This window comes from Mytilus galloprovincialis, chromosome 9 (genome assembly GCF_965363235.1).
Source record: "Mytilus galloprovincialis chromosome 9, xbMytGall1.hap1.1, whole genome shotgun sequence".
NCBI lineage: Eukaryota > Metazoa > Mollusca > Bivalvia > Mytilida > Mytilidae > Mytilus > Mytilus galloprovincialis.
The window spans coordinates 60,890,698-60,962,786 of NC_134846.1; the positions used below are offsets into that span (position 1 = coordinate 60,890,698).

At 32.3% G+C, this 72,089-nt stretch overlaps 2 protein-coding genes and 1 long non-coding RNA gene across 5 annotated transcripts in view; 1 reads left to right on the forward strand and 2 right to left on the reverse strand.

Annotated features, from left to right (window-relative positions):
- Positions 1 to 3,835: 3,835 nt before the first annotated feature.
- On the reverse strand, positions 3,836 to 33,397 carry LOC143045510 (adhesion G protein-coupled receptor L2-like). 2 transcript variants are annotated; one of them, XM_076218065.1, is made up of 26 exons: positions 33,269 to 33,397; positions 31,537 to 31,654; positions 31,004 to 31,123; positions 29,930 to 30,241; positions 28,770 to 29,090; positions 28,356 to 28,421; positions 28,054 to 28,170; positions 23,235 to 23,341; positions 22,682 to 22,840; positions 22,032 to 22,133; positions 21,418 to 21,628; positions 20,181 to 20,330; positions 19,036 to 19,111; positions 18,411 to 18,531; positions 16,068 to 16,129; positions 15,484 to 15,607; positions 14,952 to 15,061; positions 14,556 to 14,652; positions 13,902 to 14,070; positions 13,571 to 13,637; positions 10,020 to 10,080; positions 9,572 to 9,657; positions 7,635 to 7,761; positions 7,233 to 7,274; positions 6,587 to 6,697; positions 3,836 to 4,263 (listed from the first exon to the last, which is right to left on the reverse strand). In XM_076218065.1, the coding sequence occupies exons 2-26, from the start codon at positions 31,589 to 31,591 to the stop codon at positions 4,123 to 4,125; spliced, it is 3,114 nt and encodes a 1,037-aa protein (XP_076074180.1). In that variant the 5' UTR covers positions 31,592 to 31,654; positions 33,269 to 33,397; the 3' UTR covers positions 3,836 to 4,122. The 2 variants fall into 2 exon arrangements, with proteins under 2 accessions (XP_076074180.1, XP_076074182.1); XM_076218067.1 differs by lacking the exon at positions 33,269 to 33,397 and adding an exon at positions 33,067 to 33,085.
- Positions 33,398 to 43,750: 10,353 nt separating this feature from the next.
- On the reverse strand, positions 43,751 to 47,789 carry LOC143045511 (uncharacterized). Its single transcript, XR_012968965.1, has 2 exons — positions 47,684 to 47,789; positions 43,751 to 45,326 (listed from the first exon to the last, which is right to left on the reverse strand). It is a non-coding gene; the product is annotated as an uncharacterized LOC143045511 (long non-coding RNA).
- Positions 47,790 to 58,802: 11,013 nt separating this feature from the next.
- The window catches only part of LOC143045512 (synaptotagmin-17-like), a 17,174-nt gene continuing 3,887 nt past the window's right edge, over positions 58,803 to 72,089 (forward strand). The window contains exons 1-3 of one of the 2 annotated variants that reach the window (XM_076218068.1): positions 58,803 to 58,979; positions 65,939 to 66,036; positions 68,437 to 69,288. In XM_076218068.1, coding sequence (XP_076074183.1) covers positions 66,016 to 66,036; positions 68,437 to 69,288 — 873 coding nt within the window. In that variant the 5' untranslated portion in view covers positions 58,803 to 58,979; positions 65,939 to 66,015. Of the gene's footprint in view, positions 58,980 to 65,462; positions 65,508 to 65,938; positions 66,037 to 68,436; positions 69,289 to 72,089 lie in introns of those variants that run through there. The other variant, XM_076218069.1, reaches the window with a different exon arrangement.

A 72,089-nucleotide genomic window follows, 5' to 3' on the forward strand; every position in this document is an offset into this window, starting at 1 on the left:
TCTGAACATGACACACTGCTGAAATCTTAACATCTAACTGCTTTTGACATTTCAACAAATAAAATACTCAGGTTAAGGAGTCCATTCGTAGTATTGAAGAAGATAAATCGACACCATTACAACTATAACTAAGGGGATGATAATCAATGTCTCTAACCATTTTCCAAATATACAATCAAGAAGACTTCATAAAGGTAGTTGATAACTAGAAGACTGTGCAAGATACACGCTTTAAATGAAGAAAAAATTGACAAGACCTTATAACTAGAGGCTCTAGAGAGCCTGTGTCGCTCACCTTGGTCTATGTGAATATGAAACAAAGGACACAGATGGATTCATGACAAAATTGTGTTTTGGTGATGGTGATGTGTTTGTACATCTTACTTTACTGAACATTCTTGCTGCTTACAATTATTTCTATCTATAATGAACTTGGCCCAGTAGTTTCAGTGGAAAATGTTAGTAAAAATTAACAAATTTTATGAAAATTGTTAAAAATTGACTATAAAGGACAATAACTCATTAGGGGGTCAGTTGACCATTTTGGTCATGTTGACTTATTTTTAGGTCTTACTTTGCTGTACATTATTGCTGTTTACAGTTTATCTCTATCTATAATAATATTCAAGATAATAACCAAAAACAGCAAAATTTCCCTAAAATTACCAATTCAGAAGCAGCAACCTAACAACGGGTTGTCCGATCCATCTGAAAATTCCAGAGCAGATAGATCTTGACCTGATAAACAATTTTACATCATATCAGATTTGCTCTGATTGCTTTCGTTTTTGAGTTATAAGCCAAAAACTACATTTTACCCCTATTATCTATTTTTAGCCATATCTGCCATCTTGGTTAGATTGCCGGGTCATCAGACACATTTTTCAAACTAGATAACCCAAAGGTGATTGTTGCCAAGTTTGGATTAATTTGGCCCAGTAGTTTCAGAGGAGAAGATTTTTGTAAAAGATTGCTAAGATTTACGAAAAATTGTTAAAAATTGACTATAAAGGGCAATAACTCCTAAAGGGGTCAACTGACCATTTTGGTCATGCTAACTTATTTGTAAATCTTACTTTGCTGAACATTATTGCTGTTTACAGTTTATCTCTATCTATAATAATATTCAAGATAAAAACCAAAAACAGCAAAATTTCCCTAAAATCCCTTATTCAGGGACAGCAACCCAACAACAGGTTGTCCGATTCATCTGAAAATTTTAGAGCAGATAGATCTTGACCTGATAAACAATTTTACATCATGTCAGATTTTCTCTAAATGCTTTCGTTTTTGAGTTATTAGCCAAAAACTACATTTTACCCCTATGTTCTATTTTTAGCCATATCTGCCATCTTGGTTGGATTGCCGGGTCATCAGACACATTTTTCAAACTAGATACCCCAAAGGTGATTGTGGCCAAGTTTGGATTAATTTGGCCCAGTAGTTTCAGAGGAGAAGATTTTTGAAAAGATAACTAAGATTTACGAAAAATTGTTAAAAATTGACTATAAAGAGCAATAACTCCTAAAGGGGTCAACTGACCATTTTGGTCATGCTAACTTATTTGTAAATCTTACTTTGCTGAACATTATTGCTGTTTACAGTTTATCTCTATCTATAATAATCTTCAAGATAATAACCAAAAACAGCAAAATTTCCCTAAAATTACCAATTCAGGGGCAGCACCCCAACAACGGGTTGTCCAATTCATCTGAAAATTTCAGGGCAGATAGATCTTGACCTGATAAACAATGTTACTCCGTCAGATTTGCTCTAAATGCTTTGGTTTTTGAGTTAAAAAAAAACTGCATTTTACCCGTATGTTCTATTTTTAGCCATGGCGGCCATCTTGGTTGGTAAGCGGGGTCACCGGACACATTTTTTAAACTAGATACCCCAATGATGATTGTGGCCAAGTTTGGTTAAATTTAACAAAGTAGTTTCAGAGGAGAAGATTTTTGTAAAAGTTAACGACGGACGACGACGACGGACGACGACGACGGACGACGGACGCCAAGTGATGAGAAAAGCTCACTTGGCCCTGTGGGCCAGGTGAGCTAGAAAGTGATACATGTACACACAGCAGGTACAAATATAAAGATAACATTGAAAATGAAAATTGTGCACTAATAAATACTTGGTAGTACAATATAGAATGTTATGTAATTCCAACATTTAGACATAAAGATTCAACTGTAAGAACATGTCTGTCAATCATATTTTATCATTCATACAGCAAGTCCAAACTACCGATTTGAATATCAAATAACACAAAAATAAAATAACTAATATTGTTTTAAGCTAAATTACGAAAGTTTTACCTATAATTTTAATAAGACTTAGTGTTCATCTTATACATGATTATAAAAAGAAACGACTACAAATTTATACAGATATTTATAGTTGTGTTTTTATTTTAAACTGGAATACACTTCAATATATAAATAAATTACCAAAATAACTTTTAAACGACTTTTATATGAAATATTAATTTGCATAAAACCACTAATTAAACATCAATGTGATTATTTATGTTTAATATGGATATAATGGAAAGGTATCTTGTTACACATTGTTTGATGAATTGGTCTTTTGTTATTTGTGGTTCTACCCAACAGTCTGTTATTGAAGGGTTTCGTACAATCATATGTGAGGACAGATGGTGTTAAATAGATAGCGTGTACACATCACCGATTCACTGCCTTTTAATCTTCCGCTCAAACACCATTTATGAAAATTGTTAGCAATGTCTTAACCTTAATCAGCATAACAAGTCGGCAATGTTTGTTCATTTGTTGACGACGTGCTTTCGTTTCAGATCTCGAGCTAATAACCATATTCTTATTTTAGATAAATAAACAAGACGTTTTGATAGAAGTCGTGTGGACGTTGAAGCACTAATGAAATAGGACAATACATTTTGAAAACCTCTACAGATGGATGACAGCAATAAACTATATTAATTATGGCAGTGATATAACAGTTGATTGAGCTTTACAAAACTCTCAATGACATAGTTATTATGGACAGACTCCATGGATTATGATAAATTATTAATTCATAGAAAATGTTACTTAAAATAATCAAAAGATACCATTAACTCTAATTTTCTAAATTTCTTAAATTGTTGTACATGATTTTTTCGGTCGGTTTCAATTTTCGCATTAGTAAAATAATACTAATTAAAATTAGCTTGACTTTAGCATCTAGCCTTTGTGCATTAAATAAATTAATATTTTTTTTCTTTTAAATGAAATTGAGAAAGGAAATGGTGAATATGTCAAAGCGACAACCACCCGACCATAGAGCAAACAACAGCCGAAGGCAACCAATGGGTCTTCAATGTAGCGAGAATTCCCGCACCCGTAGGTGTCCTTCAGCTGGCCCCTAAAATATGCATAATAGTACAGTGATAATGGACGTCATACTAAACTCCGAATTATACACAAGAAACTAAAATTTAAAATAATACAAGACTAACAAAGGCCAGAGGCTCCTGACTTGGGACAGGCACAAAATTGCGGCGGGGTTAAACATGTTTATGAGATCTCAACCCTCCCCCTATACCTCTAGCCAATGTAGAAAAGTAAAACAATAACAATACGCACATTAAAATTTTAAATGGAATGTATTCACACTTAAAGGATAATAGTAATGGGACATTATTTTTTAGAATCAACTTTTAGAAATTAGTGAATTTGATATCATGGTATTATGAAATTAAATTATGATTTATTTTTAATTATTTTGTGTATATTATCTACCACTTCGTTACTAAAGTAATTGTTCTTTATGAAACATTTATTATACGATAAACAAGAAATCTTACAAGAAACATTTTTCGTAGTTTTATATTAAAGAGATAGCGAACATACCAATGTAATGAGAACAAACTCTATAAAAGGAATATTGACAATAAATCCTCGGGTACGTCGAACGGATACGCGTTGTCTCTTAATATGCGAGTGGGCGTTTGGCATTTGCGCCGATCTGCATTTCTTTTGCGCCGATTTTTCTTTATTTTCGCCGATTGTGTACAGGTAGACTACAGACAGCATTCGCTATTAACAATGTTTGGATACAAAAAGAATTTATATTTATTCAATAATATGAATGATTGTACTACACAGTTGTGATCATTTCACAGTCTGAACCTTCGATTTCCTCATCTGTACTGGCTTCGATTTTTGGTTTTCTTTTACGCACTTTCTCAGTCGACTTTTGTGGACTACGTTTTGTCAGTTTGATTTTGTCGAGAGGTTCCTGGAATAAAACAAGATTGTGTTTCTTGAAAATAATCAAAGGAAAATCACTCCTTAAAAATAAGAGAAATTCAAAAGACATTTACTACCGAACGTGACTTATTCTAGATTGTGACTGTTTTGCTGAGTGTGAATTCGCATTACTATAAGACGTGTTACGGTACTTATCTATCCCAAATTCATGTATTTAGTTTGATGTTATATTTGTAATTCTCATCGGATTTTGTCAAATTTGTTGACGTCTTTTCTAATATATAATATAGAATGAAATTCAAAACAGTGTGGCTGTGGTCATTGATTTACACATTAAATTCATCCATTGACTGGGACAATTTAGGTGAACGTTTGTATGTAACGACCACTTCTCACTATGTACTTTTTAAAGACACTTAAACTATGGGGTCACCAAAGGTTCTCAACACCTTAATAAAGTAATTCGAAAAATTAACCAGAAATAACGCGATGTTTTGATTTATATCAATTATATAAATCAAAACATAAAGGTTATTCCTGATTAATTTTTCGAATTATTTTATAATTAAAGGCGTTAAGAAATCTTTGGTGACCCCACAGTTTAAATGTCTATCGTAGGTACGTCGTGAACAGTGGTCGTTACAGACAAACGTTCACGTAAATTGTCCCAGTCAATGGATGAATTTAATGTGTCAATCAATGGCCACAGCCACACTGTTTTGAATTTCATTCTAGTTAATTGCTATTAATAAGTATTGCAATGTGCATTGTGGTTAAATGTAATATCAGTATTTAGTTCAATTATAATCTTAAATCGATCCTACTTCTATCTTATTTTTGAGATATAGTTTTTTCATATGTGACGTCATTTTTTGTGCTGTTTCAGAAGTTCAAATGTGACGTAATTTTTGTGCCTTTTCACCAATTCGTATGTGACGTCATTTTTATGACTTTTTGCGTTGAGGCCTGGACTAAGTCGGGTGTATCTATTTTCTGTTTTGGTCTTTGTTTTATGTATCCGGGTTTTGTTTTCTGTAATTAGTTAATACTTCAGTTTTATCATGTATATCTTTTATATTCATTTGATAAAATTTACTGTTAGCAATAGCATAAATTGTTCTAAATAAATAACAAGGATGTTCTTATCCCAAGCAGAAAACCCTAACCGTATTTGGCACAACCTTTTTCAACTTCTGATCCTCAGTGCTGTACAATTTTGTACTTTTTTTTTACTTTTGAACTTTTATATCTGGGCGTCACTGGTAAGTCTTGTGTGGAAGTGGGGCGTTTTTGGCGTATTGAATTTTAAACCCGATGCCTTTTGTTATCTATTATTCATGTTATTCGTTGTCCAATACGTTCTCCTATTTATTTGTATTGTAGTCCTGTAATTGTATGTTGTCATTTTAATGTTATATTTAACATTGCCATTAAAGTGCGAGGTTTGGCATGCCACAAAACCAGCTTCAACCCACCATTTTTTCTTTAAAAATGTCCTGTGCCAAGTCAGGAAAATGGCCATTGTTATATCATAGTTCGTTTCTGTGTGTGTAACATTTTAACGTTGTGTTACCGTTGTGTCGTTTGTTTTCTCTTATATTTGAGTGTGAATTCACATTACTATAAGACGTGTCACGGTACTTTTCTATCCCAAATTCATGTATTTGATTTTGATGTTATATTTGTTATTCTCATCGGATTTTGTCTAATGCTTAGTCCGTTTCTGTGTGTGTAACAATTTAATATTGTGTCGTTGTTCTCCTCTTATATTTAATGCGTTTCCCTCAGTTTTAGTTTGTTACCCCAATTTAGTTTTTTCTCCATAGATTTACGAATTTTGAACAGCGGTATACTACTGTTGCCTTATTTATGCTATGTTAAATTAATACTGTCAAATTTTCTTCACATAAACTGTAAATAGCTCGTGATCACAAACTTCTTGCTCTATGTTTTAGGCAATTTCTCTAAATAATAAACAGTGAACCGATTAAACATTGTATATAAACACTATGATATACTGATATGGAAAATATGATTTCATAAAATTATATGCATTTACATAGAATTTGATTATATGGTTTTAAAGTGCCAAGATTGTTAAACAGTAATTTATTAACAAATAATATAGATAGAAGTTTGATTATTTCTGTTAACTGACTGTGAGAGTTCAAGTATAATACTTATTGGTCGATATTTTGAATCATTTTTATTTTAAATTTTAACTCATTCAACTGCATTTATATAAATATTAAGAAAAAGATATATAAAGAATTTAAACAATCAATTTGGATAAAATATCTATGAATGTATAGATTACATATGAAATCGCAGTAAAATAGTATACTATGTACCTTTTCAATAACATTAAAAGATGTTCCTGATCCCATTGATCTATCATCTGTATCCGGACCTTGTACCAACAACGTCTTTGTTTTCTTCGTTGATTTTAATATGATGCTGATCTAGTTTAAAAACGGTTATAGTTTGAAAAAAGATAAGAAAGAAATAAAAAACTGAAATGCATGACTGCAATATCGTTGTATTTTTTTTTTATCCCATTCTGAATATACCTGTTTAATTGATCATGTGTTCTTACAGAGCACCACTCATTCTAGATGGAAATACATTTCAAATTACTACACTTTCTCAAAAATGTATTTGAACTTGAACGTGTAAAACCAATGTAGTTTAAAGAAATCATCTTTATACCTAATTGTTGTTTTGATCAAAATAAATCAATAGTTCTGGCTGAGTTCGGTGAACATTTATGTACTTACATTTGATTTATGTATTTAGGCTTTGATAAAGGACTTTTCGTTTATAATTTTCCTTGGAGTTAAGTATTCATCCTTTTGTCCCACCTAAACGATTAGAGAAATATTTAGTTCAAAGATGTATAAACTCCTCAACACAAGATAAGATGAGTCGAGCCCATGTACTTTGTATGGATTTTGATACAAATGATATTGTATGTGAAGAAATTATATAAGCACTCACCTCTTCGTGCAGAAACAGATAAAATACTATGAAAAATGAACCCTGAAAGTATAATAAGCAATATACCTCAGAATAATTGAAATGAAAACAAACATGTATTCTTATATAATGTATTAATATATTTACAATTCAGTGGCGATTGCTACATATGGATAAAATCAACCTTATACAAAAACATGTATTGCGCCCTTAAATTAAATCCTGTTGATTGAAGAACCAGTCTTGCAATGTGTTATGTATGGGTTTTTTTAATACCAAAAAAAGTAAATTTGGGATATAAACCAAGAAGATGTAGCTCAAAACTGCAACAAAAAATACAGCTGTATATTCTGATTTGTAAGTTGATTTTTTTTAAAGATTAAAGATATTGTATTAAATAAATTTCCAGTATTAAATACCGACCTGAAGACAATTCATCAAGGCATACAAATACTTTAAAATGGCATCATGCATCTTGAGTGAAATAAATGCAAAGGACCATACGACAGTAACTAATATCAATTGTGTCCAGAGTCCTCTCATGTGAATTCTACAAAATAAAAGAATAGGGTAGAACAATATTTATTTTTTGTTTTATATCCTCAATGCTCTTCCACTTCGTACTGTATTTGGTCCTTTTAACCTTTTTGGATTCGAGCATCACTGATAAGTCTTTTGTAGACTAAACGAGCGACTCGCGCAAATAAAAAATGTATTCCTGGTATCTATGAATTTATTTAAAGAGAAACCTTCAGGGCAGGATTCATACGATGTAGTCCTGTACTGAAAATTCAAAATGGTAATAACTTAATTTATATTTTTCGTTTAAAATTATATAGTAAGCTGGGGGTTATTTCATAACAAAATGAACAACAGAACAACTCCGTCGGCTTTCTGTCTTAAAATTGAGTTCATTATAAATTTTAAATTCAAAATCAGAAACTCCAAATCATAGAAATAAAAAGAAGTTATCTCTGTCGTAACTTGTGTAATCACTCAACATTTGCCTTTTCACTACGTGCAATGTACAACGCTCCAGCTTGTTTAATGATATTGGCATTATACATGTACTTGGGTCTTTAAGATACATTATAGTCCTCTGTGTCGTGTATTATCCCAAGAATTTATATCATTTTAAGATTAAATTCAAACGTATTTTATTAAAGGTCATTCGTGTACATATTGTAAAACTATTTACCTAACCCGAACAATAACACACTGCATCGAATAAGGAACATGTTTCGAATGTTGGAAATTATTTTTCCTCAATTTAATTGATCAATGATGTGTTATTATTCTGAGAAGTTTCTCTTTCCGCATCATATGAACGTTTCATGTATCAGTATTAGTGCACACTACATTTCTTAAAGCAATACTATTCATAAACTCTCATGAACAATATGAAAAATGAACAAAACCATGTGAGTCGTGCGACAATAAGACAGCAACTCAATAATGACAAAATACCTTTTCAATTAATAAACTTGTATTAATACCACAAGTCAAGCTGAACGTCAATAATATAATGATTCTATCCATAGAGATAAATTTCATGTTCATTTAATATTTTAGACAATTCATTTCGTTGTTATCCATTCGTTTGATGTGTTTGAACTTCTGATTTTGCCATTTGATTGGGGACTTTCCTTTTTGAATTTTCCTTGGAGTTCAGTATTTTTGTGATTTTACTTTTTATTTTTCACTATAGTAGTCCTCAAACAATACGTACATTAGTTAAAATATATAGTTGAGCTAAGGTCGGCAACATGAAAATGCAGCTTTTTGTGACTAACACGATTCTTAATTGTGACTGTAGTCTTAGTTGATCCGAAAACAAATTCAGGTAGTGTCTGGAGATGTGAAATGTGGCTGTTTATATCCTGAGGTTTAAGAATTGATTTTTATACCAACGTAGACTAATCTGTCAACCCGACTAAAATACAAACGCTCCAACAGATTTAAAAAGAATCAACAACACACTGTCTACAACTACTCTAGAGAGCGTAATACAAGATGTAGACACCGACCAAGCAAACTCTTGTCAACCAGTTGCAAGACACGATGGAAACCTGTAGTCCATATAATCTCTGCAGTCTAGTTACAAATAGCTGAATACATATTTTCAAGAACGATAAAGAAAAACTGCCTTTATCAGACAGAAGGCTCTTCTTAGCAGTGGCTTCAACAACAAAAAACGAAATTGTAGAACACGATATGAACAAATGAAAAATGAAATAATAATACAACATGTCTGTAAAACATATGTTATAAACAGACTTCAGTAGTGTCATCAGTTGTAATTGGAGGAATAGACTGTTGCTGGTAAAACTAATAAAACAGTAGCTAAACATTGTACTTACGTAATGATTTTGTTGGTTTTTTCACTTTTTGTGTAAGAATTTTCATTCTGTTCTTTTGCTGTGAATATCATGACCATTATATTTACCTAAAAATATGCAATTCCAATATTTAAGAATCACCATAAAAAAAAACCGAACTTACTGTTTAACACTCACAGACTGAATGATATAATATCAAATGAAATAGCACCCGTATTTTCGAGTAAGCAAGATAAAGTTAAACTTAGCTTCAAGTGTCGTTTTCTTTCCACCTAGAAGACAATGGTTTAATATGACGTAGTAATTCTAACCTACAGTGTATAAATCTGGCAATTACAAGGACTGTTATTTTAGAGAAAACATTTAAAAGCCATGACCTTTGGCATATTGATAGCACTAAATAAGGATAGATGTACTGTTTAATTGTTCATGTGAATGGTAACTAATTCTACAACAGTAGTAAACTCACCGCAATGATTCCGACAGCTGGTCCACAGAAAAGCCACAGGTTATCCCAGTCAACCCAGCACCTACGTAAAAAAAGTTACTTTCATATAAGTCAATATACACCAATGCAACACCGTTCTATGATTAATTAATTGATAGTTTGAAGTATCAAATGGAATAATATGTTTCAAGTGCAACATGTTATATCATTAGTAGCCCATGAACGACGCTTTACAATGAATAAATTATATAGTGAACAACTAAAACTCCACATTATCTTTTATTAAGAAAGATAATTTCAACGACGAACAACAGGACCCATTACGAAGTAATAGCGGACAAGTTAGATACCGTAAACATATATGTGCAACTCAAATCTAAAAGTTGTACTTTATAAAAGCTCTACATGAAACAATCTTTCGAAAAATTCGTCACGTTTTTTCCATTGTTGTATATTAAATCATTCATATCTTTCCATCTTTTGTCATGTTTTGTTTTGTTATAATACGCTTTTATTTTAAAGATATTTGAAATGCTATCAAAGTGCCTTATTTCTTTAGTTCGTATTATAGTTATCTTGTTACAATAAATGTCTTGTCTCAGAACAAATCTTGTAACTAGACTGTCATATTGCACTCTTATTGTGCTTGTTAAAAACCACAGGACACGAGTATCACCAAAACGATTTTGACATACGTAATTAACAATACAGAACACTCTATCTGTATGAAAAACGTATTTGATATCAAATTTGCAGTTCATCTTATAGTTCAATGTAATAAATGAAACGTCCATCATATTTAATTTCCTGGCAATGGTGAAGCAAATCGTGTGTCGCATTGTGACATGCTATGAGTGACCTGATGTCTGATTCTGATAAACGATATTTTCTTCTAAAGATACATTCTATGGAATTATAAAGACAGCAAAAGGAAAGACTTGACTAATCCTTAAAAGCTGTTTATAAAAATCACTTTTAAAAGAGGCGGAAAGATATTAAGGAGGATTAAAAAAGGTCGATTAAAAAACGGGTAAATTCGAAAAATTATCAACATTGAGTTACCCTACCGAAACAGGGGTTAAACTATGAACATTTCCTACTCCATCTGTGATACCAGCCGTTTTAATTCTTTTAACGATGATGAACCATACCCAGTGATTTGGTAAAACATAAAAAACGGATTAGTAAATGTATCTGGCCTGATCTGAAGATATCTTAACCATTTATAATGGGAATTTTCTAAACATAAAAAGGTTGACCAATGGAAAAAGTTTGAAATGAAGACGCGATTTTCAATGATAATGTATACTAAAAGTTTACACTATTGTAAGCAGCAACAAAAATCTTAAAAACTAAAAGCACGCACCCTTTCAAAACAAAGCCCGAGACAGGGACAGAAGTTTCTAGTACACTTTATCAACCTGTATGATAATGAATGACCTGTTGGTGACCTTCTGCTGTTGTCTGCTCTATGGTCGGGTTGTTGTCTCTTTGGCACATTCCCCATTTCCATTCTCAATTTTAAAATTCGTTAGAAATTGGTGGTCGGTGATAGTTCGTAACCGGATAGGATAGGAGGACGAAAGTGTGGCTACGACATATCGACCATATCTGTAAAAGGTTAATTCCATAACGTTGACAAAAATCATGACGGTGTCCCTTAATGTCGGAGGGATGACTTTTATCATTTGGAAATATAGGTTTGATAGCTTCATTGTAAGTAATGAGCATCTACCAAGCAAACATGTTATGAAAATTCAGCCCTCGAATATCGTGTCAAGTGGGGAGTAAATAGTTATTAACCAATCCGAATTGTCAATTACTTAATGTAAAGTCATCAAAGACACCAGGCTTATTGTTCTTTTAGATGAGTAATTTTAAAGCTCGTTAATTGAATCTCAATTATCAGTTACCAGACTAATACCCCACTATGTCAGCCCCGAAGAGTGTATTTTTAAATACACTGGGTCGATGTCACTGTTGCTGGAAGTTTTTCTCCGAGCCTATCACAAAGCCTGTAGCTGTCACTTATGTGGTGCCATGAATTATCAATGATAAAATAATATTGTAATTGAACTGTTTACATTTTTTAAAATTGTTCCATAGACTAAAGAAAATTTTCCCAGTTGAATATTTTCACCTTAGCTGCATTTTCGAACCCTTTCAGAATTTTTTGTCCTTAATTTCCTTTCAATTTCATATTTTAGTTTTGAATTTAATCTATTTTTATTCGAGCGTCACTGAATAGTCTTTTGTTGACAAAACGTGTGTCTGGCATTCAAAATTCAAAATCATAAGCTTACAGTCTTAAATGGATTTATTTATATTCATCAGTGGCTCGTACTTTATTTGGCCTTTTTAACTTTTTTGGATTCGAGCGTCACTGATGAGTCTTTTGTAGACGAAACGCGCGTCTGGCGTATATACTAAATTTAGTCCTGGTATCTATGATGAGTTTATCTCAAATCAAAACAGTTAGTTGGACAAATCAAGGTTTATGAAAATTATGTCATTGGCACTCATGATTCATCTCTTTATTTGTCAATGTTTTCATGGAGGAAGAAAACTGTTGGTTTTTATTATTTGTACATTCTAAATTGAACTGAAGATGCGGTTTATAATTTAATACTAAGAAAATTACCCTACTTATTTCTGCACGGAATCACTGCTAAATAGCCATTGATAGATTCCGTAGGTGATTAATTTCGCCAGCGTGGAATCGACCCAGTGGTTGTTAAACGTTATCAAAGATACCAGGCGTATCATTTATTAAACTAGTTATAAAACCAGGTTTAATCTACCATTTCTACATAAGAAAATACTGTACCAAAATAGGAATATGTCAATTGTTTTCTATTCGTTTAATGTGTTTGAGCTTTTGATTTTGTCATTTGACATTTCGTTTTATATTTTCCTTGCAGTTCAGTATTTTTTTAATTTTTTTTTTCATGCTCAAAGTGATAGATTCTATCAACATAGTCATCAATCTCTAAATTATTCAGCAAAAGGATATTAACTTTATAGCGGAACATAATGGTGGCTTCTGGAGGATTTAAAGATATATGAACTAATTGCAACAGCACGTTTGCTTTCTTTGGGAAATGTACTTCAATATATAAAGAACAAAGTGAGGCAATATTCATTTGAATAATCCTAGGCAAAAGACATAAAAATAAACCTGAAATAAAACTAAGAATAAACAATACTATATATTGCAAGGGCAAATAGAAAGCATGAAGATAAGTAAAAAACTTTAAACTTTAAATGCCATGAACTCTCATGATAAAGGGTCACCTAAATTGTACATGCAACTCCATCTAGCAGTTTGTGATTGCCTTGTGACGTCACTAACCAATGGAAACACATCAAAAGAGAAAATCATCTAAAGTTATTGACATAATAATAAATTAATACAATTTGACTGGTTCATGTAACTGAATTTATTTATGACAAATTTCGGCTTAGATCAGCTTTTATTTTAGTTTTCACTATAATCTTGACAAACTATGTAAGGTCCTTATTTTTAATATCACCAGTAAAAACAAAACACTAAAACACCATTTGGCACTTACATGTCCTTAGCATAGTATCCATCACCTTGGGAACCTATAAAGGCACCAACTAAAATTCCAGGAATAACTGAAATATAATTATACAAAAAGTGATGTCAGTGTTTTTTTTTATCTTTCTATAACTCCAATTATACTATATGTTAACAGATTTGTCACTATTATATAAATGAAAGTAGCATAGCTTTTAAAAATCAGAAGCAAACATGAAAACAGTATACTAAAGATAGTTTAATAAATCTGCAATTTACAAACAAACATGAACTTTTGAAATAATTCGACACAAAACTATCGATAAAAGAAAGATAACTCTAAGTTTACGGAAGGTACTAACCCCATCCTAGGAAATAATATCTAACCTGTCCACCAGATTCATTCAGCTCGCCGTGGGAATGTGCTGAGTATGTTATTACTATATATAAATTAAATGCTTCATTCATCAACCAGGAATAGGTCGACAAAAAGAAATAATGAAGTAAAACTGAGCTGATTTGGCAAACTATCTGTAAAATAGACGATAATCAAGTATAATAATAAAACAAACTGTGGTGGAGGGTTCTCTATTTCTATTATTCACTTGATTATCCTTGTTTGTTGGATTTCTTGTTGATTAGTTTTTATTTTTCTAAGTAGTCAGCAGTGGGCTGTTGTTTATTGTAACGTCATATTTCCTTTTTATATTTGGTGTCGGGTTGGGTTTTTTTTACTATTGTCTTTTCTCTTATCCCTTTGGCTCTCATCCCTCATTTTCTAATTCGTCTTTATCTTTTAAAGTGTCATTTCCTATCTCGTCCGTTAGTTTATGTTTGATGATTTTTTTGTGGACAGCGAATAATGCCTCAACTTCTACATAATGCAGACATAAATAAATTATTATTTTCAGGACTTGTTCTACTTCCAGAATGAGATGGTTGAAATAAGAATCGTACATATAAATAATTTCCAAGATAGAAAATAAAGAAAATTAACAGCTATGAAAATTGTTTACCTTATAGTCATAAAGATCTATTCCACACATAAATAGCTGACTGAATATTATTGACACGGACAGATTTTTATGAAGAGATGCTGTGCATGATGTAGTTCTGAAATAACATCGGTATATAACATATATGTTGCATCATGATTATATATTAATATATTTGATTATTAATTTTTAAATATTCAATTCATATCTAAATTTCATGTCTACCTTTGTATCAATTCTATTCAAAATACAAGATTACAATAGACTGTTCTCAAAACAGTACGATTAAAAATATTTATGCGTTATATTACCAAAGTGATATAAATTTTTATCTGTCATTATAATTGTCTTAACTTTCAATGAAATATGAAGGAAATAAATTTAACGACAAAAATATTTGTAAATATATAAACATACTTATAATAAAGATGAACAACAAGTGTGGCTAGGCACATGAGAGCTGATGCTAAACATCCAAGGTATGATGCAACATTCATTAAAATTGGTCTTCTATAACCTTTATCCCACTGGAATAGAAATCAAAATCTTTTTAAAAATTGCATCAGACAAATATTTAAAATATTTAATATTAGTAGAATCTTATTAGAACAATGTCTATTTTATTTTACACAACAATCAACAAGCAATTGCATTTAAGTGTATGTTTACTTGACTTTGAATCAAAGTAATTTACTGGAAAAAGCAACTGATCGAGATGAAAGAAAGTAGCAATATACAGATTAACATTATAATAATGACCCACATGAAATGATTTCTTAGATACGCCTAAGAATGAGATTGACTGTGTTATATTTTAAGCACTGTCCACGTCCACTTAAAAGGTTGGGGTTTCTATCGAAAATAATGTAATTATATATAACTATGTCCATTCTTAAATATAAAAAGCACAGGTTCCCAAGATAACGTATAGATACTATGTTATACGTACATTGACATTATACATATCTGTTGTTGCAGCAAACACTCCAGGACGTCGGCAATGGCAAACTACAGACTTTACATCGAAGTGTTCAACTTTACAGTCATCTGACAACCAAGACCATATATATTTTCTGTTTAAAAATGATTCATAGCCTTTATGTAAAACCTTTCATAGGAAGATGGTTAAAATGGAATATAGCTTTCCACTCACCTTGTCTCAACGTCAGAATTGTCCAAGAAAGGAAGAAAAGAGCGGATAAAAAGAGATGTTGAATTTACATGTGAGACAAAGACTTTATGAATCCAGGTTATCTTAATTGTTACTTTCAAGACGAGGGGATAAAACAGTACAATACTTTGTTTATCAAGCAACTAAAAAGTCTTTTTTTAAGTTCTGTCTTATTTCTATCTTATTCGATATATCAAGCAAAGTATACATAAATACAATGCCTTTCGCTTTTTTTTCTTAAAATACATCAAGTTTTATCATATCTATTATAACAATATAAGTATTTTTTGACATTAGTATTTTAAAATCTTATTCAGCATTATCCCGTTGAGTTATCATTATTTTCTAGGGATTTTACTTACTGTGTACCATTATTTCCTTCATGTCTGACTCTCACACACTCCGGATTGGAAATATTAAATGACTGAAACATGCAAAAAAGAGAACGTAAGAGAACAAATAGTCATACAAAAAGTAAGAAAAGGGGGTTGAAATACATGGCAACACCATGGTCAAAAGAATTAAATGCTTAAGTATGACACATCTGAAACGAATAAAGCCTAATCAAGGGAAATTTTGTCTGCCATTTGTTTTTGTTTTTTTTTAACTTGCAGAGAGCGTCGGATATTTAAAAATCCTGCGCCGCAAAATTAACGCCCCGATTAAGTGATTCGTATAGCGTAGAAGTTAAAAAGGGGATAATTTCTATTAAACGGAGTACAGGCAATTAAAATGAAATCAGTTATAATATATTTGTGTAGTTATGTATATTACGAAAAAAAGATTTGCAGAATTGGTTGCCTGCAGTATCTGATTTACTATATTATTACCCTATTATCTTTGGTGGATTTTTACTTTTTAGCTCACCTGGCCCGAAGGGCCAAGTGAGCTTTTCCCATCACTTGGCGTCCGTCGTCCGTCGAACGTCGTCCGTCGTCGTCGTCGTCGTCCGTCGTCGTTAACTTTTACAAAAATCTTCTCCTCTGAAACTACTGGGCCAAATTAAACCAAACTTGGCCACAATCATCATTTGGGTATCTAGTTTAAAAAATGTGTGGCGTGACCCGGCCAACCAACTAAGATGGCCGCCATGGCTAAAAATAGAACATAGGGGTAAAATGCAGTTTTTGGCTTATAACTCAAAAACCAAAGCATTTAGAGCAAATCTGACATGGGGTAAAATTGTTTATCAGGTCAAAATCTTTCTGCCTACAAATTTTCAGATGAATCCGACAACCCGTTGTTGGGTTGCTGCCCCTGAATTGGTAATTTTAGGGATTTTTTGCTGTTTTTGGTTATTATCTTGAATATTATTATAGATAGAGATAAACTGTAAACAGCAATAATGTTCAGCAAAGTTAGATTTACAAATAAGTCAACAGGACCAAAATGGTCAGTTGACCCCTTTAGGAGTAATTGACCTTTATAGTCAATTTTTAACCATTTTTCGTAAATCTTAGAAATCTTTTACAAAAATCTTCTCCTCTGAAACTACTGGGCCAAATTAATCCAAACTTGGCCACAATCATCATTGGGGTATCTAGTTTTAAAAATGTGTGGTGTGACCCGGCCAACCAACCAAGATGGCCGCCATGGCTAAAAATAGAACATAGGGGTAAAATGCAGTTTTTGGCTTATAACTCAAAAACCAAAGCTTTAGAGCAAATTTGACATGGTGTAAAATTGTTTATCAGGTCAAGATCTTTCTGCCCTCGAATTTTGAGATGAATCCGACAACCCGTTGTTGGGTTGCTGCCCCTGAATTGGTAATTTTAAGGAAATTTTACTGTTTTTGGTTTTTATCTTGAAAATTATTATAGATAGAAATAAACTGTAGACAGCAATAATGTTCAGCAAAGTAAGATTTACAAATAAGTCAACATGACCGAAATGGTCAGTTGACCCATATAGGAGTTATTGCCCTTTATAGTCAATTTTTAACCATTTTTGTAAATCTTAGTAATCTTTTACAAAAATCTTCTCCTCTGAAACTACTGGGCCAAATTAATCCAAACTTATCCACAATCATCTTTGGGGTATCTAGTTTTAAAAATGTGTCCGATGACCCGGCCATCCAATCAAGATGGCCGCCATGGCTAAAAATAGAACATAGGGTTAAAATGCAGTTTTTGGCTTATAACTCAAAAACCAAAGCGTTTAGAGCAAATCTGACACGGGGTTAAATTGTTTATCAGGTCAAGATCTATCTGCCCCGAAATTTTCAGATGAATCGGACAACCCGTTGTTGGGTTCCTGCCCCTGAATTGGTAATTTTAAGGAAATTTTGCTGTTTTTGGTTATTGTCTTGAATATTATTATAGATAGAGATAAACTGTAAACAGCAATAATGTTCAGCAAAGTAAGATTTACAAATAAGTCAACATGACCGAAATGGTCAATTGACCCCCTAAGGAGTTATTGTCCTTTATAGTCAATTTTCAACAATTTTTATAAAATTTGTAAATTTTTACTAACATTTTTCACTGAAACTACTGGGCCAAGTTCATTATAGATAGAGATAATTGTAAGCAGCAAGGATGTTCAGTAAAGTAAGATGTACGAACACATCACCATCACCAAAATACAATTTTGTCATGAATCCATCTGCTTCCTTTGTTTAATAGTCACATAGACCAAGGTGAGTGACACAGGCTCTTTAGAGCCTCTAGTTCTAAGGCATAATAGATTTACACTTGTATACTTACATTTAGAATAGGAAAGTTTAAAATGATAGGCGTTGACAGGTTGTTTACAAATGGCATACCACCATTAGCATGTATGTATACTGCTATGACTGGAGTATTGACATTGTCTTCTTTATTTTTGCTGTAAATAAATATATAATCATTACTTTGAATACTGTTGAGTACAAGGTATACTTTTTACGTTCATTTTATAATTGATGTGTTTCCCTCGGTTTAAGTTTGTAGCCCAGATTTGTCTTATCTCAATCGATTTATGAATTTTGAACAGAGGTACACTGTGGTTGCCTTTACATTGTATAATACACAAGGTTCATCCACATCCACATCTCATCTTATATTTCCTGATATAGCACGGCTAGACTAAATGTCTTTGAATAATCACCAGGTACGCTAGTAATAAAAGACTCGGGAATCAAAAGTATATGAAACATTTTTTCAGGCATTTTACCTTCTACATGAACGGAACGCTAAAACTGCTTATTCAAACGCTTTTCCTTTTTCAGGAAATGTAATGATTGTCATGAATATATTTTTTCGTCATTATCAGTTGTTATTTAATTTCATTTTTAGTGCTTTTATAATATCAATACAACTGGAATTTTTCTGTTATTAAATTTTATATTACCTTTTATATTCATGTGTTGGGAGATATCTGGCTAAATGTCGATAACGGAAGCTTGATGTCTCTAGGAAGACTATACCTAAAATTTAAAGTTATGTGAAATTGAGAATGGAAATGGGGATATTTCAAAGAAACAACCATCCGAATAAAGAGCAGACAACAGCCGAAGGCCACCAATGGGTCTTCAACGCAGCGAGAAAATCCTCAATCTAATTAAAAACCGATCTCTCATCGCTCCCGTTTACTGATATGTCGCGTGGGAGCGCGACATATCAGAAACAGGAGCGATGAGAGATTGGTTTTTAATTAGATTGGAAAATCCTGCACCCGGAGGTGATCCTTGAATGGCCCCTTAATAAAATTGTGTACAGTTCAGTAAAAATTGACGTCAAAGTAAACTAAAATTAAAAACACATACAAGACTAACAAAGGCCAGAGGCTCCTGATTTAGGAGTTAGGACAGGCGCAAAAATTCGGCAGGGTTGAATGTGTCCAATCTAATTTAATCACAGGATTGAATATATCAAACACACACTCTCCTTTATACACACATGTAATAAGAGTTATTTTTCTATCAATTCGAGTGTAATCACCTGAAAATATATATATAGATTCTACCACTGCATCGAGTGTGATACGATATTTATTCACTCGAGACAGTTAAATTTTCAAATTTAAAAGCGAGGCTCGAAGAAATAGAGAAATATTATTACCAGCGTGAATAAGAGAGTTACAAATTGTAAACAATGTTCTCTAGATGAAGACCATTTGATTTCTTTTACTTGAGTGTGTTTGTGTATTTCGTTGAGTTGTTGTCTCATAAACGCATACGACTAATTGCCCTTTTTCAACTACTATAACAGTTCTAAGAAAAAAAAGCCACAGTTATGCATATTTCCTTATGATAACATGAAAGAAGAATGTTTACTGTATTTAGATTTTGAATGCAGAAATAATCATAAATTGTCGTTGTTTTTTAAATGAGACTTCTTATATGCGCAGTTTTAAAAATCATAATTGATACTTTTTCTAGACGGATATAAAGAACCCGTGAGTTTCTATCAAATATAAAACAACACTGTATCAATTTAGTTGTTTGTCAAACTGAAGATTAGAAACACGTCTTTCAGTGCCAAATCACAACTAACCTGGTACAGCAGAAATATTTTCCGTGTCTACCACACTCTGAAGTAATTCGATACTTCCATATTTGCTGGACATTCCATCATTAATATCCTTGACATCTGGGAAAGCAAATCCGTGAAATTGATTGATTCCTTGCATTGTAACCTTGAACTCTGAAAAAAGGGACAAAAGATACCAGAGGGACAGTCAAACTCATCGATCGTAAAAAGATTAATGTCAAAATGTTTAGGTTTTTTTTTCTCAATCATGTGTTCCTACTGTTAACTGTAATAATAAAAGTGGTGAACTTCAAATTTTGTTCTCTGTAATTTACATTGTCAAATTTCCGTTGTAGAGTTATATAGCTCCTCAAAAAGAAATACATCGTTTACATTAAGGCAACTGAGAGGCGAAGGATACCAAAGGATTTTTGAAGAAAAAAACATAACAAAGGAAACTGAAGGATGAGCAACACTTACCCAAATAGAATCAGCATTGGTCAATACTCGTTAAAATGAAAATATATACACGAGTCTAAATTGAAAACTACGTTCAAACCTATGATTGCGTTGGATAAAAACCGCAATTTTTATACGTGTGCATGTAAAACAAATTTCGTTGTAGAAGTGTCTAAAAACAGCATAAACAACATTTTCCAAAAGACCAAAAAAGTGAAAAAGTATATTTAAACAAAACGCATTTGACTAACAGGTCGAACAACTGATGTTCTTTAACCCTGCTGACTGCCATTGGCGATTGCCAAATAAAATTGATCACAAGATGTAACAAAATGGATCTTAATATAAATTTAATACTTAACAAAAAAAATTTTTTTTAATATATATATATATATATATATCCCGAAAACGTTACCTGCGAGTTACCTGGTAAAGGGCAATAAAATCAGTACAAATGGGAACAAATGTGAGATGTTTTATAGGAATCACCTGTGCATACATGTCGAGCATACCATATATTCTAATGTTAACAGAAAAAAAACAAGAAAAAAAACAGGAGAAAAACGAGAAACTAAATCGAACTTCAATGCAATTTTTATTTTATCATTATTATTTGTTCATCCAAATGTTCATAAAAATAAACAAGTGAAACTCTGAGCTACTGCTCACTGATGATACCTTCGTCTAAATATTTTGGTACACATGAGGAACAAAAATGAACATGCAATTTTAAATCAATATGGGAAACATTACATAGGAAACCGATTATTGACTTCAGTTCACGATAATTTAATATGTGTACCTATGTTTTCTTTGGAAATGATAACATCCGCCTCTTCATAGCGTTTAACTAGTCTATCTTGGAAATGGTATTCCAAGCTCTTTGCGATGATATCAGCAAACCGTTTCATAACACTCAATAAATGATCGGCTTCAACACCAGCAGGTTTAGTTTTGTTCCATCCAATACCGTTCTTACTGCTAAGCAAGTTGTCAACTATACCAATTATCATCTAATGAAGAAAACAATAATAATCTAAATCTTATTTTACTCATATTTATGAGGTTATTAATAGATGTGAATATTGAGCGATTGCTTAGAGTACTACTATTCAGCAGGCATACTTTTACTAGATGCATCATTGCTATTGTATAGGCGATCTGCAATTGAAACGATTTTCTTAAATGGGAGAGTAAAAAACTTAAAATAACAAATATGGGTCTTAAGAAATCAGGAAAATCTCTTATGCATAAAATGATATTTGATTAGTGGCTTTAATCTTTAAATTTGCTCTTCGCTAGACATTTATTTTTTTCGAAGAACACAAAAATGTGCATGTCCAAACCACTTCTTTAGTATTTAATCCGTATCTCCTTTTATCCATATGATATTCAACTTAATGTTTTAAAATTTACCTGTGAAAAAGTATTGGTTTGGTCAACAGTAGGGTAGACAACTCCAATTCGTTCAAACTGTTTGTCGCCGTCATTCAGCATCTCTTTATCTAGAACGATTGCCTTAACAAAAGAAACGCATACAATAATGTTTAAACTTATGATACTTTGATATATGTTTAGAAATATAGAATTAAATCTCTTGAACAATTAATGTCGCTTGAAATTATTGCTACATTGTTTCAGGTAAATACGCATTTTTTCACGCGCTTCAGTTTATAATTGTATTAAACTTTACCATACAAATTGTTCAATGATTTTGTGTATAAAACTATTCAAAAGCAAATCTTTTCTGAGGATTTTGTTAAAATAACGCATTATCTTAACTAATCTATGTACACTTCTATTAAAGTAAAACTTCGCCATTAATTTTAATTCATATAAAAAATAAACAACATTGTTTTTTTTTTAATTTGAAGTTTGATATTGGCTTTCAATCAACCTTTACAAAATAACTCCTAACGTATGGTGTTTGCTCACTTCAATAAGAACAACGTGCCTGATTAACCAATCGATAGCAGTACATATGCAAGTAAACCAGAACACGACAGGCTTAAAGCCATAGTTGTCAAAGACTAATAGAAATACTTGATAAACCGTTAATCAAATACCTCTGCTTGTGTATTAGTAATGACTTCCAATAAATCAATCACTGTAGCTATATCGATTGGATTGGTATATATGTTTTGTGCTGTATGATTGAGAAGTTCGTCGGCAAATTCTAATATTGATATCTCCTCTATATATGGTCCTAGCAAAGACTCTAATATCTGAAATTAAACAGCATGCAGTGAAATTGATTGATTTCACTATTTAATTTCGGCATTTAATTTATTTCAATAATTTTAATGTTTGTTGACTTCCTAACGAGAAGTTTTTTTAAGATAATCGATTAAATGTAAAGGACTAGTTATGGTGTTCTCTGGTTTGCCGTGTAACATGTGTATACATATGTAAATTATTTCAAATATGAATAGAATATCGGATATTGAATGTAAGAAGCCAGTAAGCAGTATTTTAAATTAACAGTATAATAGGAATTCCCTTGCTATAAAACACGAAGAAAATTATGTTTCCGTTATAATATTTGCATCTGTCCTCAAAGAACTCCATAGCAATCAAAATGAAAATACTATATTTTTTTTATTTTAATTCTGTCTTTACCTGGAATTTTAAGTCTCGCAGTTCTTCTGAAATACAGTGATCAATGTACGGTTCATTCCAGATACCTTCGTTCTGTTCGGTTCTGTTACATTTTCGGGTGGCGTTACCTTTGAGAAATGGCAATAATTCATTTAATGTATAACAACTTGGTATAAATATAGAACAAGAATTCAAATCGTCAAATGTTCGGATGGCATTGGTTTTTTAACTGATTGTTTTTTTTCTAAATTTCTTTGCACATATCATTAATGATTTAATTCATTACGACTTAAGTTATATTTTGGCTGAAGGTTGTAATTTATACCGCATAAGATACGGTGCCAACACACTATATTCCTCAACAAATAAACTGTTAGTTTTTTTCTCGGCCTCCAACTACTATATCTTTAAAGATGAGAAGCCTATTCCTTCAACACCCCGTATAACCCCGATACAAATGAATCCGGACGTTGACGTGTTCGAAGCGATAATCAGGACAACATTTGGGATGACAACAATTTCGAATGCCTCTCTAGAACTCATTTGAGTATATATAAATATGTCAATGTGCAAGTTAGTTTATTTATTCAATTATAAAGTTGTTGTAAGTTATAGATATTGCTTAGAACGTTTGATAAAACTGCTAGATGCAAAACGCACATACATGGTGCAATTTCATACGTTTTATGAGATAAACAATGCTGAATATCTTTTCGTGCATACACTTTTGCGTATTAATATCTTAAGCAATAATAAATAACTATACATTGAATTACTGCGTGCCTTCAAATATTCACTAGAACTCAAAATAAACGCAATATCATACTTCTTAAGTTTTCTCTTATCTGTATCGTTCGTCTTACCAAATGTGTCGAGTTCGTTGTGCGTTTTTAAATAATCACTGTACAGTTTGTTGACAAAAAACGTCATTAATCACATTCTTATTAAGGTATTCGAGATGGCATCGACGACCCTTTTTCTGTATGTTATTGTAAATTTTTATCTGTTAACTTAGTCGAAGTTGTTGAACATATCATATCAGTCATCCAAAGCCAAAATTACAATGTTTAACCAGTGTATATCTAATAGGAATGTTTCTATTGAAAATTGGGACTTTCAACGTTATTCCAGATGAAATAAACTGTTAATAAATTTATTCCAGAGAAAATAAAGTTTCAAAAAGTGTAGTACTGCCAAAAAAAAACTTTAATGACTATTTCTTTTCATAATTTGAGGCTCTTTCAAATGTCGATGTTAGTCCAAATTCGCCTAAACGAAAGCTTGAACTTAGTTTACCGAGTGCCTTAGATGGCATTCCAACTGTTTTATTTTTACATATAATGTGGTGTGTTGGCCAGTGAGACAACTTTCCACCAAAGTTTAAACGAAGTACCTACAGGTGTATAAAGCGAATCATTACTATAGTTCAACATATGAAGTAAAACTATACCGTATAGTCAGCTATAAAAGGCCCCGATATATTAAAAAAAGTGAAACATATAAAACTAGGAAACTAAGTTAGGAGCCTGTAATTCAGTGGTTGTCGTTTGTTGATGTGTTACATAAAAATATTTGTTTTTCGTTCTTTTTTATACATAAATAAGGCCGTTAGTTTTCTCGTTTGAATAATATTACATTATCATTTCGGGGCCTTTTATAGCTAACTACATTGTATGTAGTATGGGCGTTGCTCATTGTTGCAGGCCGTACAGTGATCTATTAATTTCTGTGTCATTTTGGCTTCTTGTGGAGAGTTGTCTCATTGGCAATCATACCACATATCCTATTTTTATTTTATATATAACGTTATATGAATTATTTATCAACGAAAAAAAATATGACTGATCTATAAAAACAATGTACTAGAGGCTTCAGACGATGGAAAGACACGAAAAAGAATGTGGGATTAAACATGTAAGCCCTCAACCCTCTTCTAAACCTGGGATACTGGTGTAACAGCACAACATGATAAAACCAACTGTATAATTGCAATTGGCTCAACTCAAAATGTCGGTCCAGGCACAAAAAACATATACATGTACATACAATATTGACAAAAGTGTTATTGTAGTAACTGAAAGTTATTTCAAAGCAAATTACAACTAAGAGGTAAATCATGTTACTAAAGTATCAGATAGTATATATCCAACGCAAACAGGTAAAGACGTAATAACACGTATTAACTTGACGTGCAATGCCAAATATAAGTATTAAAACAGTATCGAGATCTAGAGTGTATACGATTTTATGAGTTCTCATAAGTGTGCATATATTGTATTAATGTTAAGTGATGTTTTGATTTACAGGTACAGCAAAACTTTCTACTTTGTAGTCAAATTATTTTTGTTCATCTATGCAAGAATTTGGTAAAGGGTGACTGAGAGATCTACTAGTAGATATGGTCACTTTGGTCTTTTTCCGACCGATAGTAAAACCTGCCCGAAGTTGGTCACCCGTTTAGATGTGTGGGATGTAAAAGTACGCAGTCACGTCCAGTCTGAATGGGAATTCAAGATCCAATGTATCGTATAGAGAGAGCACTATGCTCACTACACTGTACGAACCTTGCGAAAACTTTATGAGGGGTCCATAAATGACATGTTGCAAGGCAAAATGTGTGTCCTTATTCAATATACCTCATGTTATCCAGTGGCAGTCCAAACTTCCCTGATGTAATTCCAGAGGGCCTCCTTCCTGGACCTACATGAAGTATGTGTTGCTGCTTTGTGCTTATCCTGAACATGCATGGAATATTTGCAAGTGAACGTTAAGGGAGTTCGCTTCTCAGTTTCAAAGTAATTAACTTTTCAAAACACTAGTTTATATTGATAAGGAATGAGTAAAGGAATCCAAAGAGCAAAAAAAATATGTAGGTCACCGTGCTTGTTTTCGAGATATGAGCCATTGGAATTTTGGCGGGAAACTATTCTCTCTTGACTTTTCATAGCTTTATCATTGACAAGTTAAAGTTCTCAAAAACTGTTAAAAAGTAATTAAAATTTTATAAGACTTTTACAGATGGCTTATCATTATACATGTTAAAGAATTTCGAAAAAGAAAAAAATTACATGTTCATTTTATACACATACTCTTTAGCCTTAATGTAACTCTGTTGTAATCCATGACCCCCTTGGACTCGCCTCTGCTAGCCTATTCAGGCCAAAAGCCTATAATTCATTGATTATTTTTGATTGCTGTCTATATCAAAAAGATTTGTTTTTGAGACAACTCTTCACAAGATACCAAAAGACACAAAAATGAACAACTATAGGCCAACGTACGGCCTTCAACAATGAGCAAAGCCCATAACGCATAGTCAGTTATAAAACACACCGAAATGACAAATGTAAAACACTTCAAACGAGAAAACTAACGGTCTAATTTATGCATAAAATAGTGAACAAAAAAATATATATATAACCACTGAATTACACGCTTCGGGCTTCGGACAGGCACATACAGAATATGACGAGATTAACAAACAAAAAATACATGTTAGCGGGCACCCAACCCTCCCTTAACCGGGGACAGTGGTGTATCCGTACATTGAATGTCGTATGGTAAATACTTTAAAAAAATTATATCAAATTAGAAATCGGACCTGTGTATCTGTATGCTCAGTCAGTGATATTTGCATCTCGGGTAATTGTGTTTTCCTACCAATTTACAGTTTCGTATACATAAGGATTTTTTTGGCATTATACCTAGAGTGTTTCGACAATACAATGGATATTATGGGTTGCTGTCTGCATGTTATGGTGGAAAATTAATTTTTTAAAACATGTATATTGGTTAAAATCATATTAAAGCATAATTTAATACATGCAAAATTCATTGACAAACGCAATATTGTCGCAACGAAGCGTACAGTATAAAAAGGTGTTATGACAACAAAGCGTACACAACATGAAAATGAAGACACTTTTAAACTTGTATTTTTTTGTTTCTAGATACAACATAAACCAACGATCTTTATAAATTTGTTAATTTTAAATTGTGAAGTTTTCAAAAATGTATTTTTTAAAACTATGAGGCACGAGAAACATTAAGTTTTGAATATTTAAAAATACCAAACACGTTTTATCATTGATATTGTCGTGCGTTTTGTGATGTTTGTGTACAAAAATGTCACAAATTTCAAAAACCTTTGAGTAAGTAATGAGTATTATGGCAAAGAATATATTGAAGCAGAATATGCGAAGAATATATATTGAATTTTCTTTAAAAAAATTAATTCCTTATTGTCTGAACTCAGTGCTACACGGTGTGTTCGATTCGAACGCGTCAACGTCCGGTTTTATCTGTATCGGGGTTATACAGGGTGTTCAATATCAAATAAAAATTGAAAGAGGGGTGACACATTTCATCTTCGCGGATTTAATTCAAAGCAAGGGTTCTTGAATCTATACGAAATACTGTAATATAAGCTTATTAGGTAAGAATTTCCAAACCAAAACCTTGCGTCTAAAAATAAAATAAAAAATTGTGTAATTTAATCATTGAAATAAAAAAAAAAATACTACTGTGGCTTTGGTGACTTCATTTAAAAATTTCCAAAATATGATATTTTTGTGTCTAGTCTATATTTATTCAGACTGTTTGAATATCAATATCATATAAATTCATATGCAGATTTTTTAACAAAAGCACATGATCTTTTATTATATTACAATGAGGAAAACAGAAACTCATAAGAATAAATTAAAAAAAAATACTAGATACAAGAGACAATTAAAAAAAAAATAACTTTGCTCGCTCGAATCATATTTTTGGAACAGTTGTCTAAAGAACTAGCCATCAAATTGGTGTGGCCCAATAGAATATGCCAGAGAACAGTTACCTTCCTGGAATTCTATTTTCTGATCTTCATTTCCAGGACACTGTACTGCAATAGTATTCACGGCAGGTGTTCTCTTCCATACTATATTTTCAACTATTTCTTCATTGCACTGAGCACCTGTAAAAATATTATATTTAACACTATTACAAAAGTCTACCCAGTATCTTTTTATAAACTGTCTGACCATTCAAACAGCTACACTATCAAAGACATTCTTCCTTATTTAAAGAAACGTATGAAAAAACTTGATTCTAAGCATTTTTAGTCACTGTACAACACTTTATCAATGGAACATTACTTACCTATTACATCACTACAGTGCTTGTTACAACTGGCTGCTCCTTCCTCATCAGAAAAGCATTCCTTTTCTGAAATAATCAAAAAGGGACTTCACCAATTGAAACATTTTACCTCAGGTGCATATGTTATACAATACTACGCATTTCTTTTCATTGCTAGTTCAAATCTTTTTTGTGGAAAAGATGCTTATAATAAATCGATTTTACCTAATAAATTCTTATGGTATTCAGAACTCATACAAACTAACTTACATTTAGCAAATTTGTACCGATACGTATCTGAAATTTAGCCTTATCTTAAAACTACCATTCGAAAAGTTATCATTATGTTCATGTACATGTTTTAAATTACAAACATAGTTTGCTAAAACCTTTTCAAATTTTACTTCGCCGATACAGTTAACTTATGCGACTCACCATAAATTCCAGATGGCCACCTCATTCGCATGGCTCCTCTCGTTCCAATTCTAAAATCAGCCCATTGGACGACGTTTCCACAATACATATATGTGCAAGATCTGTGTATTTCTTGTGTTTCGGCATGATCCTTCACGTCGTTCCAAATATTAAGATGACTTATGCCACCAACAAAAGCTAAGTTTGAATTAAAAGTTGAATTTTGTTGCCGAAAAGCTTGTCCCAGTACAAACTCTCCTCCACCAGGAATAGCCTTCATAAAATCATCATTTCTTCCATTTTTAACTTTGTCACCATCCTGATAGAATGTCCATGAACCATCTGTCAAAATGCATTGATCAAATTTGGAGTTTTTTAAAAAGATTTCACCAAGATTCTAGCTCGGTTCAAAAGCACGTACCATACTTAGTCCTCACTCAGAAAGTATGACCTGTTGTTTGATTTGAATTATTTGAAAATGAATCTTTGGTTGCTTCAAGGACTTCAATTTTTCTTTATAAAAAGGAAATGTTCAATGTGAACAATCTAGTTGGTGGTTATTGTTGCTTGTATCATTTTTAAAGAACCTTATTTGTTGGAATAAAAAAACTGATTTGCATATCTGTTAAAAATCACACACAATTATATATGCTCGGGGGAGGGGTGGTTTATAACTTGTTATGTAGACTCTTGTCAGGAATTCAAGACTTTGCAGTCATGTTGACCTTGACTCTTTTGTTTCCTGAAGTTCTGCATTTGATTTCCCTAACAAAGTACTGCTATTTGTACTTCCTATAACATTCGAGGTTTTTTTATATGGTCAGCAATACTATTACATTTTCATTGTCATATGTGTATGAATAAGTATAAATAACTATTATGCTTGTCACCTAAAAAAAATGTGAAAAACGTATGTTCTGGCAAACGCTTTAAACCTCCTGCAATATATCAATTATAAGTGTCGGGATTTATAGCGTCAAATATAAGACTTGAATGAAAGTATAACACAGTTCCATTATGGGAACTTATACAACAATACAACGTCAAAATGTGAACATTAAAAACAACTAAAATCATTTATGAAGTCAACCATTACGTTAGAAGTACTTAACAAAAGCCAGGTTTATTTTGCTCTTTCATCCCAAATATACCCAAGTAAAAAGAGAACTAAACATACAAACCTGACGAGTCCCATGTCCATACTATATGAGTCCAGATATCTTCATTCAGTTTTACACCAGAATTGACTTCATTTTTCCAAAACCGAAGATAAAGACCATTATTCTGATAGAACCTAAATATTTTATGATTAAATTGGTTGTTTGCATTGTTCAGTTGATATGACATGACTGTACTGTCTTTTCTATTGTCTCCAACCTGTATCCAAAAAGCTATCGTACATCTATCGAGTCTTGGGAAAGCTTTCCCTAGTAACAGTGTGTATCGTATAGGATCTCTATCCTCAAATACAAATCTGGAATCAATCGCTGTTGCTGAAAGAACAGAAAAATGAAGCCAGTTATTTCTACGTAAAATATGATGGTTCAAATTAATCATAGTTAAACTTTTAAAGGTTATAAAATTCTACTGCCTACCGTGCGAAAGAAGGATTATTTTCATAAATAACGGCTGCATAAACCTGTCGGGTAAATAATTAATAATGTGAAGAGTCCCACATGTAATTAATACATATTGATGTGAAATCTGCAAGTTCGGTGAAATATACCTGTAGCTTTAATAAAATAGTTGATGTTTGAAGTCTAGTGGCAAGGAATTGAAATCTTGTTTTTAGTTTATATGGCATAATTAAAAAATATGTACATTGTGGCGATTAATAAAGAATAATGAAGAAAATCTAAACAGTACCGACTACACTAGAAGCATTGGTTTGCGAAAAAGAAGTAACATATTTTTGATGTTTTTGGAGATCTACAAATTCACAAGATGAAAATGCTATTTAGCACTGATAATATATTATGATTCATTGAAAACCTCTTTGCAAGGAACTGTGACTTAATAAAACTATTATGTATATAAATTGCTTGTTCTTTCCTTACACATTTTGAGCCCTTTATAGCTTGCTATTCTGTTTTAGCCAAGGATGTGTGTTGAAGGCTGAACGTTGGCCTATAATTGTTAACTTTAACAAGTTGCGGCTTTGATGGAAAGTTATCTCCTTAGCACTCATACCACATCTTCTTATAACTATTGCATACTAATCATATTAAATACTGAATTTGTTTAAATATACGTACACATGCACATCTCTGTGTTCCACCTAAATCCTGGACCACACTCACATCCATACCCGTCTGGATGGTTAATACACCGTGGAAAATTGTAGTACCGCTTTTGGCAGGATTGTTTCCCGTAATCTATAAAATTCGTTGACATTTTAATCATGTGTGAATTTAGCTGACTATGCTTACACCAAGATAAATTTTACCAGTAAAAATCAAGTTATTACTTAATCTGTGTAACAGCAACAATCAAATATTAAACTGACTTATGTATGAAATATGAAGTGTTTGAAGATACCAATGTGCCAATCAATAATCGTAAATTAAAAGTCGCAAAACCAAACGCAGAACATGTTCCCAAAAAATTAAAAAACTGAAGGCAATCTTTTATACAGTATTGTAGTACTGTTTTACACGCTTTTATGTGTATATCTTTCTGAATTTTGTTTTGCTTTATGAAGTAAAATTTCCTCTCTCACAATCCCATTCTGTCGTTGCAGTTTCGAAGAAAGCTTGTGCATACACTATCTGACTATATAGAAACTTACCTGACTCTGTAACGCTGATCATAAAAAATGATGCAATTAATACGAAAATCTTCATATTGGACAGACACCTTTACTCTACACAGATCGTAATTTCACCATTTTTCTGTTAATATCTTCTCTGAAATCATAATATAAGAATCTAATAAGAAATCATTGCTAGCTGTGACATAACATTGTAAAAGATTAATCTATACCACAAATGTGCGACAAGGCTGACAATTGGTGATATTACAGTTACATTGTAGCTGTACTGTGACAATCTAGAGGATGCCTCTGCGTTTAGTTAGTTATACTATCTTAAATATAAATTGAGCTCTGACTTAAATAGATTAATTGTTTTATTTTGGTTAAATCTTTTTTCTATTTCTTGAATATGATGCTTTAACTATTTGAGTTGAAATAGAACGTATACTGAAATTGGATTCTGTATTCGAAACGAAATGTCGATTATTCTTTCGTATTTTTAAGAGAGTTAAACTACTCTACTTCATTGTGATTGAAATAAAAATTACTGGTTAATCCAACTAATTGAGTTCTGATATTTAAACTTTAATATTTCAATTTTTATCATTATTTTGCGAAATTTTAGCCCTTGTTAGCAGAAAAGTGTTGCAAAAAAATGTTCAAAGTATTATGCACAGTCGATACTTAAAGTCATTATTAGCGTTATAACATCAAGTGAATTCATAGTAGTATATACAAGGCACTATTTCTCTCTTATTCACAGAGAGACAGCACAGCATAGTACCCACAACCCATCCCACGCTCTCTCTCTGACTCTTTCTATCTCTCCTTCTCTACTTGACCAGAGTAACGCCGTATTTTGGATGAACTTAAGCACTTACCTTTTTTCATCTTGGAGCTAACACTTCTTGTCCTTCATACTTACATTCTTCATCTCGCTCTTTGCTGGACTAGAGCTGAGTGGCGGTGTATTTTTTTTTTTTATGCAGAACTTATGCCCTGAACTTGTTCTTCTAGAATCTAGCACATGATTTTTATTCTCCCGCCCTCTCCTCACTAGACTAGATCAGAGTAGCAGTGTATTTTTGTAGATCTTGTGCACTTACATTTTCATTTTCCACTTCGAAAGCGAGCTAGCAATTTTCCCATCATACATAAATTCTCCCGCCCTCTCTACACTAGACCAGATCATAACAGCGATGTTATTTAGCAGAACTTATGCAATAACCTTGTTCATCTAGGAGCTAGCATTTCTTTTCCTTCTTACTTAAATTCTTTCTCTGTCTCGTCACTGGACCAGACCAGAGTATCGCTGTATTTTTGCAAAACTTGTGCACTTACCTTATTCATATAGGAACTAGAACTTCTTTTCCTTCGTACTTGCATTCTCTCTCACTATTCCAATAGACCAAATCAGAGTAGCGGTGAATTGTTGCAGAACTTATGCACTTATCTTATTCGTCTAGGAGCTATCCCTTCTTTCCCTTTGTAATTAAACTCCACCGGCCTCTCTTGACTGGCCAGACTAGAGTAACGGCGTATTTTTTGTAGAACTTATTCACTAACCTTATTCATCTAAGAGCTAGCATTTTCCCTATCATACATAAATTCTCCCGCCCATTCTACACTAAACCAGATCATAATAGCGGTGTATTTTTGCCATTACCTAGTTCATCTTCTCCTTTCCCTCCATAATTTAATCTCCTGCCCTCTCTTCACTGAACCAGATCAGAGAAGCAGTGTATTTTTGCAGAACTCATGCACTAACCTTATTCATCTAAGAGCTAGCACTTCTTTTCCTTCATACTAATAATCCATTGAAGGTAATTCTGCATATGTAATCAAGTGATGACAACAATATTCTGTAAGAAATTCTCCAGTATTGGAAATACCATTGATCGATATAGTCTGTGAAGCTTATAGAATACACATAACGAAGTACGCGTAGATCGATGAACATTTTATTGTTTTGGTCAACATTGATTCTAGTATGAATCGTTAATAGATTTTGTTATTTAATATTGCTTAAATTTTATTTGTATACGATACTTTCATTTCTTTACTCTTTTGTGTTTGTTTGCCTAATTCGAGCTCAGCAGTGTGAAATTGTGTTGAATTGTTAATTAGAATGTCACTCTTGTGTGCTGTTTCAATTTATAAAAAGGATATTGCTCTATATTTTAAAATTTATTCAATAATAATTCCGTATTAAACTTACAACATATAATGGATAAAAATCTAAACAAAAGTCAATAAATATAATTCTGTTATAAATTAATTGTTTCGTTATGTACAGCGTCAGATATTGCATAGATGTTTAAATTCGATAGGCAACAAGTACAGCCAAGTCGCAAAACATCAAAACCACAATTCCAAAGGAGTAGGTCCGGCAAGGACCGATTTTGGCCTCAAATTTCTGGTTCATCTGACGAAAGATTTTGACCACTTTTTAAACACTTAAGTGTCTATTTTATTTGAATTAATTAGTTTATGTGAAAGATTTTAACAGATTTAGTCATTAAAAACGATCCGATTCAAGCTCAAATATGAAAAATCTACCTAATATGCCGGAAAATGTCACTTTTCAGATGGTTTTTTGGTAAAATTGAAAGTGGCCGCATCCGTGTTCATCCTCAACCTTTATACAGTATATGTTATGTATCATCATAAAATACAACTTACATTTCAATATTAAGGATGAACACGAATTCGTTCACTTTCGTTTTACACGAAAACCGTCTAAAATTTAACTAAAATGCTAGAATTATGAGGATTTCAGTAATTTAGCATGACTTAATGGTGCTAGTACCGGATATATGTGCATTGTATTGTCAAAAACAGCCCATATTTATGTAGCAGAAGCATTCTACTGTCCAATAAATAACTAAAGGTTTACATTTTAACAATTTTGTAAAACTGCTATATTTTGGGGCCAAAAAGGGGTCTTACTGAACCTACTCCTTTAAGAGTGCCATTAGCATTTTAAAAACCAATGACTTAAGGGGGCTCGCGGGTCTAAATCATTTTTTTTTAATTTAATATAGGATTTCTATATATTTTTCTATAAATGAACTTTATCTTATACTTAATAGAAAAATGAAATAAAAAAATGGGGTCACCGTTCATTTACGCTCACAATCTGCCTTCGAAAGAAGCATACATTTTTGTTAATGTCCTTTTTTTCTGTTGAACTAATAGGAGAAATAGCTGTAATATAGAAATAAAAAAATAACTAAATTACAGAAATCGCTTAAATTTTACAATTACTTAGTTTATGTACAGCTTATTCCAAAACAACAATAAAAAATATAGGTCACCGATGAGTTAAAAAAAAATATTTCAATTTTAATGCCAAAAAATAGCATTTTTGCACCAAAGGGAGATAATCTGGAGCATTTTCAATGATATCTACATTTTAAAAGTCATCTGGGGCCAACAAGAATTGATTTTTTGGAATGATTTTAGTACCATATGATAAAGTAACAACTACTTAAGGTAATAAATAAAATTTGTAATGAAAAATAAATGTTTAATTTTTTTCTGAAAATCTTATACCCGCGAGCCTCCTTAAATACGTTAAAAATTGTCCGTTTCTTACAATTCGAAGTGTGTATCATGCGATTTGTGAAATGTTGGATCAGAGTTGTTATTTTTCTTAGGTTTTAGTATTCGTTTTTCTTAATTATATAGTTTAAATATATCCAAAGAAGATACATTTATAAAACAAACAATTTAACCAATATTTAAATGAAAATCTTATAAAAGTAGTAATTTAACAAAAAACACTTTAAAAAAAAACAAAGTGTGTTTGTCCACTGATATACAATTATGTCATGTGTCTCGATTGGCTGTTTGTTGAAAGTGTTATAAAACTGTTTTCATAATGATGCTTGTGAATCTTTCTACAGACATTTGGTTCTCGGTCAGCTTCTTGAAGTTATTTTAAGTCATTAGTTAAAAAAGGTGTCAAACATTGGGTGTTTCCATGCTAATTCTGTATTTCGATATGTTCTCGTATCAGATGTATTGGTCCTCCGCTAGACCGCAATCAAATTCAAGTTTCCTTGATACAGGATTTAGAATGACAGGATTTAGAATGAAATTCAAAACAGTGTGGCTGTGGCCATTGATTGACTCATTAAATTCATCCAATGACTGGGACAATTTACGTGAACGTTTGTCTGTAACGACCACTGTTAACGACGTACCTACGATAGACATTTCAACTGTGGGGTCACCAAAGGTTTCTCAACGCCTTTAATTATAAAATAATTCGAAAAATTAATCAGGAATAACCTTTATGTTTTGATTTATATAATTGATATAAATCAAAACATCGTGTTATTTCTGATTAATTTTTCGAATTACTTTATTAAGGTGTTGAGAACCTTTGGTGACCCCATAGTTTATGTGTCTTTAAAAGTACATAGTGAGCAGTGATCGTTACATACAAACGTTCACCTATATTGTCCCAGTCAATGGATGAATTTAATGTGTCAATCAATGGCCACAGCCACACTGTTTTGAATTTCATTCTATATAAAACATCTATTTAAAAGCACTACAATACAACTCCTACATTTTATATTTTTGTATATACAGGCAAAGAATTTCTTTTTGGAGAAACGTGATTTTTAACATCAGGGATTAAATGACCAAAAGCTTAAATTCATTGGGAAGCATATCGACTCCTTTGATAAAAAAAAGAATAACGAAACACGTAAAAAATGCACGAATAAAATAAAAGTGGAATTGATAACAAACAATCATCTTTTTAATAGTCTTTCGTGAATCGCTTTGCTAATAACATAGTACAACGTCAATTCAAACAAAGCCAGACATATATAAAAGGGAAAAAATAAAAAGAGAAAGGTCGCTGCAAAATTTAAGAACAAGATTATTGAACAAAATTGTGGCGGAAAACAGATCTGAGATTATATCATTTATTACCATTCAAGAAATTGTTGCAACTGTGCTCTGATGTGAATAGAGTGTGACACAAATCTTAATTGAATTTCGAAGTTGACTTTCATTATAACAAGTTCACTAAATGTAGCTTTATATCTATTAAGGTGGCTAAAGATTTCCAACATCCTGCGCAATCAAACAGACGCTCAACTTAAGCAATGCTTTTACTTGCAGTTTTTAGAAGTCAAGATTTCAATTTGGATATAACACACAAGACCTGTTTTGACTACAATAAGACTAATAAAACCGGGTTTTCGATTTTAAAATTCAGACATATTGATGTATTACATCTAATGCAGACCCATCAAAGCTCCTCAAAAAGTTATTTATCTAAGATGTTTGTGTCCTTTGGAAGTTGAGTTGTTTCATTTAAGTTTTCCCTACATCTCTTTTATCTGAAGATTATTATTATACTATATTTACCAAATATACGAGACTTACATAAAGCAAAGGGGCGGAGGAGGGGTGCGCACGTAAACTATTTTAACACTATCGCATTGTGAGTCTACTACTTCAGGCTAACTGGGCCCACGTGTTGACCACAATATTTTTGTTCGTCAAATTAGGAATTAGAATATTATTTTCGGGGGGGGGGGGACATAAAAACTTTCTTTTTTAAGTTAAATGATCGTTTTCTAACAGGAATCAGTTGATATATACGGGAAGCAGTTGATAACGAACGTCACATCACCGAATAAACGTATGTAGTACAAATTACAGTTTTAGCAAGGGGTACTATTATACCATTATTTTCTATAGGTGTACGATAAACATCATATCATATACTTATAAAAATAATGGTATAATAGTTTATCAATCAGTAAACATACCAGTTATTGTGATGTCAAATCATTGAAGCTTTAATTTGTTGAATTCATTAGGTGCGATCAATCATGGTAACTGTTATATCTACACTTTATTCTGAACAATATTGAACCCATTACAATGTTAAGACAAAATGAACTTCTTTTAAATAAAAGGTCAGTTCTATACAATATGTGATTTAAGTATATATCTTTAAGTTTATATCATGGACAGATTAAGATTTGACACAATATATATATACGGTTATTGCAAAAATTAATTTGTAAGGGAAGAAAATGGAACTTGTGTTTACACTCTACGTTTTTATTGCGGTGAATTTCAGAATTGTAATTTCACAAAGCATTTCACAAACAAAAAGTTTGCATTCTTTTCTATTTACGGATTATAATAAAAATGTGAAGCCAGTGTTAGACCAATCCACTACAGTTAATTTTCAGATGGATTTTATCTTATTGTCTATAAACGAATTTGATACAGTAGAAGGAACGTTTTCTTTGGTTGGTGTATTGAACTGCTCATGGACTGATGAATCTTTAGTGTGGACCCCATCGTCATACGGTGGTCTCTCATCAATTAACGTGCCACAATCAGATATTTGGGTTCCGGATTTATTTATCATCAACCAAGCAGAAAAGTTTACTCCATTTGGAAAGTCAGTCGACATCAAATTAACAGTATCACATTCCGGATTAGTGTCTTGGTATCCTGGAAATGTCATGAAAGTAAAGTGTGCTCCAAATTTAAAAAACTTTCCTTTTGATAAACAATCGTGTAGCATTCAACTTGTAGTATTTGGATCATCATCAACCGAAGTTATGTTTGGGATATCACAGACGACAGTTAACACCGACTTTTTTTCAACCAATAAAGAATGGAGACTGGATTCATCATCCCTTAAATTAGAGTCGACAGGGCGGGTTACGGCAACTCTCAATATAAGCCGTGCTTGGTTGTATTTTACGGTTACAGTGTTAATACCAATATATGTAATTGGTTTATTGATCCCTTTGGTTTTTCTTCTTCCGGTTGAAACAGGAGAGCGCGTATCTTTTAGTACCTCCATATTCCTTTCTTTTACAGTTGTATTGACTCTCGTTAATTCTGAAATACCTTCTTTGTCGGATCCGATTCCTGGTATAATGATTTTTATAGAAGTATTAACAGTAATAAGCGGTTTAACTGTTGTCATTAATGTAGCGATATTAACGTACTGCTTTTCTCCTGGCGAGGAAGTTAGATCCACCTGTTTAAAAAGATTTTTGTGTATTTTTTCAACCTCGAACAAAATATACGACAACGAAACTTCTAATGAAAATGCAAAACTGCATAAAAATGATAATATAAGAAAAAAAGACGTTGTCAAAAGACTCAATACCGTGTCCTTAATAGGATCATATTTTGTAATCATAGTTTTGAGTGTTGCGTTTACAACTGGAACCCGATTTTTATGAACAATAAATGTAAGTGATATTGTTGCGATTTCTTTTATAAATCCTTTATTTGATTGTTTCCAATTGATATACTATGGGTTTTAATTTTGTTTGCTAAATTTTATTGTAAGGCGAAGATTTATCTGCGAGGACAGAAACATGTTTGCAATGGTGGAAGCTCATGTGCTTTGCAACATGTGGGTCTTTTTTAAATTATAATTTGTATTAACGACCTCATTTGAAAAACTATCATTATATATATAGCTAAATCAAAACGATTCGGATCATACATAAATAACTAAATCTTTTAGTCATCTTGCATTATGTAATTAGATAAACACACACACACATAAATTCAGAAATTATTGCGTGCATTTATTATTGCGATTTTTCAAGAATCATCGGGATAAAAATGAGAATTTAATTATTGTGATTTCGAAAAACACTGCGTTCAGAACTATGTTTCAGTTATCAGAATGCAAGTTCTTATTATTGCGATACCCATCCAGTCGCATTATTCGCAATAAGAAAAACCTCGCAATAATCTCTGAATTTACAGTAGTCACGTTTGTGTGTTTATCTAATTACATAAGTGTCCTTACAAACAACGTCATATTGAATAGTTTTCCAAGTGCATACACATCGAACACTCTTTCTTACCTTTTAACATTAATTGTATCAGAAATCAAATTCGGACTAATCTTCTATAGGGACAGCATAAAGCAGATCAAAAGATATAAAGATCTATTATGTCACATCCATTTTAAGTATTTCCTTTGCAATACTATAATAATTTTCTTCCTTTTACACAAATATTACCCATTCAAAACTAAAGACTTGACCTTAATTTTGCATTGTAAAAATTCACTCTTATTAAAATAAAAAAAAACTGTCATTTCCATTATGCTTGATTTCTTGATTAACAACACATTTGTTACGTTTGAAATACATGATTTTCAAGAAATGGTAGACATTCCCATGGGAACTAACTGTATTCCTCTTCTTGTCGACTTACTCGTGGATTCATATGCGTCAAACACCATACAGGAGCTACCATCATCGTAACTTCACATTCTGCTTTTACATAATATAGTTTAAAGTTTGAGGAGTATGGTCAACGTATCTATCCCATCGAACTTGAAATAAAAGAATACAACAGTTGTTGGCATGACACGGGTTATGTTCTTCTCATATATTTTATGATAGTATGATACTAAACCCCTAACGGGAGGGATTGTACCTGATATTCATATGATGAAGACATAATCTTTCAATCAGTTTAATTGAGGTCTGGAGCTGGCATGTCAGTTAACTGCTAGTAGTCTGTTGTTATTTATGTATTATTGTCATTTTATTTATTTTCTTTTGTTACATCTTTTGACATCAGACTCGGACTTCTCTTGAACTGAATTTTAATGTCCGTATTGTTATTCTTTTACTTTTCTACATTGGCTAGAGGTATAGGGGTAGGGTTGAGATCTCATAAACATGTTTAACCCCGCCGCAATTTTGCGCCTCTCCCAAGTCAGGAGCCTCTGGCCTTTGTTAGTCTTGTATGATTTTAATTTTTAGTTTCTTGTGTATAATTCGGAGTTTAGTATGACGTCCATTATCACTGTACTATTATGCATATTTTAGGGGCCAGCTGAAGGACACCTACGGGTGCGGGAATTCTCGCTACATTGAAGACCCATTGGTTGCCTTCGGCTGTTGTTTGCTCTATGGTCGGGTGGTTGTCGCTTTGACATATTCACCATTTCCTTTCTCAATTTTATTTTAACAGATACAATTATGTCTCATTTTCTACTTACATCTAGAAATTGACAATGAAAGGCGATTGAGAACAAAATTTTACGTCAAAAATTATATCAGCTTCCCAATATTTACCTTTTTTCATTGGTTAGTGATAACATACCAGCAGCGTCTACATGATTATATGTATTTCACCATTGATATGATATTTCAATTATTAGTTTCATTTCCTATATATAGCTATTTCTTTTATAGAAGTTTGCTGCTTCTAATGAAGCTATTAATTCAAGGGTTCAAAGTGGCATAGCTGTAGTCATCCCTCCGAAAATGTTACGTACAAATGTACACCGTCACAAGTTGGTTGACCGTTATGACAGCTGTACATCACAAATGACGATGAATGTGTACCAATTACAAGTATCTCATATAGTACACCAAACGCGTAATTTCGTGTAAATTTATCGATTATGTCCCATTCCTGATTAAAACACTTTTACTGAGTCTAAATTCGTATGGCTGGTGATTGATGCACAGCAGGATATGATTTTACTGTCGACACATCAGTCTCGTCCCTCTTAGACCCCGTTCACACTAGCATTTTTTTCAATCGATCTAATTTGAATCGATCTAAATAAAACCAGTTAGCGTTCACATTATCTTTTATCATAACGATCTCTATCGGTCTAAAACGATCCACTGCGTTCACACTACAATTAAAAACGCAATCGATTTAACCTTTTTACCCGTAAAACTGTAAACATTGTGTATAAATAGGACTGATTTTTTAAATTCATCTATTGATACTCTGACACACACACTTGAAAAAAAAATGGATAAAGTTATTGTTTCTCCTGAATCAGAAGTTAACATTTTGGTACAGGTGTTATTGCCGTTTTCTTTAATTTTGAAAAAAATATCTGTAGTAACGAAGTTACAACACGACGAAATATTGCGGTTCCTGAAAAGAAAAAAAATCATCATAAGAAAAGAAGACACAGATTTCGCAAATATATGCGATGGCCGAAGACAAATGTTTTCAATTTGTTTTTAAAGTCTGTAAACAGAGAAATATGTTTTAAACAACGAACTTCTGAGATAGTTTTGGCGCTGTTCATGGGCATACGTTAATAACTTATTTTCGATTCGATGGTACTAGTTAAACCGATCTCTGCGTTCACATTTAAAGTAAGATCGGTTTACTTTAGATCGATTCAAACTAAATTACCTCTTTTGGTGTTTTAGTTTAGACCGATTGAAGATCGATTAAAAGCGTTCATATTGGCCCTTAAATCGATCTAAAGTGAACCGGTCTAGTTTAAATCGATAAAAATGTCCTAGTGTGAACGGGGTCTTAGATATATGCTATTGTTGCAGTTTTGGGTGTGTTTATTTTTCACCCAGCATTGTATCTTCTTAATGGATATATGAGAATCGAACATTGGTAAACTACTTATGTCTCTGATTCAAAAAATCATGTCAACAACATTGTAAAGGTTTTAAAAAAAAATCTATTCGAGTATAGTCATTTAAGTATGTGACAATAGAAAAGTTGACATAAAGTTTACGTTTCAAGTCCAATAACTCTGGAATGACTAACCAGATGAATTTCAAAATTTAAATGGAGCTTTAATTTTGCCAATCAAAACAATAGTATAGTTTAAGGTCGATCAAAATAACATATGCGAGTTAGTGCGCGATGTTTGAAAAATGGCATTAAATCTGACGATGACCGAAACATAACTCTGGAACGACAAACTATAAAAAACCTAAACCAAATTGGATATTTCTTCAATCAATTCACATATTCCTTTCCGACCAATATTATTACAGTTGTTTCTTAGATACTTTTCACTTCTTGAATTAGCATCTTTTAGTAGTTTCAATTTCGGATTCAGTAATCTTGTATGATTTAATTTGTTTCAAAAACAAAGAAAAAAAAATCATATTGAATTGCTACATCTGTTCATTCAGACTAATAAAATTGAGAATGGAAATAGGGAATGTGTCAGAGAGACAACAACCCGACCATAGAACAAACAACAGCATGTCGTCACCAATAGGTTTAAAATGCAGCGAGAAACTCCCGCACCCGGTTTCGTCCTTCAGCTGACCCCTAAACAAATTTCTGTATAATAAGTCTCACTACGATAGATATTCAAAACTGACACCAGTCAATTGTATTGTATACGGTATATGGTTTCATTTACCAAGTTTACCAAATCATTTTTTTTTTTTTTTTTTTTGTCGTGTTGACGGATAAACAATATTCAATAGTTCCAGTCTGTGATTGGCGTTAAAAAAAGTTCAATAGGGAAAAAACTACTTTCCATGAAGTTTTAAATGGCATATTTGATGACGGATAAACAATATTCAATGGTTCCAGTCTGTGATTGGCGTTTAAAAAGTGCAATAGGGAAAAAAACTACATTCCATGAAGTTTTAAATGGCATATATGAAATGCATTACGGTTTATCATTTAGAATAACGTTACTAAAATAGAAGTAATTCCTAGATTCAAAATATGGTGGATATTTCAATATCGATATATAATTACGCATAACTCCTAACATATAAATACACTTATGTACAGCATAGGTGACTTTATGGTACAATGAAAGACTAAATTTCAATTGTATTCAGTCTTGTGTTATCATGTTTTGTAAATTTTAGAAATATGTAGAAAATAGTTACGAATGGTGCATATGTGATTATATAACTTGAAACTCATTGGAATTTTGCAATTGATAAGGGGGCGCTACTTCAAGCACATGTTTTAATATCCAGCCTCTTTTCCAAATAGCTGCACAGAAATTTGGTGACATTCAATTTTCATAAAATATTTTTATCCCCTCCCCCTCCCCCTTCTTCCACCTTGAAAAGAGGTTTGTTAATTGTTGAATTGGATGAGGACAAAAAGAGCGGTATCTGCTCCCAAAAGTTGAAATGTTACACTATTATTAACAAATTTATAGTCAAGGGGAGATAACTCTAAATTGATTGACTTTTCAAAAAATTCAATTTCAATAATTGATGACATTTGTCTTTTCATTTATTACATAATATTCTCATTGGTTCAGACTGTAATGATAGTATTGTATATTTAAATTCATAATTCGTACTTATACTTTTAGTGTATGCAAATTTTATACATGTATCTTTTGATATGATTGATTTTGAAACATAAACTGTCACATCTGCGGCCTTATGTGTTAGTTGTTATTTTGACTTTAGCGGACCATAAAGAATTGCAACAGATATAAACATCAAATACTATATTCATATATACAGATATCATCTTGTTACTTTTCACTAGTGAATAAAATGATGTTATCAGGTTCCAAAAATCTTAGAAATCTCATAGAGCTGCAAAATACACTGAAATCTGAAAAATAAAACAAACGGGAAAACAATACGTCCCATAACAGATAAAACTGACTTCTCGTATGCAGTACCTGTAGTCGATGTAAGGTCATGCGATGCAATAAAAGTATCAATGATCCAGTATACCAGTAAAAATCCCACGAGAAATATACAGTTAATTTCTATAGATGACCAAGTCAGATGACGTCTTCGTTTTTCGTAATGCTTCATTTGTAGTAGAAATATTGTTAACTGCAAAGCAGTAAATGACGCTAATATGTTCTGCAATAAATATGTAAGTTTAACATCGGTAGGGTATTCATCATAAACGCTGATAAAATTCAGACTTTCGAAGAAAACCATTCCCCATAATCCAAAAATAAGAAGACAATTTGCAAGAGTGATAATTTTGACGCGGCTAAGCAAAACTTTGCAATCTTTTGGAATTAAGAAGTATCCCCTTGAAATAGCCGCAAACAGGATGATTTTGGAAATAAGCGCGATTACATAAAAGGCTAATTTTACATCATGACTTGAATGTTCGTCATAAAGACATGTAAAAATTAACAATGGCATATTGATGAATATTCCACACAGAAATGCAAAACTAGATTTTTTAGAAACCGCCCGATATCCTGTTAACATATTTTCAGGTGATCTTTCTACAATCAGTTCGCTTTCTTCGTTGTTGTCTATTGATAATTCTCCAATCGGGAACGCCTGTAGAAGAGTAGTTTCAGGCCACGTTGAAGCCAGTAATAAAACCACCATCAAAGTAAATGCTATAACAATCGGTGCTAGAAATGGTTCTGTCGAATCAAACAATTCAATGAGATCTGTGTTGTTCCCACACACTTCATGGTTGATTACTCCTTCCTTTGTAGGTGATCGAAGACCCTGAAGCAAGTAATAACTCCAAAAGGAAATGTATGTTCCTATTTGGAAAATAAGCATGTAATGAACAAGAACTGACGGTTTAAGTTTATATTGAACCAAAACTACTACAACCACTGTCTGTACGGGATAATATAAAATACTAAGAATGTTACAAATAATTTCTGACTTGAAAAATTGGTTGTAACTTATCATAAATTCTGAAATGTTGCATGCTAGATGTGTCGATATGTGAAATAATCCACCAAAAGCAAAGATACACAGAAAAAAGAGTCTTATTTTAATTGCTGGTTTAACTTCCTGTGTTTCTGAAATTAGTATATTGGTTTTGAGTAAAATTGGTAGACAAAAACAAGAAAGAAGGCCCAAACTTTGTAATGACACCAACAAGATATAAGTCATATCGAATGATCCTTTTGGTTCTGTTGGTTCATAGACTGTCACTACTATATTGGCTGAGGTAAGAGCAAAAATGACTGTTAGTATAACAACAGCTGATAGGCTTCCATCATGTTCAAATTTTGTACCGCGTCGACCAATGACTCTTCCCGCTGTAAATGGTAGTAGAACTACGCTCCTGAATGCAGACATGTTGCTCTAAAAATGAATATCTAATTAAAAAATCATAAGACCAAAGCCATGATTATTTATAAAAAAATATACGAAGAAAGTTTACATGTAATTAAATGCATTCGTATCATAAAATCGACGTGAATGGCAGTAGTTTGCTTTTAATATGAAATTTATCACGTCCTGAACATGCATGAAATGTTTGCCACTAGACGTTTAGCAAATACTAATCGATCAATGTGTGTTCGATTTATTGTAAGTAATGCCAAAGATTTAAACTTTATAACAGCCTCTTGCAATATGTTAAGCATATATATAATTTCAGATGAATTTATAGGATGTCTGTACTTATTTGATATCTGTTATTATTATGGAAGAGAGATAACCGAGGCTCGTCGAGAACGTTGACATATCAATGTTATGTTTTGTATTGGGTTGTATATACATGTATCATGTCACATTTTAAGCAAAACTAACTGTTTGAATTGAATTGTTAACACGACAACAGTCCAAATGAACACATGTTACCATGAATTGCTTAATCTTTTACTAAATTCTTCCATTGATACAAAGATTTGGTTTGCAAGTTTGGCTGTTCTTTGATTCTTTTTTTGTTTTGTTATGGGTATTACCCTGCCACGTCCTGTCTGTGTTTTTATTGAAAGCTTTTCTGCTTTGTATCGATCTGATGAGTTGAGCCCCTTTCAATTGATTTTTATAGTTCGTTCTTATGTTGTGCTGTCCCAGGTTGTTTTGAGCGCTCACAAATATGTTAAGCCCCGACATATTCGTTAATTGTCTGTCCGAAGTAAGTAGCCTGTAGTTCAGCAGTTGTCGTTGGTTCATGTCTTTCATATTTTATTTTTTTTTCGTATAATATTGTTGTTAATTACACTGTTAGCTTTCTCAACTGAATTATTTAATATCATTCATGTCGTGGCCTTCCATAGCCGACTATACGATATGAGTTTTTCTCATTGTTGAAGGCCTGATGGTTGCTTACATGCACTCAATTTGAACTGTGGTTGATATTTTTCTCATTGGCAATAATACTCGTTTCCTTATTTTTATATGTTTTCCTATCCAGCCGCATTAGTTAGACCGAGCTTAACAGTCATTACCCGCTCTTGCTTTAAATGTATCATGTTTAGCATAAAGCGACAAGTATACTTAAAAGATATGCTTTTCCATTTACTGTTCTCCCACAAAAATATAAGGTTGCAGAGGTAAAAGACCATTCGTGTTATTTCTTACCCGAGAATGAAGAAACATAATTATTCATTTAATATATGATCTTCAAAATCATTGATCACATTCAAATCTATAATCATAATTCAAACTATATCATTTAAAAATTTCATTTCTCAACAATAAATAGTACCGCGTGACGACATAAATCTGGAGCCATTATATACACTTGTAAGAGGCTATAAACTGTTATTACATAAACTATAAATATTTCTACTTTTGTTGACATGCATACTTTGACACATTTTCTTTTAACACAATAACTAGTTTAAACCTGGGATTTTTTTTAGTACTTTTCCATTGTCAACTGTCGTATTGGCGTGTACCAACACCTTATTCTTAAAAAACTCTAAATTTAAATTGAAACGTGGCGAAATCAAGTATGAATTATAGGGAATAAATGCATTGTAAAAATGAAAATGAAATTGAACAGCAATCAGTGATAAAATTATGCAACAAGATAAGTGACGTTTCAGTAAATTCAGCATAAACTTTAATATCACCGTATTTCAAGATGTCCCAGCAACCAATGCTTCAATAGTTTTGACATACACGTTATTTTTATTTGTTAGTCATTTGTACTTCAGGTTTTTTGTATAACAAAAAAAATCTATTTAAAATGGAAATTACGGTTATTTTTATGAAGGAAAATATGCTTAAAATTTAGAAAGTCAAATTCTGTTATAATGTATAGGTTGAAAATAACACATATTTCTATATCGAACAAGTAGTGACCTGTTAAAATGCAACCTATTCTACACTTCAATTTTAAATACGACAAAAGTGTAAAGATATCCATTTTCAACATGCAATTAAGTAGAAATCCACGAACAGGTCAAAATAATTTAACAAAAATTAACGCAATTCTACTAATTTCATGTGCATTTTGATTAACACTAGAGAACACAAAAATTAAATAACCTATGAATTACGGTTCAAGACCACTGACTTTGGTGAACAGAGCTGGAGGGATGGAAAAAGTGTAATTTCATCAAAGTCTAATGTCAAATGTAATCGTATATGTATCAAAATCAAGCTGTAATCATGTATCTTAAAATAAGATATGCATTATAAACTTAAATTTATACATATGGAATATAAATCATCGGAAACAATCATATTAGATTAACACTTACTTTTTATTTCGCTGGTTCTTTAAACAGGAAGGAACAAGAGTATTTGAACCTTGACAAACCTGATGATATTTAATATACTGTACTATTTTTATACTTGAAGTTGATATGAATGCAACCATGTCTTATATTTACCCATTAAACGTGTCAATAAAAAACCTAAGTGGAAATGCCATTTTACCCTGTATATGTTATACTCATATATTCATTGTTGAATTATGCAGTCTGAATAAACAGTTTAAAAGATTTGTATTAAAATAATTAGTCTCGTGTTTGTGATAGACTATAATTGATGGAATAAGAGATATCTCATTGGCAATCTTATCACATCTTAATTTTATACATCATGATAACGTATGGTCAGCTTTGAAAGTCACCGACATGACACAATATGTTTTCGAAAAGGCAATTCAATTTCCAATATCACAAGGCAGCTATTAAATCAAGCGTTCCAAGCGATGTAGTTGATATCATCCCTTCGTAAGTTTTACTGACGTCATCGCGAGCTGGTTTACCGGCATGGAATATCTGTTTCACCGATGATAGCGGACATATTCCTAATGTAACTACAACCAAGCCCCATTTTCCCCGAATATGACCCACCGAGCTAGACTTATTACCGGGTAAGTACTTACAATCAAGCCCCATTTTCCTTCCAGAGTACATGATTTAACATCCAGTTTTGGCGGGGTTCGTGTTGCTCAACCTTCAGTTTTTTATATTGTGTTTGAGTACTATTGTTTGTCTGTTTGTATTTGTATTTTTTCCATATAAGTGTACTTTCGAGTATTGAATTTGAATGTCCCTCTGGTATCTCGCTTTTCTATTACAAAAGACGTAAATCACGTGAATCCATAAATCGGTCCTTGCATGGAGTTTTGAGTTGCAAATGTTTTGTCTTCACTGCAATCCAATAGAAATCAAAAGAAGTATTATGAATGATTTTTTTTTTAATTTTCAAACAGTTTATTGGAATTCAGAACCTTTACGATGCTTTCACTTTTGCAATGGATGCGACAGGAGATTTTTTTTTTTGCTCTTTTTTTTTTTAACTCCTTAGCTGTTACAATCTGTGAATGTGTGAAATTTACAAAAAGTCAATTGTGGTTTTTGCTTTCAATAATAAAATAGACGAATTTTAGTCTACCCCAACAACATGACTGTCCCACTAACAAAAAAGTAAAATAAGACCTAAACGAAAAGGCAAAATTCTCTTTGTTTGCTTACAAAATGATCCGAAAATTGCTCTTTATTTATATAAAAAGGCCAATAAAAACTATACTATATTGCGAAAATTATAAAGATTAAACGCAATGGTCGGAAATAATCACAAAAACAAAGACAGTAAAAATAATACATGTAATGTACTTTAAAATGCAGGATCAGTTTAATAAAATATATATGCATCACATTACCTCAAGGTCGTACATAAATGAAACTAATATACGGACGATTAAAGATCTAAGTGTACTTCAAAACAGCAATTAAATTGATTTTCCAAAGTGACGTCACTTCAACCTATAGTTCAAAGACATGTTTCACTATAAAATTAAACATTGCTACTGGTTCAATTCTTTTTATAACATAAAATTGAAAAGGAAAATAATTTCACATTAGAAATCGTGTTATATGTTTTATTTTTTGTATATCTGAAGGTATATATACAGCCTGTCTTGGGCAGTCTGCACGTGGTACAGTTATATAATGCAAAATGAAGACAATATTATATCCATTTACAACGATTATCTTTCTCGTAGAACGTGGTAATGGGTACGAAGACTTCTCATGGTACTCTTCATAATAACATCTAGGACAAAGGGCGGGGCAACATCTAGGACAAAGGGCGGGACTTTTCTTTTTAAGTGATATATCGGCTTTTTCTTGTGAAGTATACTATTTGTAGCTTGTTTTGGTATATAAAGCGAAGTTACATGTACTTCTCAAATTTTACTTCTCAAAATTTTATGAAGGTGATATTTTCATTAAGAAAAAACTTTAGCAACGGGATAAATATATATAGTATAACTATTCTAATCACCAAAAACATTAATTGCAAAAGTATGATTCAACTGGCAGGATATTGATAAAAGTAGCATGTCATACCAAACTTTCTGCGTTTATTCATGAAATTTTTAACATACACCTAACAACACTGTAGCAAGTTTAGGACTTGTTCTTCAAACATCACTTTCTGGTTTAAAAGTCTTTGCAAAGTTGTTGTACAATTCTTTTATTATGGCTCTTCAGCAATTCGTTAACATACAGTTGAAGCAAAAAATAATCTGCATTGAAATTCTTAACTCAACTTGTTCTAGGAATTCCACACGATCGTATCTTCTTTTTTTACATTTGTTTCTGAAGTAAGTGCATAAAATCTGCTTAGAAATGAGAAATTGATGCATATTAAAGAACAATAAGACACCAAGATAGGTAATAACTCTCATGAATACGTCGAGGAGAGAAAAAAACCCGACGAAACAGCAGTCTTAAAAGATCACTCCATATAATACAAATAAGGGAGCAACACGAACACCGCCAAGGGGTAGTGGGTTGAGATCCAGTTTAATCCAACCACTTGGGCATGATCCTTGTATTTTTCCATTGAAGGAAATTAATCATTTCATATCAATGACAAATCTCGGATAGTTGAATTTATTTTAAACTTTTAAAAGACTAGCGAAGATTTAGAACTTTATTAATCAAATACATTTATTGTTGAAGAATGTATCTAAAACATGTAAAACTCGGGATTGCTCATGGGCATATGCCCTCCACCTCAATTTTTGAGAAGTCTCATAACTTAAAAATGACAAAATGATATCACATATTACTTAATTGAATTTCATGTAGGGTATCATTTGCGTAGAATCGACAATAAGACCTCGACACTGAGCAAATACCGATCGTACCAAGATAACCCTTTTGGCTCGTACTACGTGAATCACTTGGAACAAAGAAGCTTGTCTACGATTAACATCAATTCTGTATATAATGGTACCCTAGGGAAAAGAGATATGTGCCTTTTATAGTTGATTTTACAAGATTTGTCAATCAAATAAGCGATTAATTCTATTGTATTGTATTGTATATAAAGTAAACATGAAATAATCTATTTTTAATTACTTCCTTGTCTATTTATAAATCGCTAAGGGTTTATACGACATTGTTTTTTGTCATAAGTGTGTCTCTTTTATCTTATACTCCAAAGTGACAATGACACTCAAGTATGTATAAGAGCGGATGTCATACTTGATTGTTTGCAGCTAGTTTTAACCAGAATTTAAAAAAAAGTATCACAATATATTTTAAAAAAGTGTGTTTTAAGACCGTTGCATTGGTAGATTTACCAAGGAAAACCTTTCTATGAGAGATTTTGGGTTCTATAAATGAAATCAATCATATGATAATAATAGGTTTCAGCTCGTTTTCAGTAACCTCTTTCTTTTAACTTTATGGTAAATAGAACACACCCGCGAAATCGCGGGCATTTAGAGCTTGCTTGAAAGTATGTTAATTTAATGTTGTAAGATGAATAAAAGATTTTATGTCTGGAGTATTTCAGAAAATGTATTAAAAGTCATATGTACTTGGAAACAGGACAGTTAATATTCTGAGCCCACTCCCTTTTTTCCAAAGTCCGTTTTGTTTTTCTGTTAAATTCCATGATTTTTTGCGTTTTTGTATACTATAAACATACGTGTACTATAAATAAAGTGTATTTGCTATTAACTATCAATTCCAAGTTTTTTCTCCATGGCAATACTGCTTTATCATATATAGAGTCTCTATATATTATAGGAGTATAGTTATAGTATACATGCAGAATGACGCGAAAATAATTGTCCTGTCCCCGAGTAATTATGAAAATTATGTTTAAAGTTTAAAACCGGAAGTCTTGTCTTTGACTTTAAAGTCGGTATGACGACGGAAACAATATCCGGACGGTTTTTTTTTTTTCGTATCTCTCCCAAAATAACCCATCTGAATAATCATAAGATTGGATGACAAATTCGACTATGCATGGTACCTATAGAACACAGAGGCATGATGATAAAAGCGGAAGGAAGAGAAACGACAAACAAAATGAGGTCTTCTCGTTTAATAGTATAGCTTGTCAGATTGCCAGCATACAGTATCTACATGTATCGGCCACTTGATATTCCAGGGCTTGTATTTCTTATCATAATTTCTCTGAAAAAAAAGGTTGCTGCTCACAAGGCAGCTATTAAACCAAGTGGTGCAGTTAGAATAATCCCTTCGACGCCATAACGAGTTGGATGACCGTTATGAAATACCCGTCTCGTAGATGACAACTTCATACCTGCCAACCCTCCCGTTTTGAGCGATTCAAATCCAAAACATAACCTTTCGTCAAAATGAAAGGAGTCTACATATATTGGCAAAAACGAAAATATTATTTGTATGTATGGTGATTTTAAATGAAAATACAACTCATCTTATATTTTTTTACCAACAAAAATTAAATAGATGAATCATGATTAATATTCATCATGTATTGGCTTATTAACTGGTAAAGGTTGAACTATACAAATTGTACTGGTTTTTCGGTGGTATATGTGGCCTTTCTTTTAATTTAATCGATCGATATCACGTTTGAATTTCCCTACCATGCAGTCTAGAATACTTATGGTTAAAGGGAGATAATTCTAAAACATTAGAAACCGCTAAAATCAAGGGAAAACGGTACTATTTATTCTGCCATAGGCGACAATTAGAAACCGCTAAAATTAAGGGAAAACGGTACTATTTATTCTGCCATAGGCGACAATACTAACATTTTCTAATTTTACCACTTTTTATAACAAAAACCTGAATAAAACAGCTATGTGTTGTGTTAGTACTTTATTACTCTATTTTAAAAATTGAAACCAAATAGTATCATGACCAATTTCCAACGGAGCTTGTTTATGTTATCCATGCCCACCGTCATTTTGCAGCAAATTTATAAAATTTTGAAAGCCTTTTCGAATAATTCTCTAGAAAATATTTCAATAGGTTTTAAAATTTATATTGTAAATATTAACACTGCAGTTATTCATAGATAAATAAAAAAATATATTGTACCCTTACATCCAATCACGGCGCTCCTAAGTTGACTTCCTTCACCTGTCTTGGGTACACAAAAGGCCAACCTAATGCTAGGAAAATGTAATACTACCGTTTTCCCTTAAGAGGAAGTTAATTATAAGTGATGGATAACTAACATATTTCAAAAGGATTTGATTGATTGCTTTTTGCATACTACCAAATTGGTTTTGTATTTTCATCTTAGTCCTAAGAATGGATTTTTGTGACATGGCAAAATTCCATTCCAAAATGCCAGGTCTATTATCTTTTCCATGTAATTTATTACATTTATTATTTTGTTGATTGTTGCTGTTGATCCCCCTCTTCCTACCTAGATCAAACAAAGCCAAATAGAACTTCCTTGTTTCCCCCCCTCATCTATCAATATGTGGAGATGGCTAAATATAGTTTTAAAGTATCATGATCTTTACTTTGGAAGCAGAGTTTTAAGCTTATATGACATGACCGATATGAATATGTCCTTACCTATCAAATATAAGAAATTAAATTAAATTGAAGAAATGGAATAGAACAGAAACTTTGTGGCGCAAGCCTGTAAGTAAAAGTATATAAGCAACAACCCATTGCATAGTTTCGAATGTTGTTGACATTTTTGTTCGGGAAAATTTCTAAACAGATCAATTATTCTAAGAACAGTCTTACTATTAAAAAACATTTCCGAGTTTCTCTTAACTTCCTGATCTTAATCTATTTTTTATTCGTTTTTTATCTGAAGATACACAAAATGTTCGGCACTAAACTAATGTATGCAAGTGTACACAAAACTAGGCATTTAAAACATTAGTTTCACCGTGTATATTTAAGGAAGAAACGATGTTTGAATAAAATTGATATTTATAACTGTTATTAATAAAGTTCTTTGTAGAAATACATGTATTTGAATAATATAAGAAACAATTCTAGATGTCCGAAATAAGAAATACATTGGTCCGACTTTTTCCACGTTCACATCTTCCCGAATCATCTTGACTTACACAGAAATACTTGCCACTGGTCTTTACTCAAACAACGATTTACTCATAAATGCATTACTTAAAAAGTGTGAGGTAAATGTATTATTTGTCTAGTATCTCGGATCCGTTAAATTACACTTAAAAGTAAAAAAAAATTACCCCCTCCCTTTGCCGAATACTCATTGGAGAAGAAATACCACTTGAACAAACAGAAAAAATAGAAATATTGTCATCCCTAATATATCCTTCTTTTTCGTCTGTAAGCACGCTGCTGCAGCTAATGCTTAATCGAGACGTCTTCAGTATCTTTAAACTACTGCAAATCATCAAAATGGCTTCCATAAAGAAGCAACCACTTAACTTCAAAAAGGGGGAGGAGGGTATTTTGTTTATTCATCTGAGTCAGAAGTTTTTCCGCGCAAACGTTTTATTTCGGTTTTTTTTTCCGATGCTGATATGTATTTTTTTCCAACATTTAACACTATAATGTATGGGGAAACTCTTGATTCAGAATTTTTTTATCATGCATCTGTAGAATCAGATTAATTTTCCGATTTAAAGTGAAATGGTCGTTCCCTTACAGCTGCTACCATAGTTGTCCGGAAAGTTTGCATTCTGTTCTACGTAATGAACATTTAAATGACATCGAGTTTACAAGTGTGAACACAATGTCCAGTATATTAAACTAATTGTAAACAAGTTTAGTGTACATGGAGTTTGGTGTGAACACGGCCTAAACTACAAACATTGCGATTTGTTAGTTAATTATGCATTGTTGCAGATCGATTTTGTTATCTATCTTGGCAGTTAAATCTAGATTAATCTGGTCGACGATCAACTTGTTTGTCTTATTAATAAAGACTGTTTTTATGTGAAGTGGTTTCTGTTTTTCCTGAAATCGGGATCCATAAGTTATCAAATCATCGACAGGTAATGTCAATTGAATATACAAATGATATCTATAGGAACGATCTTTGAATGAAATTCTGTTTTCTTTCACAATGATCTAGGATAATGGACCGCTGACATCACAAAGTTTGCTACCTAACAGATGACAACTATTTGTCGTCATTAAAGAGTTTTAATTTTTTTAATTTCCTTTTCAAGGTAGTAAAATAGCGTTTTCTGGAATGTATTATGTTTCACTGTTAGGTGTTCGAGGAACAGTTAAGTAATGTCCATGATACATCCGGTCAGATATGACAACTTATTTTAAAACTCCATTAATTTTGTAAAATTTGCTTTTGTCTATATCCCTATTTAATATGTTTTTTATACATATGACGGGGCTCTGTACTTATACATCCCCGTCATTGTGTGATTGTTCTATGTTAATTTTTGTATTCTTAACTGTCATACAAGTGAGAGGTTTAGCGAGCTATAAAACAATGTTTAATCCATTTCCTACTTTAAAAATGCCTGTACCAAGTCGGGATTGACAGTTATCCATTCGTAAGATGTGTTTGAGCTTTTGATTTTTCCATTTGATTATGGACTTTCCGTTTTGAATTTTCATCGGAGTTAAGTATTTTTGGTGATTTTACTTTTGTCTCACTCATTCCTGCATGCGAACTATATTCAAATTGTGTGATTTTATCCCTTAAAAAATATACGCTTAGCATACGAATTTCAGAACATTTACATTTATGATTCGTTGCACATAATCATTGATTCGCTAGGCTCAATATTAAGTTTTTCCCCATCTATGGTTGATCATAACATTGTGTTTACTAAGTTTTTTCCCTGACTGATGTTTATCATAACATTGTGTTTATTAAGTTTTTTCCCCGACTGTTGTTTATCATAATTTTGTGTTTATTGGTAATGGTGCATGTTAAGTATGTTAATGAGACTAATGTTTTGTCATTGTTATCATTTATAGCTTCTTCTTTTGTTATATATAAGATTATATTTGGCTGTTTTCTACTTTTTGGTCGTGTTTTTGTCTTTTTGACACATTCCCCATTTCCATTCTCTATTTTGAATATGACAATAACATACATGTATAATTTACAAAAAAACCAAATAATTTAATAGACAAATTAAAAGATAATAGTAAAAAATAAGCACATGCATAAAACAATACATTCATGTATGTGAACAGTTGCTGATATACATGTGTAATTTCATTTGAAACATTAAAACACTTTAAGGGTTAAATGGGACGGCTCAAATGGATTTGTCCAATTCAGCAGTAAAACCAAGGGTAAAGAAATGCGTCGGTTTGGCTGTGCGGGTATATAAATACGTAGCTACATTGAGGACAGGGAAGTTGAAAACATATGCTCTGTGTCACCTTGCTCTCTGCACTTTCAACTGCGATTGATGGGTTATATAAGTCATCTTGTTGTAAGGTCAATTTTTTCCCTTATAAAAGGGAATATGACACATACCGATATCTGAGAACCCGAAAGTGTGTCTCTCATAAATACAGACACAGGCACGATATGTCTGTCTCGAAAGCTTTAAAATAATCGTGATCGTGACTGTACAATTTTTGTAGTGTCAATTTCAGTCTTTTTTCCTCATAACCTAGTTAGGACGAATTTCTTTTCGGTCACGAAGTCCAGCACATTTAAGATGTTTTGTAACATCATTTGTTTTTTTATTATTATGAAACAGATCTTAAACCCAATTGTCTCAGACTAAACCGTAGTTATCTTTCCGTCGGAATACAGTGTCCGTTTGTTCACGTTGATGATGGCCTCTTTAAGTTCAGTTTCCCCATTGATATTGGAATACAGTAATTGTTTTATTACACGTATCAAACTAAGATTGTCTCATCTTCAGCCAAGTTGTACTTGTCACTCTTAAATCGTGTCATGTTTTTAATACCGAATTACTTCCAACTGTTGGATCAATAAGAATAAAACAGAGCAATGACGTCATTGGTAGATTTATCATCTATTGGTCTAAAAACTGCGTCCCAATGTTCCCTGTATAAATACAAAAACACAATACTTATGATCTACAAAATGTTCATTAAGATGACAAGTGAATAAATTCGTGTTTGCTTTAATTTTTTGTAGCAATATAAATGCACGTTGCCATCTTTTTATGTTTAATATATCCCAGCTGTTCCAGATGCTGCAATTGACAGGTGTTTATACCACGTGACAAGCTGTAAACATAAGAACCAGTCAACACCTTATCATACAATTTTGAAGTAATCTTACAGAATAATTAAAATTTGTTTACTCAAGAAAAAGGGGATCGGATAACATCTGGTGGTAGTATTTATAATAAGCACTAAAATTGACTACTGTGTAAATACATTATAATTCGCTGTATAGGCCTATAAACAAACCTTGTAAAACCATGAAATCAAATATTCACGAAAATACAAAGTTTCCTCAATTCACGAATATTGGTACACACGGAAATTAATGTATACACAGTAATAAAATCAATCAGTCCAGTCAGTCACAGCTAAAAAAAAATCAATCTTATTATAAGAAAAGAAGGGACGCATCCAATGATGGGTGCAACGGATAAAGAGTAATTACATCGCGATGACCTTGAGGTCATTTCGATGTATTGCTATCGCCTAGTTTTTGTATTATCGTCATCTTTTTTTTTTTAAATATTCAGTTAGTTTTAATCTTTTAATTAGTCAGTGCACTTGTGAATTATTATAATAATGACCAACACCATTATGATTCTGATCGAAACAAATGTGCTATAGTCTTTCTTGTTTACATTGAAGACATTTTCAAGACTTCGATTTTCTATTACTCTTCTGTGAACAAAAAACTACAACCTCTTTGCTTATTATATTTCGAATTTCTGCAGAGTAAGGGAAGAACGCTTTTTTTACGTAAATTTTCAGGTAGCTCAGACAAAAGTTTTAGAAAACTATGTTAAAAACCAGTGTTCTTGTATGGCTTTAAATGGAAAATCCCCTTAATTTTGTAATTGGTAATATAATTTCTCCTTATATATTCTACGCCACCAAACTTCCGTTTGTGCGAAGAATGTGTTCCAATAACTTCGTCAATGAGACATCAATTTATTAATTAACACCCCAAAAAACATAGGACACGAATTTTATTTCATCAATGAATCTTTTTTATTATTATATCCCTCTGTTTTCGACGAAGGTCTTGACATATCCTGCATGCCTGCGATTAGTTCGCAAATTTTTACAGTATATCGGTGTCTATTTTTAAAGCCGTGTTTACCGTTTGTTAGTTAACATCAAATAAAACATTACTTAAAAGGTGTGACTCTGAAGCTTTTTAAACAACTGTCAAAACCAATTATAAAAGTTGAAAAAAAAATCAACATATTTGTCATTTTTATTTTTATGACATTTCTAAATGATCAGATTTAATGTTTTTAAGGGGGAGATGAGATTCCTTCCTCTGTCCACTTTTTCGTTTCAATGTGATCAGAGATAGATTGTTTGGATTAGCTCAATTTTGAGTTCAAAAAGGATATGATGAATCATTTAGTCGGAAAAAGAGATACAAAGAATACCAAAGTAACATTGAACCATAATTCGAAAACACATTGACAATGCCATTTCAAGAATGAAAAAAAAACCGAAAAGACGACACCTTTAAACAAAACACACATTGAATACTAAATACTGAACGAACTCGAACCCACCAAAACCAGGGTCGATTGCAGCTGCTTCATAATGGTAAGCAAATTGTATTCTGTATTCTGTACCCATCGTATTGCTTATGTTAGTACAAACCTTGTCAAAAGTATAATTCGATAGTTCAAATTCGAGGAAAAGATGACAATTAGACAGCATATCAATTTCGTTTCGATGGAATATATAAATGATGTTTTAACTGGAATCATTTAAGGTAATAGCACATGCCATTGGCTGTAAATATACTACATAAGGATTGCATTATGTTATAGTTTACTTCCTGTTCAAAACGTCAATATTCTAATAAATATTTCATGTATTTACATTGAAATCAAGAAATTTCATCTAAAAGTATAAGACAAACGTCTGACGTCATTATGTTCAAGAAATTAATATCAGGTTGTTGACATATTGGAACATGAAGAGCTTGTAAACTACTTTTACTCTCTATAGCTGATACACAACCAATCAAATCTTCAAATCAGATGAGTTGCTAAGCAACTTGAGATTGAAATCAATCAAGTCTTCGCTGTATTCTAGTGTAATGGCAAGAAAAAGTTGACGACAATTTCATGACAAAAAAATCCATAATAAAATCATTCGTTGGAAGGTGCAGGCTGTTCTCTTGTTCGTGGTAAGTAAAATAATGTTAAAATTATCTTTTAAATCTAAACCAACGAACATTGTCAGTATTATTATTGACATTTTTCTATATAAGCTATCTCACATTAAACATTTCATTTCAGTTCTTAAACGAAAAATACAATTTAATCACTAATACACTACAGTTACTTATTAGTATTACAAATGGCTATGTTCTGTGTTGTTTGCACTATTTAATACTACAATAATAAAATAATCAGAGAATTTATCGATTTGTATCTTATCTTTGGGTTTTTTGTGGAATCGTTCAAACATATAAGTATTATCAATTCCATTGTTTCGCATCAATCTAATTATAATATGAATCTAGTTTAAAGACAGCGTGTTTGTTTTTCCGACGTCATTTATGGTTTACATGCTTTACGGTATTTATTTTGCATATTATTAAACTGTATTTGTTTACATTTGTTTTGCCTTAAGTTGGTATTTGCTTGTTGACATTCATACTCCATCTTCGTATTTCTATATCATTTGTTAAAACTGAATTGTCCCAGGGTTGAGGAGAGGGTTGGGCGCCTGCAAACATGTTCAAAATTAACCCGCCACATTATGTACGTGCCTATTTAAAGTCAGGAGTCAGTAGTTCAGTTGTTGTTTGTAGTTATATTTATTATTTTTCTTTTATTGTGTTGTACATGAATCAGGCCGTAAGTTTATTCGTCTGAATTGTTTAACAAGTGTCACTACAAGGCTTTTTGCAGCTCTCTATGCGGTTTTGAGTCTTTCTTATTATTGAAGGCCGTGCAGTTTCTAAATTCTACCACTTTTTACTTAATGAACCTACGAAAGTATATAAATTGATAAACCTTATTACAATACCACGAAAAGTCCAACTACAACATGTTATGAAAAATATCTAATCGAATCAAGTAGAAACATGACTATTAGCCGGATTTGTTATAACATGAGCAACACGACGGGTGTCACATCTGGTGTCACATCTGCTTACCCTTCCGGAGCATCTGAGATCACCCCCAGTTTTTGGTGGGGTTCTTGTTGCTTATTCTTTAGTTTTCTATGTTATGTCATGTGTACTATTGTTTGTCTGTTTTTCTTTTTCATTTTTAGCCATGGCGTTGTCAGTTTATTTTCGATTTATGAGTTTGACCGTCCCTCTGGTATCTTTCGTCCATTTCTTAGGCTGATATTCACTGTCAGATTGATCGGAAGGCTTAAACTTAATACATGGTCATGCTTTCTGAAAATGCCGACGTTCTTCTCTTTTTAATCAAATCTCATCCGACATATTGAGTACGGAAATGAAAATTATTCTTTCAAAACTTCAAAGACATGTCCCCTTGTGTTACTATGTCTTTTGATTGAGTTAAGCCATTTCAATTGATATTTTATAGTGTGTCTTTCTATTTTGTGATGTTACACTATTGTTTCAGATGAAGGTTTTGTACCATTAAAACATTTAAACCCGCTGCAATTGTTACTGTCCTAAGTCAGGAATCTGATGTTCAGCAGTTGTCGTTTGTTGATGTGGTCTATATTTGTTTTTATATAGATTAGACCGTTGGTTTTCCCGTTTGAATGATTTTACACTAGTATTTTTGGGGGCCCTTTATAGCTTGTTGTTCGGTGTGAGCCAGGGCTCTCTGTTAGACCGTACTTTGACCTATAATGGTTTACTTTTACAAATTGTGAGTGGGATGGAGAGTTGTCTCATTGCGGCACTTATACCATATCTTTTTACATCTATTGGAGTTTAAATAGTATTCAAATACTTAACCTTTCTCTTTTAATGATTGGCGGAATAACAAACAAAATACTTCTAGACTATAAAATAGAACAACGAAAATAAGTGTAATTAAAATAGTACAGTCATCAGTGACAAAATTGTTATATTTCCTATTTTGCAAACCGATAAATGTATTTTAATCCTTTCATACCAGTATGTAAATGAACAACACATACAAAAGTACAAGTAGTACAATACCATTTATTACCGTACCAATAAACACTAGTAGTTACTAAAAAGTAAAATTACAGAAATCCAATCAAGGGAAAGAAAATCTTACAACTCAATTTGGTGAAAGAGAACTTAAGCTTTTCCCGTCCTACATTCTGATATCAGCAGCTGTACTTCAGATAGATTTTATGTTAAAACGTCATATACCCTTACACTCAGGTATACATTAATAGTTACCCCACAAGGACGCGGTGTGTCAGTGTAAGATCACCCCGTTGGCCGAAGGCCAGAGGGTGAACTAGCACTGACACAACAAGTCCGAGTTGGGTAACTATTTTACATCCCAACTGTTTTAGATCAGACGAAAAACCATTTACAATTCATAAAATCTAGTTTAGAACGCCACACAACCATTACAATATGCTTTATATATTACTTTATGATGTATACCCTTTTTGACCCCCAAACACGATGAGTAGATATCAAACAATGTCAACTCGCCCCACTTGCCAATCGGCCCACGCTTTATCACCACTTTATAAAAAAAATCGCCCCACTCTTGTTTACCGACTCGCCCTACTTTTGAAAAAGTGTAAAATCAAATTGAAAAATCAGTCTGAAAACTCACTTATTAACGAAAAAGGTTTAAACCCCACTAAATAAAGGTTTGGCAAATCGCCCCACTTATAAAACGATCTTGCTTCCTTTAAGTATGTCAAATTACTATTAGTTCGTATCCAGTCGTCCTGGTGTCGTGGCTTGATATGCTAAAGGTCTGACTTCGAATCCGAGCATATACACTGGATTTTTTCTACGTGAATTTATAATTAATTATATTAAGTTTTATAGTGGATATGACATTCCCGCCAAAATGTTACAGAACAAATGAAAGCATGCATAACAAAGAAACTCAAACTGGGGTGATCTAGTAGGGTAGAACAAAGGAGCTGGGATGTAATAATCGTGGGCAATGCATACATTTAATCTTTAATGACACAGAAAAGGTTTAAAAAGAAATACTTTGCTTTTGTTTTATCAATGAACAAGCGAATATATATTAATCCCTGAAATATAAAACGCAATGATTTAACGACAGCGTAATTTCAAACTTTATCAATAAGAATATTCAATCGGTGGAAACATAAGACTTTGTAATTCATAAATAAAATACCATATAAGTAGGGTGGGAAGATATCTGTAAGACATCCTACGCATGTTGTTTTGATTTAATGTCCATAAAAGGAAGAGGGTTACTTGTTTGCTCTCCTCCCTTATAATCATAGTCCAAACACGTGACACATTTTTTTGTTGTTATAAAAACAATTGCAGCTGGTAACAGATCTATTACTATCTTAGTTAGTCTTTCATCGAAGGAGATTATCACTAGTATTTAATCCTAATTATCTATCCATGGGTGTGTTTGATATTTCAGCTTATAAGAATCATGTTTTGTATCTCACGTGCGAACAGAAAAAACACAATATCAATAAATAAAAAAAAATACATAGCAATACAACTTAACATTTACGAAATCTATGAAAACTAGGTAGTGCTTATACTTGATATGTAAACAGCGTTTTTGGACCAAGCGTTTTAACAAGTAAGTGCAAATCACAAACGGATATAAACACATTTATAATCAATGTGGGTTCGCACAAACCCATACTTTATCTGAAAAAAGTTACTCTGAGTACATGGACCTTGTTCAATAAAGAAATCTATTACTACATAAAAAAAAATGTTACACCAGGGTTAACAAAATCACAAACTTGTCAAAACATTTACTTAAACCAATACGTGTAAACACAGAAAAAATCTATCGCATCTATGACATGTATGAAAATGCAGCCTTTCTAAGTGTACATCATATTCTAAGAATACAATTAGTGACAATAATTAAATGTTATCATCACTAAAAGGACCTATTCAAAAACGTAAATCAACGTGCAGACATCTTCGACATTCCGGCATTTCACATCCCATTTTTTATGGTTATATTCTATACAAAGCACATAAATGTCACCATTGACCCAAACCTTGAAACATTTTATTCACATGAGATATAATTAGATAGTGTTTTCAAGTCATTAAAGATGGCATTGTTTGAATTTATATTGATGCTCTAAAAGACACACTCTGAAAAACACACTATTCTAAAAACAGTTGATGGCATAATACGGATTATGTTCTTTTCGTACAATTTATGATGATATGGTACTACATTTAATTTTAATTCTTACGGGAGTGAATGTAGTTGGTTTTCATTTGATAAAGACAATCTTTCAATCAATATAATTGAAGTCTTGAGCTGGCATGTCAGTTAATGCTACAAGTACTATGGTAATTTATGTTGGTCATCATCATTTTGTTAGTTTCTTTTGTTACCTGTTTTTACAGCGGAATCGAACTTCTTTTTAAATTGGGTTTTAATCCACGTATTTGTTGTGTCCTATTTTATTCAACATTGGCTAGACGTAAAGAGGTACGGTTTAAATCTCACAAAACATGTTTTAACAAATCAAAACCAGACAGACATAATTGGTTAACGTGCCAGTACATTGGATCCAACATCTATTATGTGTAAACATACATGATGGATAAATAAAACTATTGACTTTAAAATTCAAATAAACAATAATTAGATATAGCATAGACGCCAACATAAAAGTTAGTTGCTGTCACTAATTGTATTCTTAGAATATTGTACGCTTTGAAAAGGCTGCATTTTTATACACATGGTGTGATTACTTTTTCTGCGTTTGTAAACACATATTGGTTTGAGCACGGTCCTTTGCAGTAATAGCTTTTCTTACAATTTAAAAAAAGCAATCTTAGCAGCTGCGTGCAATGCATGTAAGAAACAATTAAAGCAAACACTTTTAAGACAATCATTTTTCTAAATATTGGAGATCAATCGATTACTTTTAAATAAAACATTATGCTTAAAAAAGTAAACATTATATCCTCTCACCGAACACAATGTGTTCTTCAATTACATTTCAACAACATAAAAATATCGTGATAGCTTTAGCCTATTTGAGCACCACATGAGACGTGGGACATTGGTACCACTTTTAAAACAATGACCACAACGTAGGTCAGCTTTATTGCTATTTGACATTTCCATCTTTAACCCATAACTGAAAAGGATAATGACAAACCATTGTCAGTATTGGAAAACTACGACTTCAATTCTTTCTATTGAAACAATGTGAACATCCTTTGGTTATCACTGTTACGATGAATCGATGCTCATATTTATACAAATTTTTGGGAAATCTCCTTTTGGAAATATTATTGTATGGTTTACTAAAAGCCTATCACCATAGACTCGGCCTTCAAATCGTCTTATTAACAACGAAAAGCGTGAAATGTATTGGGTACGAGTTCCAGTTATCGTCACTTTTGAGTCAAACATCGAATAATTGAAGTTGTCACTAATTTGAATATTAAAATTGTAAATTACTGAGTAATGGTTAGAATAGAAGCCAATCATTTCGTAATTCTGTTCATATATCCTGATTTTCATAAATGCCCCTTGGTTTGTGTTCTTTAGCAGGCTCTCTTTTTAATCTTGTCTGAAAAAGGCGTTTTTCTATAATCGAGGACCTTTCCCCGCAAACATATCTTTCACCGTGGTATATGTATTATATGTCTGCCCATGTCTGAAGTGTAAAACAACCCGAAAAACTCTGAATCTACCAGTCTTAATTGAATTGACTGCAGATAATAGCAGTGTGCCGTTATAATTAGAGTGGTCAACAATAATAGTTAATCAATAAACCAGCAAAAGGACAGAATACCGAATAACAAACGTAAGGTTGGCTCCCTTCGTAAAATATTCAGTATGCCTTCGGAATATACAAATATTGTCAAGCTTGTCATGACTCAAGAACGGTCGGGTACCAGACTATATTGCTCATTGCTTATTGGCAATCATGCATCATCTACTTATTATAATAGTCGTAAAAGTAATGGTCAATCTCTTACATGATGGTGCGAGTATTTTATTTTGATTTGAATAGGGTATATTTCAAGAAACAACAACTTGGCCAAACGACAAGTCTTTAAAATAAGACAATGTCTCTTTACGTGGTCATCTTCCAAGTGATTATTTTACCCTGGAAAAAAATCGACGTCAAAAAGTTAATGTATTCACGTCACTATGTCTCACTGATGCTTTTCCCCCTCGAATGGCCCCCGGTCAACATAAAATCGAATATGTCCATCTTTACATTTTTCAATTCATTGAATAAGAACTGAATGCTTTTGATATAGTATGTTATGGCAATCTAACTCTATAATCAGACAATTAGCATAAATTTTCAGGTTTATTACAAAACATACACCAACGTTTATATCCACTTTGTAAAAAATAAATCAGTAGGAGGATTTTTTTATATTGTTCTTCTCACTCAATTCATATATATCAACATTATATAGGACATCTGTCATCCAAATCAATATGTCATTTTAATGTAACTGTATAAATTATAAAATATCAATAATAGATCCTAAAGAATAAAAAATACTCCTTTTTGTACCTATGTGATACAGATTTAGGACTATCACGCAACAGATTTCGTACGTATAGTTACAATACCGGTATTAATTCTCTGATATGATTAACTTTCTGTTTATAGTGTTACTGAGGCTTCTTTCTTTAACATTATCTATCCGGTGTTTTTGATATGCATTGCTTTGTTCGTTTAAACATGGTATACAATGTAAGATAAAAAAAACTGTAACACCACTTCCGATAAATAATATATATTCTATCAGCTGTCATACATTTTATATTATACCCACTGTCTTACAAATGTATTTTTTCTGAACTCATGTTGTCTCATATTTATCATATACATGTATATCTGTCGTGTAATAGAAATTCATAATTATTCATGGACGTATTTTTTTTAAATCCCAACAGGTGGTAAAATTTTTAATTAAAATAGTTGTAACATATGTGCTTTAACCAGTTATTTGGGTAAAAAACATCTTATTCAATATTTCAGTGATCGAGGATGGCGAGGGAAATAATGGCCGCTGAAACGAAGCATTAATCGATAGACACGGGAAGGAAACTAACATCATGTCCTTCATATTTTCCGTGGTAAGACAAATTTTCAATTCTCTAATTAACTTTTATAGAAATCTGTTTCTCCTTATTCTGATTTATTGTTAATTAGTGGATTTTATGTCTCTACCACGATAAGACTGGTAATCTCGTCGTTGTGTTTTTATCATCAGCCGTGACATTTGAAAATTTCAGCCGATGTTTTTAGGGAAAACCATGATATTATGCTTGGGAAGGAATCAATAAGGAGATGTCTGGTTAAATGAGGCGCTAACTATCTAAGGTTACATGTAAGGATTCTGATCAATATTGGAATCATAGTTCAATCAACAAGATATTGTCCATAGGGTTTAATGTCCGTGTAAAAATAACCTATATACATCATAATAAAGAGCATGCAAGCTTTTATATTACTTGAAGCAGAAAGTTTTATGTCTTGTAAAATTTTTATGAGAATTGTTTTTACTGATTTCAACAGCGTTATAACAGGTCAATTATGGATTTGTCTACTGATAAAAAGATTCACCACTTTCATTTTGTGATAAACAATTGAGTTCAAAGGGCGACAAAATGAATATTGACAGATATATGAGGCTTAATATTAAATTTCATCCAAAAAGAGGAAACATTATTCATAAAAAAAAATCTGTCATACATGTATGAAATTAGTTTTTGATTTATAACCTATGTATTTTGGTTTCCAAACCATTATTACTGAGTGTACTGTGTATTTTGGTGTCTTAACCTTTAATATCTAAAGATTGATGCGTTTGGCACAACATGTAATACCGAAAGTGACATGACATGTCATACCGAAGGAGACACAACATTCAATACCGAAAGTGACATGGTATATCTTACCGACAGAGACACATTATTCAATACCAAAAGTGACATAACATGTCATACCGAAAAAGACACAACATTCATTACCGAAAGTGACATGACATATCATACTGACAGAGACATGACATATCATACTGACAGAGACACAACATTCAATACCGAAAGTGACATGACATGCCATACTGAAAGAGATATAACATTCAATACCGAAAGGGACATCACATATCATACCGAAAGCGACAACAATCCATAACCGAAAGTGACATGACATGTCATACCAAAAGAGACACATCATTCAATACCGAAAGTGACATGACATGTCATACCGAAAGAGACACAATATTCAATACCGAAATATACACAACATGTCATACCGAAAGAGACAAAAATCAATACCGAAATTGACATGACATGTCATACCGACAGAGACACAACATTAAAACCGAAAGTGACACGACATATCATACCGACAGAGACACAACATGAAACACCGTCCGAAAGTGACACGACGTTTTATACCGAAAGTGATACGACACAAAATTTTATTCCGAAAGTGATACGTCACGACATTGTATACCGAAAGTGACACGAAATTTTATACCCAAACTGAAAGTGACACGACATTTTATACGCAAACTGAAAGTGACACGACATTTTATACCCAAACTGAAAGTGACACGACATTTTATACTGAAAGTGATGATACATGACTTGTTATACCGAAAGTCATACGTCACGACATTTTATACCGAAAGTGATGAAACAAGACTTGTTATACCGAAACTGATACGTCACGACATTTTATACCGAAAGTGATACGTCAAGACATTGTAATCTGAAGTTGACACGACAGGTGATACCCAAAGTGACACGACATTTTATACCCAAAGTAACACGACATTTTATTCTTGTTTTGTCATTTCGATTAGTTAACGTTAATTGTGTTATATTTTTCCCTATAGACAATGGATTGTTAGTGTGATGTGCTTCAATTACAGGCTGTCGTGTACTTCATAATTATGTAATTACCGCCTGTAATGATGGTTGTCAAACATCAAGTAGTCGATAATTTGATATTTTTCTCTTTATTTATTTTGCTCGCATGTTGAAATTATTAAACACTTCAATTTATAATGTCAATTATGTGATGTTCTACAATGTTTGATTTGCCGTTTTATAACGTGGAAAATAAAACCTGCTGCCATTTTTAGAAAAAGTAATTTCTCAATATATTTTCATCAAACAGACTGTCCAAGTAGGGTTTTCTTTGTGCTTTAAAAACACGGTTTAAGATTGTGAAAAGGGGAAACTAATATGTACACAAGACAGAATATAACTACACTAAACAACATTATAACTACACAATAATAGTAAACAATCTTTACATATCAAGGGGACAGTCCTTCTCGCTGTAATTTTTTTTACCCAGGGAATATTAATTAAACCCGGTCTCGTTTTCACACCATACTCAAAATGTCACAATTTTTAAACAACACAAATTACTCAAGTCAGTGAATCCAACAGATTTATTTCTTCTAACAAAAATCGTTGTAGCTTTATGCATTTAATTCTATTTTCCCACTATTGCAGTCAAAGAAGTGTTGTGAAAAACTATACGAAATTTTCTGCTGTAAAGAGGTATGTTGCGAATGTTGTCAAGAGGAAAGAAAGAAACTGAGAAAAAGTGACATTCAACATTCTTTCCGTGAATCGTCTACTCGACTCGATTCTACAAGTTCCTGTGCAGAGAGTCACAAAAGTTTCCGTGAACGGATAGAATCTGACAGTACGTCAAGGACTGATTCGGTGTCGTCAGCATCTCAGATAAGTTGCGACTATAAGAAGGGTACCACCACTCCTATTATTGACATGAAGCCAATTGAGTTTTGGACGGCTAACAAAGAAAACGTTCAGCCACGACCAGGTCGGCGGAGATTACCGAGTGAAACCGAAATTACAGTGGAGAATTTCCAAAGAGATTTGTATGATGATGTTATAAATGAACCATGTTTAACCGATGAAGAAAAGCTGGCCAAATTTCAGCTTGGACAAATTCACATTGGCTTACAATATGATGTTGTGAATCGTTTCCTTGTTGTCAAAATAATTGAGGCTAAAGACTTGCCGTTACCTTTTATTCTTGATGACACAAAACAAGATCTGGCCCATTCGAATCCCTATTGTAAAGTGAGCTTGTTGCCAGATCAGAAAAATTCACAACAGACATCGGTTCAAAGAAAGACACAAAATCCAACATGGAATGAATACTTCATGTTTGAAATACCGTTTGGTGAAGTTCAAATGAGGACGCTTGAAATTTTGATAAAAGATTTTGATAAATTTTCCCGGCATTGTATCATTGGCCAAGTATATTTACCTCTGGGTAACATGAACCTGATCAAAGGAGGACATATGTGGAAGCCAGTACTGCCAAGTACGAAGGTAAGTTTCTTAGAACTGTTGTCGTCTTTGTGTTTTTTGCTGGACAGTAGTTACACATGTATATTATACATAATGACAAAAATCCAAATCGAAATAATAGCACCTAACCCTTACCGCTCAAGCTTTTATTTTATTAAAACAAATCACAACAATCAATTGCCACAGTACCGAACGTGAACCTATAAGTCCCCGTAACTATTCACAACTTTTAAAACTCTTATAAATGCCATTTAGGGCTTCAGTCATTTAGAGCTTGACATATCTTAACGACTGCTGTTGATGAGAAGTGGATATTGACCTTAAATTATATATATATGTTTATCGCATGTCTTATTTTATTCATGTTGTCCAAGACGTACATGTATACAACATCCAGTACACTAATCTGATTCATACAAAAGGATAAATCCGAAAATCATTAAGATATTTCTAACTGTTTTCTTAAACATGAAATCACTCGACTAGTCTTGCTTTACTAGAATGACGCTGTAATTATGAAAACTATGATAAAAAACATATCAACTCTGACTTAGAGGCTAATGCTGTATAATTTGAATATGTTGTTTAAATTAAGTCTGTCACTTGATAAAACGATTTGTTCGTGTTTTTGTGAGAGCAGATGTCGTAAATAACGATCAGATTATCATGCATGAGTTTTTATTAGGTACAATTAGATATTAACTATATATAAAACAGATTTAGAATGGGATACTGATGATTCGTGTGTGATGTAGTACTAATTGATCTAAGCTTAGAGGGTATAAATAACAGATTTAATTTCTCTTTAGATTTAAGCACAGCTGATCGTGTAAAAAATAAGTATACGAATTGAAGTATCACACTTTCAAATAGAAAATATTGCTCAGAAATATTGTAAAACCTTTGTTAACGAAAGAGCTGATGAGACCTTTACTTTTTTATAAATCAATTATCCTATAATTCTCAAAAAAGTCTAGACTATATCATATCTCTGTTACGGATAACTTTTCATGTTCACCGCACATAATCCTAGGAGTCTGCTCAACTAGTTTTATCGTAAAAATGAGTTATTATAAGGTTTCTAAAATATGCATGGAACACCAATCGTCTTCGTTCGCGCGTGCGTATAGGTCCCAAATTTTATTTCCGTACTCTAACTTTAGTTTGCCTCAATCATATGTTCTAAAACTTAAACACAATGCTTATTACATCCAATCATAGGTCAAGTTCAAATTTGAATGACGTAACTTTCACAGTTCTCGAGTTACCCCATTACAGCTGTTTGTTATTGAACAATGAAACCACTCAAACACCCAAAATATCTAATGACTACATACAGAAACAATGTCGTCAAGTTTCAAAAAATAAAAAGTTAATAAATATGAATTCGGGTACATTGACCTTGCCACAAACAAGTGAGGGCATCTGTGTCCATTGGATACATTCTTTATTTATTTCAACTTTTTTTATGGATTTTCGAGGTAATTATTGTTGACGATTCAAACCAAATTATAAAAAAAGATGTCTACCATAAACTTGTAAGCTTGATATACCATTATGTTTTAGAAACATTCATAATGACTGAATAATACATTGGTTCTGTTTAATCATTTCTAGTGTTCTACAAAATACACGTGATATCGATCAGGAAGTGGTCAAAAGTTCATTCCATGTTTGTAAATGTAATAAACTATAATCCATTAAACACGACAATATTAGGTGACTCGTAATTTTTAACATGACCGATTCCTACATAAACTATTAGCTTTCATCAGATTAGATGATAGATGACACTGAGCATACAAGACTCGCAAGTCGAAAGCACAGCAAGTCGGATATACAGGCCAATAAAAGCGGTGATCAATTCTTCATTTTAACCAAAATACGTGATAACCCATTGATTCCGTGTAACCAACAAGTTACCTCTTTTTTCAAAGTATACATGGCAAAGCTGACAAAGCAAGAAGACGTGTTTACTCTGTAGACATCTTTATTGGTAACGGTCTTGAATGCCCAACAATGAGTTACGACTCCTTGATATCCTCGACTCTGTTTGTACGTATTCGCCTAATGATTTAAAAAAAAGTAATATCCCAGATTAACCCATTTACAGTTGAACATGTGGAAGGTTAACAGTTTAATTCATTTAGACTTTGCAACCTTTGCCGTTTATCAATATATATGACGGGGTCTTACTGGACCTAATCCTTTGCATGAGGCAATCGCAAACTAAAGTTAACACAAGGAAACAAAAATTGAATCATCATCCAATGTAATACTGAAAAATGGACCAACAGTCCCTTAACTTTTTAATGCCTACATAAGGCAGTCTGCATAATGTCTCAGTGGCAAATATTTCAGATATCAGTATAAACAATTCATGTCAATCAAATAATAAAACTTGAGAAGTGTATATTATACTGAACTCACTATATTGGTTGAGGGAATATGCTATATTTTGAACAGTTGTGTTCAAGGAATAATGTATTCAGTTTCAGCTATAAAAAAAATATACTGGAATTATATTTTAAATAAGATGGCACTAAGGGGCAATCAAAAACCATAAGCCGAAGAAAAACAGAACCCCCAAAAAACGAAGACATAAAGAGCAATTAAATTACAAAACAATACAACCGATTGGGATGTTGTACCTATCAAAATTCGGTAAGTGACCTCGGGTTGCCTGGAAGTTAGAACTTACTGGCTCGCTGGTGGTATCCATTGTTGCAATTGATAAGTAATATCGTTTTATAAGTCGCATTCGTTAATGTCAAAGGGATTTTGATTAACTCAAAATAAAAATATTGGCGGTCACCAGGGAC

Coding starts and splice junctions, on each gene's coding strand:
- LOC143045510 (XM_076218065.1), bottom strand. CDS start 31,591: ATGAAGATTTTCGTATTAATTGCATCATTTTTTATGATCAGCGTTACA. Junction 29,091..29,929: donor ATGGACATGGGACTCGTCAG/GTTTGTATGTTT, acceptor GCATTTTGACAG/ATGGTTCATGGACATTCTAT. Junction 14,653..14,951: donor GTTGTTCATCTTTATTATAA/GTATGTTTATAT, acceptor ATGTTATTTCAG/AACTACATCATGCACAGCAT.